This window comes from Syzygium oleosum, unplaced genomic scaffold, assembly GCF_021117445.2.
Source record: "Syzygium oleosum isolate NSW1041296 unplaced genomic scaffold, Sole_v2.1 Sole_v2.14, whole genome shotgun sequence".
Classification (NCBI taxonomy): Eukaryota; Viridiplantae; Streptophyta; class Magnoliopsida; order Myrtales; family Myrtaceae; genus Syzygium; species Syzygium oleosum.
Window position 1 is genome coordinate 8,549,447 of NW_026607498.1, and position 70,420 is coordinate 8,619,866.

Genomic DNA, 70,420 nt, shown 5'->3' on the forward strand with positions numbered 1-70,420 from the left:
GCCGATTAGAAAAGGAAGTATTTTAAGCCCCAAATAAGCCGTTCTTATGTCTGATGAAGTCTAATTCTAGAGTTCGGTTCGGATTCGATTCACGGATTGCTTTACATTTGAATCGGAAGAGAACTCAACAGATAAAGGAAGCCTTTATCTTTCGCCAGTAGAAAAAGGAAATATTTTAAGCTCCAGATAAAGTTAATTCTTATGTTTGATGAAATCTAATTCTAGAGCGGAAAATAATTTTCCTTTAAAAAAAAACGAATTTCCAAAGGTAGGTACACCCATATTATATTGGGCATGCACCTTTTATTCTTTCGTACTTTGTTCAATTTTTGAATAAGAGATGGAGGGAGAGATTCCTAGCCTTTTTCGATCGATCTTACCTGGCAAACCAGGTTGGTCCAAGATGTAATTGTCTTTTTGGCAGCAACCGGGCCTTTTTGTCCTTGCCTTTTATAAGTCGTCCCGTAAGTTAAAATTTGAAAATTTCAAATGGCCCGTCAATATTAAAAAAAAAAGGGTTAATATCACGGAAAACTCCAAACCGGTATATCTGTGATAAATTTACTCCGAACTAATTTTTTGACCAACAAAAACCCCGAACCTGTAGATCCGTGACAAATTTACCCCTCATTAACTTCCGTCGAATTTTACCATTAAATTTGATGACATGGATGACACATGGCGATGAGGTATGGTGACGTGGCAAATCCACGGGGAAATTCATAGGAAAAACCCCAAATTGGTTCGCTAACGGAGGGTAAATTTGTTACATGATTATCAATTTAGGGTTTTTGGTGATCAAAAAATTAGTTTTGGGTAAATTTATCACGGGTGTACAAGTTTGGGGTTTTTTCGTGGTAAAAAATTTAGTTTGTGGTAAATTGGTCACATGTGTACTGGTTTGAGGTTTTTCATAGTCAAAAAATTAGTTTTGGGTAAATTTGTCACGGGTGTGTGGTTTTCCGTGGTATTAACCCATAAAAAAAAATAAAAGCTTGTTTTATGAAAAATATTCTAGAAATTGGAAAACTTTATTTTGAAGTTTACATGGTCTACAACAAAAAATTTAATCATTTAAAAATTTCATGATCATCCACTTGCTTTCTTTCTCCTTCTTCTTCTTCTTTTCATTTCTGGTTTGGATCCTAATGAAAGCAGATGCTGTTGTGGACACTGACAGTGGCAAAGGGATTGCGACAATGGAGATGGAGACCAGTTTTTTGGTGTGTTTCTTTCTATATGTGAATGACCAACTCGATAGAGATTAGAGAGAGAGAGAGAGACCATTTGGCTGTTTCCTTTCTTCTATTTTATGGTTGTTTCCTTTCGTTCCTCCGCGATACAAACCGAACCTCGAACAAGCGCACGGCACCGCGCGTGCGCGTTGTCCGAGCATTTAAACCGCGCATTCATCTACAAGCTCGATTCGAACAGTTGGTGGCGGCCTATTACACGTGGTATTCGAGCAGGAGATCTCCAGGTTCAAATCTTTCCAGGCTCTTCATTTACATCGTTCCCGCGCTTTAGTCTTAGGCTGGACTCTAGGTTATCCGGTTAAGTCATGTTAGGATGAGTCGCACAAACACAATAAAAAAGAGAGTAAAAACAAGAAAGAGAAATTAAGACTCACTAGGGCTACGTCTAAGTAGATGATTCTACTATATTTAGCGTTTCCTACCTCTTTGTTACATCTCTTAATTATAAAGAGAAAAATGTTATAGATACTCGATAGATACCCGTGAGCCCAAACCCAAATCATTATTAAAATACATACCCAAATTATAAAAACTCATTGGCATCTCGGGGCTGCTGCCCCCTACGACCCCCGCCGAGGTGGCCCCTTGAACCCCCACCCGCTCATCGAGGAGCGTGACTCCCATGCTTTTCTGTAGATGGGGAGTATGACCCAACATAGTAAGTCACGCTTTCATTTACAAGTTTAAGCTTATAGGACAGTTGACATTGGTCCTACAAATTTCATACGTGCATTGACAAGTTAATATTTTTTTAAACGAACAAGAACGATTTGTTCACGTGACGAAAGAGTCGAGTTTTTTTAGCTTTCAAGCCAACATTGGGTAATCAAATTGACCTAAGGTTAGATTAGAAGCGAAGCAGAGGATGAGTTTTGGTGAATGAGAACAGCTGTATGAAATTTGACGTTGAAAATGGCTGGTTGGTACCGCAGCGGATCTTGTGCTTCGGGTCACTGAAGGAGGAGTGTCAATTCACGGGTTTCGCCCCCGTTATAAAAGCGAAATAAAATTCACTTTTGACTTGAAATCATAGACGATGAGCGGTGGCCTGGCAATTAGGTGGGGGAGGGTAGACATGGCCACGGGCCGGTTTTGGCCCGGAACCGGCCCGGGTCAAACCCGGGATCGGCCCGTTGACCGAGCCTGCGGTTCGGAACCGGAACCGGCCCGTGGCCTACGGGCCCGGTTCCGGTTCCAATAATTTTGGAACGGTCCGGAACCGGCGGTTCCGGGCCCGGTTCAAAAAAAAAAAAAAACTGCTGCTGCCTGCAGCCCCACGTTGACACGTTCCCACCGGGCCACCCCCACCCACGCCCACCTCCTCCAGTCCTCCACGCCCTCCTCTCCCACCAGTCCCTCATCCGCCACTTCCGCTCCAACCTCTCCTCCTCCGTCCACACCCCTCTCTGCCACTCCCACCCCCTCTCCGCCATCGCCGCTGCCGCCGCCCCCTCCGCCTCCCTCCTCCTCATGCCCTCTTGGTCCTCCCACCCTTCCCTCCCTTACATCGGCGTCAAGCTCGTGACCCACTTCCCGAGCAACTCCTCCTGCCGAACTGCCGGGTCCACGCCGTCTTCGTCCTCTTCAGCTCCCTCACCGGCCAGCCCCTCGCCACCGCGGACGCCACCGTGTTGACCCTATACCGCACCGCCTGAGTCTCGGGCCTCGCCTCCGAGCTCCTCTCGCGGACCGACAGCAAGGTTCTCGTCATGGTCGGTCCCTCCTTCCCCCCTCTCCCCTGCGCCTCCTCCGGTCCTCTCCTTTTCTCCTCCGCCGCCGTCGCCCCTGCCCATGGCCGCAGCCGCCGACGCCGACGCCGACGCCCCCTCCTCCTCCCCCCTCGCTACCCTGCGCCTCCTCCCCTTTTCTCCTCCTCCCCCCTTGAACCGGAACCAGTCGGAACCGGAACCGGCCCGGAACCGCCGGTTCCGAACCGGAACCGCCCCCTTGCGGTTTCGGTTCCGGTTCATACATGGCCACGAACCGGAACCGCCGGTTCCTGAACCGTGGCCATGTCTAGGGGAGGGTGATGGGTTGTATGGTCAGCATATGTCCAGAATTAAGCTTTTGAGGGAAAGCATGCATGCTCCTTTCCTTTCCCCTCTCATTCTAAACTTAGGTGACGGTTTGATTCGATCGCCATAATTTTCGCCGTGCTCTTCCGTTTTTTTTTGGATCTATCAACCCTCGAGAAAGAAAGCGCTCTTTCCTCTCGCACGCGCGCGTATCGACTATATCATGCGACCGGGAAGAATGCTCGATACGTTGGTTGACATTACTCGCTCCGGAAGTTAAGAAAAAAGTGCACGTCCACAAGATGTATCGCACAAGCCAAGTGCAGGGGGAAGAAGAGAGTATTTGAAGTCCCAGACATCTCAATGAATGGAATGATAATTAAGTTGTTAAGGCCAAGCCTAAAACCATTGGCTCAAATCAGTTGGTTTGAATTAGGGAAAATGACATAAATAATTGTTGAACATTAACTCAATATGTAACGTGGTTCCTCAACTTTTAATTTGTTCAATATAGTCCCTGAACTTTTAATTTTTTCAATGTCGTTTCTGAACTTTTTGTGCATGTTTAATTTAGTCTTCGAAAGTCCATAAACATTTTTATATAATTTGGGCACTAAATGGAACATGTACCAAAATGTCGGAGATCACATTGAACAAATTAAAATATCAGGGATCAATTGAACATTAGGTTAAAGTTCAGGGACTACATCGAACAAATCAAAAGTTTAGGGACTATATTGCATGTTGGGCCAAAGTTCAGGGACTGTTTGTGTCATTATGCCTTTGAATTACGATTCTTGAATCATCATGGTAGATCGAGAAGGGCTATTAGTCTCACAAATACAACAAAATAGAAAGTAAAAACGAGGAAGAGAAATCGAGACATAAGGTTTTGTCTTGATTCATGTCACGCCCCGTACCCCACGAAGCGGGAGCATCCCACCTTCGGTCGATAAATTGCGACGTCCCAGGAAGCGTCGCCGACCCACGCCCATACAGAGATCAAGCACAAGCGGAAGTATAAAATAAACAAACCCAGACAATTACAATATGAGCCAAGGATAGCCATCCAATAAACAAGATTCAACGCAGAAAATATGTACATACTTATATTACTATTTTAAAACTCTTTTTAAAATGTTTCGGTTTACACAACCGTGAGACGAATCTCAGTGAGTTCAACCCCTAAACCTAGGCTAGGCTAGCATGCAATCTCCTGACTGGAAACAATTATTCAAATCACAATACCACAATAGTCAAACAATTATCTGACCCTGCAGGTTAGGCAGATCCACATAAAATAATCACGGCACATGCGTGGCATGCATAATTACACGTATGTCAATCACAAGCTCACACATCGAGTCTCACACACTCGCATGCCAATCAATGCATGTTTATGCATGCAAATGTCATTGACATGTCATGCACATTTCTTTGGCCCACTGGCCCACACACGCATTCTCGCACAATTTTCATCACATGCCTCACTCTTGGCATACGCAATGCGTGTCCATGTTATGCAATGCAATGAACCACGAGCACCAATATAATTCAGACAATCCGGGCATACCCGGCAATTTCACCGATGAACTCCTAAATTGGTCATTAAACCCTATTATCCTCCCCAACGATTTTCATTAATCCACTAAATTTTTCCGATAATAATTTCTACCAATCAATTTTCAACCCAGTCTCAATTACACACTGCTATTATCTAAGCCAGTCCAAAATGCACCACGGACGGGGAACAGTGATTCCGTACGGACGCGTGAACAGTACCACCCCCGTACGGACACAATGTACGGACGGCTGGGAACGGTGGCCGGCGAGGCGCCGGTCACGGCGGCGACCGGCGGTACTGTTTGTAAAACAGAAAAATGAGAAAAGAGGGAAAAAGGAGAGAGAGAGCTGTTTTTGGTCTATACCCGGGGCTGTGGTGGCTGCACAGAGGTGGAACTAGCTGCTGGTAGCTCTCGGCACCCTTGATCTAATGGACTAGATTTGATCAAATCCAATAATTTAGGGGTACAATGGTCTTTTGTCCCCTAACCATGGTTGACCAGACCTGGTTTAACCTTAACTCACCTTGGTTAATCCCAAAATTAAATCCAATTTTCGGAATTAATCAAAAATGGCCTAGGGGCATTTTCGTAATTTTCCGATCCCGAACCGAAATTAAAATAATATACTCCTGTTATGCGTAAAAATGGCAACTTACTAAAATGAAATGCGAAATAATATCAGTTTCATTGATCCCGGAAATTACATCGAAATTCGGGCTGTTACAATTCACCCTTAAACTAGGGCTACATCCAACAGAGTATTGTATTATATTTAGCATCTCCCACTTCCCCGTTACAATTATCAATTATAAGCAATAGCTATTCATGGGCCAAAAACCAAATAACCAATAAAATATAGACACAAATTATAAAAGCCTTCAGGCGTCGTGAGGGCTGCCCCCTACGACCCTCGCTGGGGCGGCCCTCTGGATCCCCATCTTTTATGTCGATGGGGAATATGAACCAGACCTCAATGTTAGCCACCATAAAAAAGACATTCGTTACCAAATTGAGTCAAGCAAAATGGATCGAAGAGTGTGTCCAAATGAGCCGGGACGACGGGCGAGCATGTCCGACCACCTCCACCAGACCCATGAATCGGTCTAATCAACGCACGCCTAAAATGTAGACGGATTCCATCTTTTCATTATCTACGGCCACACGAACACATGAAATGCTGAGAACAGAAGGGTTAGCAATGCAAGAAAAAGCGTCATAAGAGTAGCCGTCTCTTTCAAACTCGAAGAACCAACCCCACATAAACTACCCTCGAGAACACACATGGCTCGTACGCACCACAGGCCGTGGACCACCGTCCAAGAACGCGGGCCTCTCGCTGTCGGCACGAATGTCTCCGGGCCCGCTAAGAGGCCTCGGCTAATCATCTCTCGCTCTCGCGCTCGCTCGCTCGTGCTGTGGGCGGGCATGGTGACAAAAGCGAGTCTGACCAGTCCTAAGGACCAGTACGGCTCTGTGCATAGGCCCAAGATCAGTATTTCCAATGGATAAGAGGGACACCGCTTTGTAGCTTCTCTTGGCGCCTCGATAATTCTCAACCGTTTCTTCGTTGTCGATCCGCCTTTTACGCACATCGTACCGGTGATTTCACTGGACGTGCCACTAAGCGAAGATAGTGAAAGGGGCAGAGGATTTCGTTTCCCACGGGGGTGTATATCTACTGTGCTTGGGGTCAATATGTCCCTCATCACTAGGTGTGAGCGGTTCCAAATTTTTTGCAGGTTCCACATGAAACCTGAAAATTTATCCGTCGAAATAATTTCATCATTTGTTGAAACCTGAAACCTACTCTGCAAACCCTCGAACCTACAATGACAGGGTAAGTTCTAGGATTTAACATATTTTTTTTTTCATTTTTTTTTAGTTAAGCAAAATAAAAGTGAATGTAACAACAAAAATGAAAGCACCTTGTTTGTCGCACTCGCGAGGGATGACTCTTCTTCACCTCATCGCCTGACGATTCCGATTTTGTGATCAGAGTCATCTCCTCGCATCCCTCCACCTCCATCGACATGTTATGTTGATACATCAATTTTAGCACAATATAATTATAGGGCGTTCCTGTAATTAAAGCAATTAAGTGATTGATTAAAATCTAGATTATCGCCGTACATGTTAACATATTATGGCTATTTAGATTTTGAGAATGATTCGTTAAGTTCTATTGATAAGTAGAAAAACATCAAGAGCCATCCTCATTTTCAAACATGTATCATGGTCTTGTCACTTTTTTTAAGGTTAGGTCGTCTCCACCTCTCAGGCACCTGTTGATTGCCCCTTTATGCTTCATTCACAAATCCCACTGCATGCTGATAATCTTGCAACGGTATCGTTTGGCTGAAATTTGTTTCATGTGAATGTCACCTTGGATCACATGGCCGAAACGGATTTTGGGTCTTGGGTGAAAAAATTCGAGTTGAATGTTTAAAGGCAATTTTGGGAAAACTGAGTAACAGTACATGATTTTTTCATAGGAGTTTTGCAGCAGCCAAGTTCTCATGGAGAAGCTAAGGCTAGTTGGATAGGATATATTACTGCAAGGTGACCAAGAAGCTTTAGAATGGGGGATTTGATGAATTCTCATTCTTGTACACCCTTAGGGGCAAAGGAAAGGCCATGTGCATACCTTTAAAAGGAAGACTATTGACTTGTTTCATGCACAAAGCGCTCGGAGAAGCATGCGAGGCAATGCAGACGTTACATTTCTCGATTCCCCCGGTTCTCCATACTCGGTTCAAGAATCGAGAACCGGCTGTTCCTAAAAAAATGGAACTGGGAACCGGACTAGGGGCATTGGAACCCTGGAACCGGATTGGTTCCCACAGGTCCGGTTTCCCGATTCCCGATTTTACCCTGAAACCATGCTCACCCCTACTTGTCACAGATCAAAAACGTTTTTCCGTTCCGGTTCTAAAACAACATGCCTTTAAAAATTACAAATGCTATATGGTTCGAGAACGCCGATTTCATCTGCGAATGTGCTTTATTCATTTCATTTCATCATCGACGAACATAAGACGTCATGAATTGCGCATAGGGAAGATGAAAACGAACCGATTCACAACAGGCCTACGAGGTCGCGTCGAGGGCACAATGCGCCCCCGACCCGAGAGAGAGAGAGAGAGAGAGAGAGAGAGAGAGAGAGAGAGAGAGAGAGAGAGAGAGAGAGAGAGAAGGGCTCTATCCTTTTGGAAGTGGTGATTGGTGTTTCATTCAATTCGAGAGGAAGTCGGAAGTCAAATCGAAGTGGCCGATGGCGGGGGCACCAGATGGCTCGGGCATCGCATATGGTCAGGGGCAATGTCGGGCTGGATTTACGTGTTTGGGAGGGGAATTTCGCCATCCAACCTCGGGCCTACATGGGTCATAATTGTTGGGCTTGTGGCCCCATTATCATACCCAACGTTATTACATTCATTCAAGTATAATCTTTTGGCACATGAGTATCAACGGATCAGAGTGGCGCAGCGGAAGCGTGGTGGGCCCATAACCCACAGGTCCCAGGATCGAAACCTGGCTCTGATAAACCAGAGAAAAGCTTCAGGCATTGCCCCATCCCTTTTTTTTTGCTTCTCCTGTCCCTCTTTCTGTTTCATTGTTTTGACTCAATTTTTCTTCTTCATTGTTTCCCATTGGAGAGAGAGAGAGAGAGATTGTACATGTATTGTACATTAGTACTAAGTAGTCAGTGCTCATACAAAGTTTGCTGACACTGGTCATCACATTACTGCTGAGAGAAAGAAAAAGGACTCTCTGCAAACAGGAAACTAACCGCCACCATCTTTTTGGAGGCTGCTTATTGTCCTAAAAATAATACATCTTGATCTTAGCAAGGATGTGCTTCCATCAGCTAAAAACCAGTGGACACATCAGTCCATTGTAGCATCTCCCCTCCATTATTCAATGTTACACTCAAGCCTGATGTTGAGCTTCCATCAGATTTAGCTTGAAGGGATGTACGAGAGTTCCAACCGTCCTGTCCATTCCTCGCCCGGCTTGAGGGTGACCGGCTTCTCGATCACTGCCCCATCGACGCAGAGCATCTGTCGGTATTCTTCATCCCCGAAATCGGTCATGGACCTGGATTTCTTCTCCCATGGATTCCAAACCACTGTGTGGACATGCAGTCACAGCAACCACGAAAATTAGACAGTGTGGTAATGTATTCGGGACATGCTACTTGTTTTTTTTTTCTTTTTCCTTTTCAGCTAAGCGACATGGTAACCAGGAGGATATGGACTAAAGTGACGCAGGATATTCTAGCTTAATCAATGTGTCTTAGGACCGAATCGCATGAGAAATGGGTATTGAGACGACATAACTTCTTGATTGCATCTAAACCAAGGAGCACCTAATGATGGTGGCAGAATAGACAGTGACGGCATTAAGGTACATATGATTCTTTCAGTTGACAGGCAACTTCACTAGTCTTTCCATTGTCTGATGAAATGGAAGGGCAGAGGCCCCCTTCGTAGCATGTTAAGCTCTGGTGAGGAGGTAATCACCGATGCACACAATGATGCAAAGCAAGCTTACCTACATCTGGAAGTCCTTCCTTTCGAATTTTGAAAGTCCGCTTCCTTTCATGATCGAAAATTGCAATCATATCTGAGGAGCCAAGATACACCCGATCCACCTACAACATAAAGAAACTGACTGAGACAAGAAGGCTGAGCTTGGAAATTTCACTCTGACTTGAATTTATTCCGTAAATGAAATGTAGTATCTTATTGGGTTACATCGGGAATGATAAAGGCTTCGCTAATTGTTACACGGGTAATAGCACTCGTCTAAAACATTACCTCAGATTCAAATGTTAAAGCATCTCCTTGTTCTGTGAAGCGCTTTTTCTCGCATAGGTTGTCGAGGTAGTCAAGTGTCTCCAATCCCTCAATTCTAACTTCACTGCTAGTGGAAATTAAATGAAGTTACCCATTATGCTCAATCAGAAATGACCATATCCAGCAATGTGCATGTAAAAGAGTGAGTTGACTATGGAGGTACTTAACATGCAAGAAAATCCAAGCATGCAATAAAATTTAACGTTTATAATAAGTCAGGCACTCTGACGACAGTAAGTATTAGCTACAATTTGCTGAGCCACGTTTCCAGTTATTTTGCGAAGTCTCCATTGTCTCTTCTGTAAGCCCATTAAGTTTCACACCGTAGAAATATCGGTCGATGCTTTTAATTTCTCATCGATGATCATGAGTCATACAGTATATCAGTTCATCAAAATAAAAATCTTATAAGGCTGCAAGCTGCAGACAATCGTGCTGCATAGCTGTGAAAACATGCAGCCAAGAGACCTTTTAACTGCAAAAAAGGGGAAAACACAGTGGTGGATCCACTTGAAACTTGATAAATTTGGACTCCCGGAAACACCATTGAAACTCATAATAGTATACTTTAAATTTGTGACTTGAATCTTTAAAACATCAATCTTTGCTCCTAACACTGAAGTATTTTTACTCAAAGGTCATTAAGAATCCTATTTGTAAGGAGAAAATGAGTCGGTATGACTGCTGATTACCTGATATCAGATATGGAGAAATATGTGTGATACGCCATTGAAAAACTGAACGGTTTGCAATTGATGTTTCTGACGCGTGATATCAAGGTCAGGTACCCTTCTGCTGATAAAGACACCCTAAGGCGATACTCGAAACTGAAGAGCAAGATCCAGATTAATAATGTGACCATAAATAAAAAAAAAATTCAAAAGTATCTCACTAGACATGCTTCAAAGCGAAAGAGCAGTATAAGAAATGGCTCAAAACCTTAATTATCATGGAGTCCTCAAAAGCAATTACTCCACAAAGTACATGCTTTCTTAGCCTTAATATCAACCGCGAACCATGTTAAATAGGAAGAACCTACAAGGAGTTCAAGAAGACATTACCTGTGTGGCCAAATCTTAAGATCATCTTCAGATGGTTTAAGAAGCAGGTCGATAAAGGATTTGCCACTGGAATCGCTAGGCTGTAGTGGTGGAGGATGATCATCCATAACCCAAATCTTGTTCCTGGCAAAGCCATGTTGCTCCAGTGATCCTCGTGTTCCAAACTTGATGTTCAAAATTCAATCTGTCATTCTTGTGTATACCAAATTGCTGAAGCAATCATTAGCACAAAAATAAATACCTGTGGGAAACAAATTGGAATTCCTCCTCGTACTGGGGTTGGTGGCATGAAGATTGCCTATAGTATATACAAAATCAAGGTGGAAAGAGGACAGAAATAAGGATGAGAAGCGAGCACTCAACAACATTTAGGCAGTTTCAAACTCAGCCAGAAAGAGTAACAGACTTAATCAAAACCGATGATGGGAAAACAAGTTCCTCAGGGATTGATAAGTAAGAGAGTACAACATAAGACTTCATGAGACCTTAAAAACTCTCTTGCTGTATCTTGACATCATGAAATTATAGTGTATTTTAGGTAATATTCAACTTCTTTCAAAATTAAACAAATACAGATCTAGCTAATGAAAGTATCCATCCATTCAAGGACGAATTTGTGTCAAAATCATTTACCTTACTGCTTATGAACAATAGTTCCTCTCCGCGGTCAGTCTTCCATGAAAGAACTTGCCCTCCATGCAAACTAACCTGAAAGATAAGAAATAAGAAATAAGCATGTAAGCTATGACATGCAATCTGCAGCATGTCATATATTAGGGCCAATTTCTTGCATCTAACAAGTTGAAAGGAAACAAATATTGTTCATGAACTTCAGTCATATACCAACAACTCCTTTGATACGGATATCCAGAGACAATGAAGACTCAAAGTGCATTATCCGACGTGCCCAAACCTTAACAACTTAACCTGCTTTGAGTTTTCTCAACTAGACATTTTCAAGAACGCTCATCAGAGAATGACCCAGTAACGCTCAAATGCCAAGAAAAATAGAATGGAGCAGCGGTTCATCAAGAAATTCATAAAGGTCTAACCCGGGCTGAAGCCCCGCGAGAATTCTGAAGCAGGACTTGCTCAATCCCGTTACGGTTCTTCACGACTTCGACGGAAGCTGTTTTTTTATCACAGGCTACTCCAGAGTGATTCATTTCAAAATTGCAAGGGTATTTGAATGAAGTAGAAAGAAAGTACCTCTCCTTCTCTCTCTCTCTCTCTCTCTCCCTCTCTCTCTCTCTCTCTTACTTCTCTCCTGTCTCAAGTTCTTGAAGACGTCTACAATGGCTGCAAGATAACCCAAAACAAGTCAGCTTTCACCCAATGAAATTGAGTGTCTCCGGGGACTTTCGTCAAACACCTTTCCGGTGACAATCCAAAACAATCTCGTGAACTCCAACCAAACAAAAAAAAGTTGAGCTACCATTTCCGCCTACCTCACCCTTTTTATTACTTTCTCCCAACGCCAAAAGCGCCAACAGTTATTATCGTCCCTCGAGGCTCACCGACAGAGACAGAACCCGAATCCCGAACGTGGCTCGAAATCCACTCGAAAAACTTGAAGCCCGGATGGAGAAAAAATGCAAAACCGATGTGGCGAGAGGCGAAAAACGGAAAAGGAGGAAGACCATATATAGAGAAAAACCCCACTTCCAGAAACCTGACAAGACAATGCGTTGGATTTTGACAAAGTGAACGAGCAGATTCAAAAGTGGGTTCCGAAGACCATCAAATCCCACCCCCCCCCAAAAAAAAACAGAGACTTCCAATTGAATCTTTCAGACAAACTCAGGCATTTGACGAAGCCAAAAAGAAGGAATAAAGAGGAGAGACTTTTAGCTCTTGCCCACCAAACGGAGGCAACTTGAGAACGCAGCACACCTGTTCGGCAAAAGGCCCGGGGCTGAAGACTTCAAGAACACCCTTTTGGACATTAATTAACTTGGCATTCCCCTGCGACTCCGTCCGAGACTGAGGATTGGTCAGAGAGAGGAGACGACGACGACGTCGCTGGAGAGATATTCAGTCGAACCACAGCGCCGGCCGAACTCGCGTTCAAGACCGAGCTTTGCGAGCAGAAACCCGCGTGTTCTTCTTGCTTGGATTGTCGTTTGACTTTGTATCCTAGTGGCGGCTACTGTCAACCACCCAGATCCTTCGGATGTCCGAACGCACCCACCAGGATTACCTGAATTAACGGCCCCTTGAGCTTCAGGATAAATGTGCGTTTTCCTTCGTTCTAACTAATTTTTTTTAATATCTCGTATTCCAATCAAATCAATGTCTCCGTGACGGCTGATACTTCAGAGTTTATATGAATAGGACCCCGTTCGGAGGACCGTCCAAACATCGGATAAGATAACTCATCTCGAGCTCTATCTCTCGAGCTCTATCTCCCGCTCGCTGATCGCAATCTCGTCTGTTGCTCGGAACTCGCGCTTAAGTCACTTTTTATGTTGCCCAGAGGGAGGCCCGTCGAGACTTAAGCAGAACAACCGATTTCGTATTTGGAAGTTGGGAAAACAGCCACAGAAAAACTCAACCTTTGTTCATCGTGACACATTTATCTTGATATTTTTTTTTACGACATCAAAAACCTCAAACTATATCATTATGACACATTTATCCCAAACTTTTTTCTAGTGATATAAAAAAACTCAAAACTTGTACCTACGTGACATATTTACGCTTTGTTAAGGTTTCGTTAGGTGATTTTTCAATCAAAATCATATTATTTTTATTTAAGTCACGTGGGCGTCACGTCAATACTGTTTTCTTTTTTATATCCATGTAGGCAGATTTTTAACAGTTCTCATGAACAGAATTTTGACGGAGGGTAAATGTCTCACACACGGGTATAGATTTGGGATTTTTTATGTCATAGAAAAAAGTTTAGGACAAATGTGTCATAATAGGCATAATTTAAGGTTTTTCTGTATCTTTTTCCCCGTGAAGTTTAGTCATAATCTCGAATCATTTCTATGCATGATTACGAGCAATACTAGTATCAAATATCTCGAATCTTCAAATGGATCCTACCGACATGATTTGTCTCCGGGAGATCGTGTGGGACTTGTGCGAATCCCGCAAGTTCACTCCCATCCGTCTCTCCCACCCCCGTTTACTCCGCCCGCTTCTCGATTCCTAAATTCCCGATGCGTGCGAGGAAAATGGGGGTCCGAAAAGAAAGGCTCGACACGACGTGCATGCATCTTGTCATGGATGAGCTTTCAGCAGCTTGACTTTAGTACGAACGGGGGGGAGAGAGAGAGAGAGAGAGAGAGGGAATCGGCAAAAGAGCACACGGGTCACGCGAGCCATGATGATCGCTTTGGACATCGTGTGTGTTTTCCTCGCGTTTTTTTCCCCTGTTCGGCCCCTTTCCTAGGATCCTTTCCTCCTTCGCAAATCGTAGGTGACGAACGTGTTGCTCGGTCCTTTCGTTGAAAAAACGTGCTCCTCGTTTAATTTGGGAGCCAAGATTAGGATCACCCGGGCTTGCTCTTCTTGACCGAGACTGGTCTCCGCTCGTAACACCGGCGACGAAAAAGAGGGGAAAAAGGGCAAAGAAATTTCGATTGGTCTTAGTCACATCCATGGAGGATTTTGATCACTTGGCGGCCTTGAGTTTTAGACCTTCAGGGTCTCAAGTTTATTATATGTTATCCTTACTTTTCGTCACAAAAAGTTCAATTTTCGCTTCTATAATTCATTCATTGAAAAGAGAATTGATTATAATTTGCTACGCCACGTACATATATCGTGTCATTGTTATCGTACTAGTGACGACTAATGGAACTTTAATTAAAATTATATCACGGATAAGACCGTACTCGATACAGTCGAAGGATTTTGGGGGGGTAGACATGGCCACGGTTCAGGAACCGCCGGTTCCGGTTTGTGGCCATGTATGAACTGGCGGTTCCGGTTTGTGGTCATGTATGAACCGGCGGTTCTGGGCCGGTTTCGGTTCCGGCGGTTCCAGGCTGGTTCCGGTTCCGGCCAGTTCCGGTTCGAGGGGGAGGAGGAGAAAAGGGGAGGAGGCGCAGGGTAGCGAGGGGGGAGGAGGAGGGGGGCGTCGGCGTCGGCGTCGGCTGTGGCCATGGACGGGGGCGACGGTGGCGGGGGTTAGATCTGGGAAGACGGGGGGCGAGCGGAGGAGAAAAGGGGAGGACCGGAGGAGGCGCAAGGGAGAGGGGGGAAGGAGGGATTTGGAGGAGGAGGACTGGAGGAGGTGGGCGTGGGTGGGGGTGGGAACGCTCCTCGGCCTGGAAGGAGAGGCGCTGGTGGTTCATGGCCTGGGTGTAGAGCTGGGAGAGGGAGTTGGCGGCGCTGCAGAAGGAGGAGTAGACTCAGTAGAGGCTCCGGTCCACCTCGTCGAGGCGGGACGTGACGGACTTCCTCTTCTTCGCCATGGGCGGATCACCGGAGCGGGGAAAAGGGGGGGAAGGTAGGGTTTTCCTCTCCGATCGAATTCGAATCGCGAAGAGAGAGAGAGAGAGAGAGAGAGAGAGAGAAAAGACGAGAGAGAAGATGGCGGAGGGGGGAAGCTTGTAGGGAAAAAGGCAAAAAAGTTTGGGGGGATGCTGCAGCAGCAAATTTTTTTTTTTGGAACCCGAATCGGGTTCGGGCCCAAGTATTGGAACCGGAACGCCCGTAGGCCTCGGGCCGTTCCGGTTCCGAATGGCCCGGGACCGGTCCGTTGACCCCGGCCATTCGGGCCAAAACCGGCCCGTGGCCATGTCTAGGGGAGGAAGGGGATTTTGCGAGAAAGAAAAAATACAACCGAAATGCCGATACGGTCAACAAATTAGGGCTTCATATCAAAAGAAGGATTTTACTCCTCAATTATCTGGTATAGGTAAGGTCGCCAGGGAAGCCCCTCTTTTTTGGGGGATTGAGGGATATAGTGTAAGCATATGATCTTTCGTCCATATTTGGAAAGAATACTTATATAGTTTCTAACCTTTACAATGAAGCTAGCTATCATTCTTTTCTGCTGTCGATGGATCGAGATAATACTCGACATTAGCATTTCGTTTAGATGAATATTTGAAAAGATGCTTGAAATCGTACAGTTAGGACAGCGAACCGACGCTCAGACTCCTTTGATTACTCGAACTTCTCGCTACATCTTATGCAAGAAAGCCTAGTGTTTTAGAAAATAGTTTTCCTAAATCGGTTCAGCTGATTACATGTTCTAGAATACTTGAGACCCGCATCGTGATGGGTCAAACCTCGAGCGATTGGTCGCGAATGTCTGGCATTGGACCTCGATTGATGGGTCCATCTAGTCGAGCTCATATTTGTACAAAACGATCAATTTGATTTTGCTCGACCGAATTGCATTTGATGGGATCAAAAAGATGAAATTACCTGATTTGGTGCGCGAAAGCCGATCGACGTACCGCTTTTCCTCTCTTTATCGGGTCGATAGTACTGGCGGACGGTGGCAAAATGAAAGGGAAAGATCCCATCTACATGTCATCTTCGAAATTTTCACATCAAGCCTTTCTAATCGATTCGATTATTCGGCCTGAAAGGTTATGGGCTAATCGTAGATATACTTTCTCCAACAGCAACTATTGTTATCCCTTGAACGAAGCATCGTACTGTACATTTACCCTTCGAGGCAATGAAAAAGTAGCAGCGCCGCACGTCCTAAGATTCACGCAAGAGTCCGTAGTTAAAGAATCCGCAGCGTCTTTTTTTTATTATTTTTTTTTGTCGAATCCGCAATGACTTAGCTAAATTCGAAAAAAATGTTAAAAAATTATGGAAAAATTCGAAATAAGGACCTACAATGAGATCGTTTTCTCAAAAGAAAGTCCAGAGCGAACATTATTTCAAATAAGAATTCGAAGTGAACAGATTAGTTTCGAATAAAAGCATGAAGTGGACAAATCAATCTCGAATAAGGGCTTGAACACATTGTTCAGAAAAAAGGCCCTCAATCACTCTACTTCGGGCCATTTTTGGAATTTTCTCGAAAATTAACGATATTCTTAGCGAAAGTCGAAAAAATGAACTGCTCATATTCCTCGCATGCAGGAAAATGATATAAAATAAGAACACGAGGACGAAAGCCACGCGTTGCGGGTGTTTAATTAATAATTAATTGTTCAACCACAAATCCTGAAAATTTTCTGGAAATTTATTGAGATGTAGCTGAATATTTTTAGAGGGGGGATGATGTAGATAGAGCTAAGAAGGTGGGGTCACTACCAGATAAGTGCAAGGCCACTATGTACGAAATTGTTTTTTAGTTTAACTCTTGCTCTGACTAATTAATTGGTCCAAATTTGGAGTACGCCTGCGATCTATAGGGTATACCATTAGTAGTCCTAACCAAGAACTTCCGAGGTCTCCATGATAATTAATTGTTCGAAGGCTAGTCAAAGTGCACAATTTTGAAGCGTCGGGCAAATGCAATCGAAATTGAATGATTCGAATAGAAGTTGCTTGCCTCTTTACCGCGCCTATCATACTATCCGTCACATGTGTCATCTACATTAGCGAGAATTAATACATCACTGTGCATTCGTATGATGATGATGGCTATTCCTATAATATCACAGGCTGCTCGAGCCTTATTTTGCCACTCAAGTTGTATCATTTCGCATATGAATCGTAGGACTTCGTGTCCTCTCAACTAGGGCCGTAAACGGTTCAATTCGGTTAGGTTTTCTTGAAAAATCGAACCGAACCGAACCGTTAAGGAAGCACCCCTGAACCGAACCGAAACTCGCTCGAACCGAATTGGAACCGAACCGAAAAACCGATTTGGTTTGGTTTGGTTCGGATCAGTTTTCGGTTTTATTCTGTTGAAAGTTATTGAGCTCAGCAACCGGCGAAACCGAATGCAACTTCTCTCCTTGTACACCCCCGGCAACCAAGACAACACCATTTGTCGGCGACGAACCCAAAATCCCATCAACCCCTTGATTCACCTTCTCGTTCTCCACAACCCTGGGCTTAACCTTCTGCTCCGGAGCAAACCCAACCCCATTGGCAACCCCCACCTTCAAATCCCTCTCCTTCTCCTTCAGCGTCAAGAAGGCCACCCTCTCTAAGGCCTCCCTCGCCAGCGCCGCCTCCTTGACCCTCTGCTCCGCCTCGACCCTCGCGATGGCCGCGGCCTTGCTCATCGTGGTGCAGGCAATCTTGGCCGCCGCGACCAGAGCCTTGGCCGACTCCCTGTCGATCACCCTCCTCATGTCGTCCCTATCGTCCCCGAGGAGGGCGCCCCCCCGGGGGGTGATGACGGCCTCGAGGCCCGCGTTCACCTCGACCCTCGACCTCTTGTCCTCCCTGTTGCTGGGGACTTGCCCGAGGGAGAGGAACCAGAACTTAGGGTTGGAGCAGAAGGGGCACTGGAAGTGGTGGTTGGAGTTGGAGCTGGAAGTGACGCAGGAGAGGTGGGAGATGGAAGGGCAGTTGCGGCACATGACGCGTTGGCTAGGGTGCGGGGGGGAGTTGATGGGGTCGAACCCCTAGAGGCAGATCGGGTAGAAGTTGCCGCAGAAACCGAAGTGTTTATTTCAATTCGGTTCAATCCGAATTGATCCGAACCGAACTGAAATAAACCGAATTGAAAAAAAAATGGTTAATTTTGATTATCCGAACCGAAACCGAAATCGAACCGAAATGCATGAAATTTTCTGTTCGGTTCGGTTCGGTTCGTATCTCAGTTCGATTTTTCGGTTTGGTTGTGACACCCCTACTCTCAACCTTGTATAGAATAATTTCATGTGCTAGAATGTTTGGCTAACTCAAGAGTATTATACACGTACTCATATAAGGGAGCGAGCAGGCCGTGGCAAAGGTTTTTATCACATGGCGTCAGTCATATGCAAATCATTGTAACATAACAATTGCCATGTATATTTCAATAACCAGACCTGTAAATGACATCATACTGACCTCTTCGCAGTTTCTGTATCAACAATGGAAATCAAATATCCATTTATCATCATTTGCAAACCCACGTACTCTTAGGTAGCGAATGATAACCATTCTGTTCCAGAATGAGTTCCTGAAACATAAATAGATTTTTCTATTTCTGGTTCCAGGATGAGTTTCTAAGAAAAGAAACCCATTTGATAACGACAAAAAATTTCTATTTCTGGAACAGAAACCCGTTTGATAACAGCACAAAATTTCTATTTCTTGAAACAAAAGTCGGTTTGATAAACAACACAAAATTTTATTTCCAGGAACAAAAATCCATTTTTTTAGAAATGGAATAAAAATAAGGGTTAATACCACGAAAAACCCTAAACTGGTACACTTGTGACACATTTACCCCAAACTATTTTTTTGACCATAAAAAACCCCAAACTGGTACACCTGTGACAATTTTACCCTGAACTATTTTTTTGACCACCAAAAACCCCAAACTGGTACACCTGTGACAATTTTACCCTGAACTTACCACAAAAAACCCCAAACTGGTACATATGTGACAATTTTACCCTGAATTAAAATTTTAATATTATTATTTTTTTTCGAATTTTTATTCTTTTCTTTTCTTTTTTTTTTTTTTCATTTTCAAACTCGTCGGTCGCCGGTCCGCAGCAGAGCGGCAGCGAGCCGAGGGCGACCCTCGCTGTGTCGGGCGAGGCGGCCGACGCCGGCGAGGCGGCCCTCGCCAGATCCGGCGGGGGCAACCTTCGCCGACGCCGACGAGGGCAACCCTCGCTGCGTCGGGCGAGGGCCGCCTTCGCTCCGAGTCGGGCGAGGGTTGCCCTTGCCTAGCGAGCGAGGACGGCCCTCGCCGACGCGAGCGAGGCGACCCTCGCTGCGTCGGCGAGGGGTCACCCTTGCCTGGGCGGGCGAGGACGGCCCTCGCCCGACGCAGTGAGGGTCGCCACTTGCCACTGGCGAGCGAGGACGGCCTCGCCCGGATCCGGCGAGGGCGACCTCGCTGCGCCGAGAGGCCGCCACCTCGAGTCGGGCCAAGGGTTGCCCTTGCCTGGGCGGCGAGGACGGCCTAAAGGTTGAAGTTGAAGGAAAAAAAAAAGAAAAGAAAAGAAAAGAAAAAAGAAAAAATTCAAAAAAATAAAAAAATAATATTAAAAATTAGTTCGGGGTAAAATTGTCACATGTGTACGGTTTGGGGTTTTTGTGGTATGTTGGGTAAAATTGTCAGTAGTACTAGTTTGGGGTTTTTTATGGTCAAAAAAATAGTTTGGGTAAATGTCATTAAGTGTCGAGTTGTTTTTCGAGTATTAACCCTAAAAATAATTAGAAAATCCAAAAAATTCCTAAAAATCTAAAAAAATTTTAAAAAAATCCAAAAAAAATTGAAAAATTCTAGAAAAATTCATCACAATTTCCAAAAAATAAAAAAAAATTCAGATTTTGGGAAAATAGGAAATTTGTTGAATTTTTTCAAAAGAAATCAAAAAATCAAAAATTTCAAAACTTCATAGAATGGCTTAAAATACCTGTGGCCACCCACTTTTAGTGAAATTTAATTTTTTAAGGTGCCCAAAAAAATCAAAAAATCAAAAATTTCAAAACTTCACAGAATAGTTTAGAATACATGTGGCCACTCACTTTGAGTGAAATTTAAATTTTTTAAGGTGCCCAAAAAAATTCAAAAACTCAAAAATTTCAAAACTTCACAGAATAGCTTAGAATACCTGTGACCACCCACTTTGAGTGAAATTTTAATTTTTTGAGGTGAAAAAAGAAGCAAAAAATCAAAATTGCAAAACTTTCAGAATGACTTAGAATATACGTAGCAGCGCCTTTGAGTGAAATTTTAATTTTTTAGGTGCCTAGAAAAAAAAATAAAAACATAAAAAAATCAAAAATTTTAAAACTTCATAGAATGACTTAGAATGTCTCTAGCCACCCACTTTGAGTGAAATTTAATTTTTTTTAGGTGCCCAAATGGTATTTTTGGTTTTTTTGATTTTTTAATTTTTTTCAGCACCTAAAGAAAATTAAATTTCACTCAAAGTGGATGGCCACATGTATTCTAAGCCATTCTGTGAAGTTTTGAAATTTTTGATTTTTTGCTTTTTTTTCTTTTTTTCGGCACCTAAAAAAAATAAAATTTCATTCAAAGTTGGTGGCCACAGGTATTCTAAGCCATTCTGTGAAGTTTTGAAATTTTTGCTTTTTTGCTTATTTTTATTTTTTTTGGCACCTAAAAAACTTAAATTTCGCTCAAAGTGGGTGGCCACAGGTATTCTAAGCAATTCTGTGAATTTTTAAAAAAATTTATTATTTTATTTTTTTCGGCACCTAAAAAAATTTAAATTTCGCTCAAAGTGGATGGCCACAGGTATTCTAAGCCATTCTGTGAAGTTTTAAAATTTTTGATTTTTTGATTTTTTTGATTTTTTAGGCAACTAAAAAAAATAAAATTTCGCTCAAAGTGGGTGGACACAGGTATTTTAAGCCATTCTGTGAAGTTTTGAAGTTTTTGCTTTTTTGCTTATTTTTATTTTTTTTGGCATCTAAAAAAGTTAAATTTCGCTCAAAGTGGGTGGCCACAGGTATTCTAATCCATTCTGTGAAATTTTGAATTTTTTTATTTTTTTCGGCACCTAAAAAAATTTAAATTTCATTCAAAGTGGATGGCCACAGGTATTCTAAGCCATTTTGTGAAGTTTTGAAATTTTTTATTTTTTTGCTTTTTTAAATTTTTTTCAGCACCTAAAAAAATTAAATTTCGCTCAAATTGGGTGGCCACGGGTATTCTAAGACATTACGTGAATTTTTTAAATTTTAGATTTTTTGATTATTTTTTATTTTTTTTGGCATCTAAAAAAATTAAATTTCCCTCAAAGTGGGTGACCATAGGTATTTTAAGCCATTTTGTGAAATTTTGAAATTTTTGATTTTTTGATTTTTTTTATTTTTTTCGGGCATCTAAAAAAATTTAAATTTCGCTCAAAGTGGGTAGCCACAGATTCTAAGCCATTCTGTGAAGTTTTGAAATTTTTGATTTTTTGCTTTTTTTTCCCACCTCAAAGATCGTGACTTTCAGATGAACATGTGTTTTGAAGAAAGAGTTCTCTCAGAAATGATACTCATTTTTGGTCTAGAAATAGAAAACCTACTTTTTTTTTTGTTCTGATTTCTGGTTCAGAATCGATTCCGGAACAAAAATTTGTTCCAGAAATAGAAAAATGGAATTGCGTTACCAAACGGGTTTCTGGTCCAAAGCTATTCTGGAAACAGAAAATCAGTTCTGGACAGAACCAGAATGGTTATCATGCGCTACCTTATTCATAACACACTCATCACTCGGTGTCATGTTTTGAAGAAAGAGTTCTCTCAGAAATGATTCTCATTTTTTGTGTAGAAATAGAAAACCTACTTTTTTTTTTTTTGGTTATGATTTCTGGTTCAGAATCGGTTCTGGAACAAAAAGTTGTTCCAGAAATAGAAAAATGGAATTGCGTTACCAAACGGGTTTCTGGTCCAAAGCTATTTTTGGGAACAGAAAATCAGTTCTGGACAGAACTAGAATGGTTATCATGCGCTATCTTATTCATAACACACTCATCACTCGGTGTCATCACATGCAAATCGTTGCTACGCACCAATTGCCATGTAATTATAGTGCAAATAACATCACACTAATCTCTTGGCATTTCTCATATTAACCGGGAAACCAAACATCAATTTATTATCATTTGGAATCTGCCAACTCTTATTTATAAAGTAATTCAATTCAAGAGCCCGCAACATTTTTACATCACACGAGTTTATGATTATTCTCAAGTTGCCAATACAACTAAAATGTATGTCAAACTACGAGATCCATTACACAAAAGACATTTTTACACTAAATTGATATTACACTCAAAATGTTCAGAATTTGATCACCAAGAGTATCAAGAATACATTCACTTTTTACAATCATATTCACATCAATTATATAATATTTAGCTTAACAAAATTACAAGATTAACCAACATAATTTCTCATTTCTCATTTCACTCTTTAACTCAATTTTCTCTTATTCTAGCTCTACTAGTCAAATCAAATAGCTAAGGCCAGTCATTTTCTATTCGAGCCATATGACTATCTTCTTGGCACTACATACAACTCCCACATTTTGTATTATTACCAAAGCAACCACCTTTTCTATATATTTATTTAATTAAGTCCAAACTCTGACTAGTTGGATAAATTGTCTAGAGTAGGCAATTAGTTGTAACTCCAATTAAGAACCTACCACCACAAGCATCCCTAACATGTAAATAGTCCGAAGAATGACTCGTATTCTAATGGCACAATGAATATAGTGAACTTTTCTTGTGAGATTAGTAACAATTTCATACCAAAACCACAAGTAGACTTCAACCAACATCATTCTCATCTCAATTCAACATGTCATCACCCATGATACAAAATCATCTAAAATTACTCTCACATATTGTCTTGCCTCTTATTAGCTTCATGTAATCATTAATCTCTTTGACAACATGGATATATAATATTGTCCATACTTCAAGCTAAACTAAAACAAGGATCAAGAATACAAGAGGATCAGCCCAATTTAGACCCTAAATTTTTTATTACCTTGAATGAAATTTTGAATACACAAAGCCTTTAATCACTTTGTAAGACATGGTTGGAACTAAAAACTTAAAACAACATAAATTTGATAAACTTTGGGCTTAGTTGAAAGTTAAGTTAAAACTTGGCTTTCTTTGTTGAAGAATGGAAGGTAAGAACAATTGAATTTGAAGAAGTAGAGATGGAGATTTTTTTGGTTTGTTCAAGAGAAGGTAATGGATGATTTTATTTGTTTTCTCTTCTTATCTTCATCTAAAATGATTACTATAAACCATGATTAAGTTAAATTGTCATGCATGATGTCATTTGATAATCTAACCTCAATGTCATAAATTAAGAGCATGTGAGTTATTTATATGGGTGACAAGTGGCTTAATTTGTTGGCGGAGGTGATAACTTTGTTACAAATTTTAGGATTTTCAGTGCATTTATCCCTAAAAAGAGTCACGTCAGCATTTTTCAACAGCTAAGTTGGACGGAGTTAACAGAAGGACTTGATTGCATCAATTTGACAAGTTTTAGGACTTGATTGCATCAATTTGACAAGTTTTAGGACTTGATTGCATTCTTTGCAAATTTTAGGGCTCAATTGCACTTCCATGACGAGTTTTAGGACTTCCAATATACTTATCCTTTAAAATAATGCCTTTCGAGTTAGGTCATAGACAAAGGAATTAAATTTGGCCGAACAAGCTCATTAATGAAAATAATCTTTTTTTTTTTTTAGACATGACATAAATAGTCCTTGAACTTTGGCCCAATATGCAATGCGGTTCTTGAACTTTTAATTCGTTCAACATCGAATATTTTCATATAATTCAGGGACTACATTGAATACGTACCAAAAGTCCAGGGACTACATTGAACAAATTAAAAGTTCAGGGACCACATTACACATCAAGTTAAAGTTTAGGGATCGCATTGAACAAATTAAAAATTGAGAGATCGTATTGTATATCGAGCTAAAATTCAGAGACTGTTTCGTGTCATTATCTTTTTCTTTTTTTTTCCAATCCTTGGGAAGTGTGGGAAGATTAATTTATGGCAAAACAACAAAAGAAAAAAACTCGAAATAATGAAGAAACCGACAAGATTGGCTCCGCCACTCGTGATCCCACACACGTTAGCCTTATACACGCTCGTGTCTCTCTTCGCTTCACTCCGGAAGACGCCTCTCGATCCATCTCCTCCTCATCGGAAGGAAGTTTCCCTTCCTCTTCTCTCCCCTCTCCCCTCCTCGATCCTCGTTCGGATCCGCCGTCTCGGCCCGCCGCCCCCGCCGCCGCCGATTGCCCCCCCGCCGCCGGCAGCGAAGATGAACGACGCCGATGTGTCGAAGCAGATTCAGCAGATGGTCCGGTTCATCCGCCAGGAGGCGGAGGAGAAGGCCAACGAGATCTCCGTCTCCGCCGAAGAGGTGCGCGCGCTTCGCCTTTTCCTCTCGATTCGAGCCGATTGATTCGCGATCTCGAGGCTTTTTTGCCGCGGCCCGATCGTTAGGTTTTTTTAATTTATTTTTTGGGGGATTGCGCGCGAATTTTTGGTGGAATTTCGGTTGTGTTTGCGTTGAGGCCGAGTGAGATTGTTTTGTCGCAGGAGTTCAACATCGAGAAGTTGCAGTTAGTGGAAGCGGAGAAGAAGAAGATCAGGCAGGAGTATGAGCGCAAGGAGAAGCAAGTGGAAATTCGAAAGAAGATGTAACCTCCCCGTTCGGATCATTTGGCAATTTCTTTTGTCTTTATTCGCCGGACAGATGAAAACTTCTTTTGGATTCGGATTAGGTTAAATTGAGTTCATGATCGAGATATTTAGGTTCTTTTGTCATTCGAATTTCGAGCGATCTGAATAATCTATCGAGATTTAGAATGGCTACAGTTGATCTGAATGCATCGTTGTCGATAGATGGAAATCGGATGCTGCTGACATTGTATATATGGTGCATAACTAGGGTAATCTAGAGAAACTTGATGCAGGAGTTGCTACTTGGAATGTGAGATAAGGAAAAATTGGCTTATCAAGCATGCCGTTAAGTATGCTGAACCCCGTCCGGTGAGATGGAGAAATTGTTATTCGTTGAAGAAGAGGGAAAATTGAAACCTTGGGAAAACGATGGATTTCTTATTTGCTAGAAGGCCTGTTTTATTGATTATATGACCATTGAAATGTTACCAATTGGCCAATTTTGAGAAGACATCAAGTGAAACTTCTAGGCAAAAGAAAATGTGCCTTTCTGCAGGTAGTTATATCCTAATGTTATGTGAAGTCTTTTGCCATTTGCTGGCTTCACATTAGGGCAATAGACAAGTACACTTTGGGGTTTTGTTCTGTCAACTTAATTTGTTTCATCTGAAAGTGATCTTGCCTGCCTCTCTAAATTTGTTGCAATTGCTTCTGGCAGTGAATATTCGATGCAGCTGAATGCTTCTAGGATCAAGGTTCTTCAAGGTCAAGATGATGTGGTTAATTCTATGAAAGAGGCAGCAGCCAAGGAGCTTCTTAGCGTGAGTCATCATCACCATGTCTATAGGAAGCTTTTGAACGATCTCATTGTCCAGGTTTGTGAAATTTAAATTGCTTTGGTAGTCTGAATTCTGTTCATGCTAGTCGATTGGTAGTTTTCTTGATGTTTGTGAATGTTAAGAAATATTTACAAATGCGATGAGAATGTCAAACTTTTGTTCCCAATATTTTCCACATCTCACATTTTACGTGTAATCCTCTACTTACACAAAGTGTTGAGTTGAGAGATGAGTAAAATGTACACTGTGGACTTGTTACCTGACCGTTTAAACTCTTACATTCGATTTTAAGTGGGGGTTTCTAAGGGGAAAATGGTGGGATTATGGTCTTTTTGAGCATCAGGTGTTCTACATAGTGGTTTATGGCAGCATACATTTAATTTTTTTCCCAGTTTATTAACATGCTTCGAAACATTGCTGGTGAATACTAGTTTTAGTATATTAATTCCATTAGCTTCTGTATCATCTTGAAGCAACTTGAAATAATTGGAACTTTCCATACCGTCATTATTAATTCTGATTTTATAGGTTGATGGTTTAGTGAGCATTTGAGACACTTACATTTGTCTGGCCTTTTTGTACATGTGATAAAGCATGTAAATGCTCTGGACTAGAGATCACCTGGAAAGAAAATTAATACTGTGACATTATTGATTTTGTGCTCCAGAGTTTGTTAAGATTGAAAGAGCCTGCAGTGCTACTTCGTTGTCGAAAGGATGACCTGCATCTGGTGGAGTCCGTCCTGGATTCAGCCAAAGAGGAGTATGCAAAGAAAGCAAGCGTTCATCCTCCAGAAATCATAGTCGATGATCGTGTTTATCTTCCACCTGCTCCTTCCCATCACAATGCCCATGGCCTTCACTGGTAATTACCTTACTGAGTTCACTCATTTGTAAGAGATACTTTTGTACGAGGTATATGTGACTGAAATGGTAAGACTAAGAGATAACAGAGTTTGTTGTTGGTTGGTAAGACTAAGAGATAACTGAGTTTGTTGTTGGTTGGCAAAGCTGAGCCTTACTGGGGGTCAGTTTGGCGGCATCTAAAAAGCATGTGGTGGTAATAACACTTGGTCCTGTGTGTTGTGGGATATATACTATCATCATCTGGATGATAAGGGTTCCTAAGGCAGCTAGCCTCATCTTTTCGTGCCATCTGACTGTTGTCGGCAAACACAACATTGGTAAAAAAAATTCTGAAGTTTTTTCCATTTCTTTTGTTGCAGTTCAGGAGGAGTTGTTTTGGCTTCTCGAGATGGGAAAATTGTGTGTGAGAACACACTTGATGCGCGATTGGATGTTGTCTTCAGGAAAAAGCTTCCAGAGGTACTCGTTTTACGTTATTGCTTTTTCCCTCCCTGTTTTGTAGTGCTTGATATGAAATGGTAAATTGTCACACAGTTTCCTATACTCTGTTGCTTTTGCAGCAAAAGAAATTTGAAAGATCAGGAATTTGAAATAGACTGGTCAGAGGCTTAGAGATTATTGCTCTTCACTTAATATGACAATTGAGATCAGGAAGAAAGAAAATAGGAGTATTTGACTTTGCTTTCCCATTTCTATCTTCAGAATGCATCTGCTTCTTTAACAAACAAATGTTGAAATCTCTAGTTGTTATTCTGGTGAAATCGCTTATGGCTTTGCTTTTGCTGCTGCATCTGGTATCGATATTGTCTCGTTTTGCTTTGTAAATGAATCAACGAGATGGAGTGCCTGTTGTGACCATGGTTTTTGATGCTCTATGCAAAATCTATTGGGCTCTACTTTGAGCTTTCTGTGTGGAAAATTCTGAGGATTTAACTAAGACTTGGCTGAGTGAAAACCTCCTGCTTGGGCACTGATCAGTGTTCAGTGGTCATTGAAGACATCTAAGTTTGTTAAATGTCATCATTGTGTGATGGACCATGGTAGCACAAAGTGGAAGATGATAGTACTTCTGTTTAAAGATTTAAAAGTTTTTGCCTAGGAAAGCAAAGATTTTATGCTTTTTATATGCGTCTTTTCCCAGTTTCTGCAACTTGTTAGTCAAGGCATAAACCTCAACAAACAGTGTTGGATTCTGTCAAGTCCAGCAAGAATTTTGGTGGAATGAGCGTGGTACTGGTGCTTTGACCTTAAAATGTCTGCTCGGACTAGACAGAATAAAATGAAATTGGTTGTGACTGAGGTTTACTGGAGGTGCCCTCCTGTTGGTTGGGTTCTTTGGGGGCCTTTCATAAAGTCTCGCTATATTGTCAACGAGGCCTACACAAATAGAAGAACAAAACGATTAGGCGAACATTGTACTTAGGATTTTATAGCAGAGTTTTCTTTTCGTCCTGAATTGACGAGTGAGAACCTCCAAAGGAAGTTTGTAATTTCTGTTTGCCGTGGTTTTGCTGGAAACTGCACCAACTATTATCTATATTTTGCTCGTGGTAGACTTTGATAAAAGTTTCTAATCTTTGCTGTTGCAGATCCGCAAGTGGCTATTCGGTCAGGTTGCTGCTTGATTTGGTCAGATTGCTCTGGTTTGGTTGTGCCTATATTGTTTAAATCAGAAATCTAGGTTCGTGGATGTGTCTGGGCATGGGAGATCGTGTGTTCTTTGTAAGCTTCGATTGTTTTGTGCTCTCAGTCGAAAAATCTGTTCTTTTGTTTTTCAAGATTATTTCCGGAGCCTGGTAAAGCACTGATTGCTACTTATAATTATTTGATAAGACTAGCTATTTACGTCCAATAAAAATGTCAGATTGCCGATCCTCGAGTGTCTAAAGATTGATTTTTACTGAGATGGCTCGACTTTGACAGGTGAGGACTTTTACCGCATACTCTCATCTAGTTTTTCTTGGTTTAATTCAGCCACGAATGCCTTAAATTTCAGGGCAGGTACCTCGAGATCTGCCCTCGCCTGCGATTTGAAGTTCAAGGACAGCCAGCAAGAGGCATGGTTCCGCACTATAAATGCTATATCTATTCGTACCAGAAGATCAACCTTACATGGCCTCTACCACCACCATCGCTACCATTCGACAACCAACCATAAGCAGCGTTGCAACATCGCCGCCACTTCTCTGACCGCCGTCTCCTCCATCCATCCCCCGCACTCAACCAGAACCGCCCCTTAGTTCCAGCTGTGACACCGTCCCCACCAGTCGCTCCACCTATCCTTCAACACTTGTGCCACCGATACCAACTGCATCAGCCTCCATTCCCGTGTGTCGATTCACAAATTCACAAATGCAAAATAATTGTTACGTACTTATTAATCTGGCCCAACTTGTCGAGAGTCGGATAAATTGGATTGGCCTAGTGTAAGTTGAGCGCTAGAAATGAAAATGATATACATGCTAGCAAAATCTAACTTCAGGAATCCCAAGTCGGAGTGTCGATCAATCGAGTCCTTTCCAGGATTCTCAACCATCATTTCATTTTCATCAATAAAGATTGTTTCGTATGATCCGAATCATCTGGAAATTTTTATTGCACTTAGCATGCAACTCCTCAAAATCAAAGATTGCATTGCTTCGAGATACATAAAGCTTTTCACTATTGACATTTTTATTGCATTTAGCATGCTACCGTTAACTCTTTCTTTGTTTTATCAATCTACCAATTTGTCTATATAATTGGGCACTATCAACATCTAACTACGTCAATGGTAGTATATAGTATTGCACCTGTACTCTCTTTTGTTTTTATTCTTTTGACTAATTGTTTTTTTGCTCGATCCAAGAACATGTCTTCTCTTTCATACCAACAGACGAGCGCCCCACCAACAAGAACGTGGCATTTAAATTAAAACTTTGGCCTGAATTTGCGCTTCAACGTTCTGCTTTCTGGTTGCACGTTGCGATTCCAATGACGACTATATCTTCTACGTGGTGCTAGTTAAATCTCAAGACCTTAACATTGAATAGTTTCTTAGGCTTATTTATGTTCGTACTTAAGTATGTGGTTGCGAGAACAACTAGCTGACAAAGTGGTCCAAATAGAGTCCCTGTCCGGCCATGATCGAGTTGCCCATCTGGCCCGACCAGCTCGAGAATCGAAAGAATCGAATTGGGTTGGAATGGCTCTTCCTCAACCTCTCGATCGCCGAGCCGGAATTGTCTAAGGTACGTTTCTGAAAATTCTTATCTGAGGGATGGACAGGCTCGAGCATGGCCTTTTGTGCTTGATCTCGACTCTTTGGGATCAACTCTTCGAGATCCCTTCACTGATAAAGTCTAACAGCCACGATGGCGGCGATGGCTAGCCTCTTCGCCTCTGTTAACTCAATAACACGATCTCGACCTCACGTTGCTAGCTTCACTTCACAATCCCCTATCCCACTCGGCAACACTCGACCCTTTTCAATCTGAATCTCCTTTCTCGTTTTGCCATGAATTACACCATCCATACTTTCATCCTCGTGCGTTTAAATTTGATCAAGCAAAGCCTAGCAACTAGTGCTCGCTTTGGAATCTACACGACAAACGACACCGACGGAATAGATGATTGCAATCATTTCTGTGCTTTGTCCTTTTACTTTATGCTTTCGTCAGAAACCCGTGGATCTTCTGGACGCTAGGCATTTGTCCCTTTGCTTTAGTGCGGTATCCACAGAACCCCTTTTTAGCATGAAAAGAATTGATGCAACTTTTAGTACGTACGCTCGTGTTAGGAGTGTGCAAAAGAACCAGAACCGCCCGGATAGTCTAGGATCGCCTGAATCCAGATCGGAAACCGATCCGGTTCCCGGTTCTAATTTTTGGGAACCGGTGGGTACCGGTCCGATTTTTAGTTTCAGGTGTGGAACTAGTCACCTATCCACCCAAACTAGACGGGTAATATAATAATAATATAATTTATTTATTTAATTTTTAATTAAAAAAGAAAAATCTTAAATGTTTAAACTAAACCTAACTCGCTTAACGGTCATTGAGCCAAGAAACACCTTCTTTTGTTTTCGCCTCTTGTTCATTCTCACTCTCTCACTCTTCTCGGTCAATGTTCACCTCACCGTCTCCAACTCTCGATCTCTGTCTCTGTCTCCGTCCTTGACTGGTGGGATCGATTCCATGGACCCACCTGGGAACCGGACCGCACCGGCGGTCTGGTTCCCGGGTAAGTCTATGGAACCAATAGGCAGTTCCCGGTTCCAAGTAAGTGCGCAAGGTTCGCATTCTAGTAAGTGCGCTACCTTTTCTCGTGAAAAGATTCTTGAATAATGACAAAGATATCGACACAGATCTATACGTTTAATTATTGAGCGTTTTGATAATTTTTTTTATTAAAAGTTAAATACGATATATTTCTTTAATTAAGCACGCAATTATAATATGAGGTATTAGTTGATACATCGATTCCGTGGACAAATCTCAATGCGCTTAACATGGCTCTACACAAGATTTGAGTATCCTAGGTGACCAAGGTAGCTTCCGCGTTCCTCTCATCTCAACATGCGGATCGAACTTTTGCCCGTTTTATATAAACCATGAACAAACCTAACCAAATAAAAACATTTCTCCCCAATAGAATAATGTAGGGCAATCTAATGAGGATTAGCTAAAGATGTGGAGACTAATTCGTGAAGCTTTTGTTATCTTGTCCTCATTTATGGAAAAAGAAAGAAGATAATAGTAAGATGTGATCACATATACATTTAAAGAAACAAGTCATCGAGCGAATGAATTTCAATTGTATATTCGATCGGATCTTAACATGGTCATGGAATATAATTTTATCATTGGTTGCGGTTAGAATAAACATCATTCATCAATTTGGTTCATATGGCGTCATAAGAAATTTTAAATAAATAATTAAACAAGCGAACCACATGTATACTCAAAACATTCGATAGAAGGGTACATCATTTGCAATAAACATATAGTGTTAGAGACACTTACTAAGAAAGAAACCCTTTATGCCCCAACACTCGTTGTATATCCAATCGGATCATCTTTCCTAGGCGGAAGGGAAAAGATAATGACCAAACAAATCCCTGCTTGTTGCAATTATCAAACTTTGTCGGGCATATAAGAAAAGATGACATGTGAATAGCAACGACATGTGGAAAAAACAGAATATAGCCAGACCTGTCTCGATCGACAAAGAAAGCAAACCAGAATTCACAATCAATCCTGGTAAAGGAATTGCATGATTGAGGGAAAAAAAAATATGATGGCGATTTTTTTTTTTTTTTGGTCGGATGATGTTGGTGATTAGAAAAATCAATTTTGCACTCTCAAGGAGGAATAAATAATTGTCAGAGACAGGTCAAGACGGTCCCCCCAACACAGGAAGAGCACAAGTCGTGGACGAGTCATTTTCTGACCCTCTGGAGAAAAATAGTGGAAACCAAGTTAGGAGGACTCCTAAGACGACTTGTGTTTTTGTAACTCATCGAAAGAATCAGTCATTTACCTATCCTAGGGTTTTCTTAAGAAAAGATGAAAAAGGATCGAACAAAAGTCGATCGACCGGAATCAGGTTAGAGTCTGGTCCGAAGTGGGGTGTAGCTGAAAAAACTAAAACCTGAGCGGATCGGAGAAGTGAACTCGGAAGTAACGTGGGCACTAGAGAGGACGCAGGAGAGACCACATCAATTCAGATATAAACTAGCTGTAAAGAAACCATTCATAGCAATATATTCTAAATATGTGCTTGACTAGTGTCTTGACGTATGAAAACGATATGTCCAAAAAAAAGCGAGACCTAATCTAATTGTAGGCCTTAAAGTTAAGGACGTACCGTTGTTCATTTAACATATATGTACTGTGAAAAGAAAGGTGTAATGACATTTTCTAAAAGCTAGGCAATGAATCCAACTAAATGTCATAGGAATAGGATCGGGCGGATGGTGGTTCCATGCATGAGTTCCAAGTTCCAACGACAGTTGAAATCGAGGGATTTTCTATCAAACCTAAACGTAACCTCTAGAGCAAGCCTACGACACATAACAAATTCAAGATCCCAATATATTCATGATTTCGAAAGAGTCTCTCCTCGAAAGATAGGCGAATTTTCCTTGATTATCAAAACGGAGAAGTGATCAATCTCTAACTGAAGTTTATAAGAGGCGACTAGCAGCATCATTGGACTGGATTCGGACGCACATATTGAATGTTCGCTGGATTCAGACGGGAAGCACGAACGGTAGTTGTGGACTGGAGAAATATGGTCAAATCTTGTGTTTCTTTCATGTCACTGCTTTGAACAAGCACAATGTGACAAGCAAGCTGTATCTGTACTTTTTAATGTGCTGACAAAGTACAACATTCATCGCTATTGATTCAGTACTGGTCCTGGAATTGAGATTTTGAACAGCGAAAGACAGTGATCATAATCTTGGCCCTATGCGAAGGTGCTAGGACCCGCCATTTCCGCTTTCTTGGTCCCTTGACATCACCGAAAACATGGCCAAATTGAACGAACAGGGCTGAAAAGCTTCCATAACGACTCTTTCACATGATACGAAATCTGGCTGGTCCCGCTGGAGTTCCATCATGCCGCGGTCCATTTGTAAACGGGCTCGTTCACGGCGCGCTCAAACTCGTGATCGAAAATGGGTCATTACCGTGCTTACTCTTCTCGAGAGGACGGGTGTTACGATATATTTTAGACTTGTTTGTGCGTGTTTAAACACGTTTTTGTATCTTAAACGCGCTAAACGTGTGGCCCGTTTGATAAACACGTCGTTGTGTAGGTCTCAATGATCTTGACGCCATTAATTAGAATTGTCGTGTTCGTGTTCGGCTTAAACCTGAACTTAATAAGAATTGGAGATGGTACAAAGACAACACGACGTGGGAAATAAGGACTAGTTTTGTTTTAAAAAATAAATAAATAAGCTTTTGCAAATATCGACGTGTAAAAGGTACTTTTATTATCAATCATTCCGGAAGGCTTAAATGTTCTGATAAATCCCGAAATCTCGTGTTCCACGTTCGTCAATCTCTGTTCATCTTCAACGCAATCATCAAAAGAGAGAATCAAACACTGCCGGCGATCTTTTCGATATATTCAAATTGCAGAAGCTACAGCTGGAAAGGTAAAGCATAAGAGCGAGGAGTGAGATTTGGAATCTCACATCTAACCAAAGTCGTACCAAATTTTAGTAGTGATTTCTTATACTTTTATAGATCTATAGGATCACGAAATTTAGAGCAAAAATCAAATAAATAAAAAAGGATAATAACACAAACAGTCCTTCAATCTTGACTTAGTATATAATGTGGTCCCTGAACTTAATTTGTTCAATATTGTCCTTAAACTTTAGCCTAATGTTCAATGTAGTCCATAAACTTTTGGTACATATTCAATCTAGTCCCTGAACTACATGAAAATATTTAACGTTCAATCTAGTCCTTGAACTGCATGAGAAGTTTAGGGATTACGTTGAACAAATTAAAATTTCAGGGACGGCATTGCACATTGGACATTTTTATGTAGTTTAGGGACTAGATTGAACATGTAATAAAAGTTCAAGGACGACATTGAATAAATTAAAAGTTGAGGGATCACATTGTATATTGGGTTAAATTTCAGGGACTATATTAAACAAATTAAAAGTTGAGGGACCACACTGCATATTGGACCAAAGTTCAGGGACCAAAGTTTTGGTTCCGGATGGAGGGTCGGTTTGTTCCTCCTAGTGCCTCCGGCCAACCCTTTTTTCTTTTCAATTTCTTCTTTCTTTTTTCCCCTCAAATTTAAAAAAATTTACCGTATCTTTATATCTTTTCCTTTTATTCAGTCTTTAAGAAAAGCAAGCCAAATCCATTGTAAATACGGTATACTTCTTACGTTTTGTTCTTTTTTTTTCTCTATTCTATAGGCTCTTTTAGTCATAATATTTTCATATGTCACGCATTGTAATTTGGTTGTGAAGATTGCAAATTTTGATTTAGGAGCAACGTTATTATATACACGTAATCTTGTTGAGGATTATGCCTAGAAAAAGTAAGCATGTATCATGAAATCGCATAACTTCTATTAAAGTACAAATCTTTGACAAAATAATAATCTCGAAATAGCAAACATACATTTAAATTGGGAACCAAAGTAATGGGTCTTAATAGTTTATAGTTATTTCAATTTACAATTAAGAATCAAAGAGAAGACAAAAAGAATGCTGTAGGTGTTATAAAAATATAGCCTTAAATAGAGATTATTGGAAAAAGCTATTACCTGATGTTATTGTTTTTGACCCATACACTCGTTGTCTAGGGTACACACAAAATTTTAGTATATTATATACTCGACAAAATCGTCGTATACATTGGCCTCGTTTGGTTCAGCATTTGGAATGCTCATTTGAGCTCTAAAGTTCCTTGGCCAAATGTAAATGGTGTTTGACAACTTTTTTTACTCACTTTGGGGAGATGCAATTGCATTTGGAATGCTCTCTAAGGGTGGAGGTGCTTTGAGAAGTTACATTTTCGGAATACAACTTGCACTGTTCATCGCGACTGTTCATCTTCCCCAGACTGAGGTCCGGCGGCCGGCGACCGTTGCCTGGGGGTCACGCGACCTCAGCGACCGCTAACCCCCAGGTGGCGGTCGCTTGAGGGTCGCGCGACCCCAGGCGACGGTGGCCGGTGGTTAAGCTCTACCGGAGTTTTTTTTTTTTTTTTTATAAATATTAGCAAAAGTCCTTTAGTCCAAGTTGATTTTAAAAAATACTTACCAAATAGTACTTGCATTTCGGAAAACCCCTTTAGCCCAAAGGTATTTGCATTCCTCCAAAGTCGAACCAAATGGGCCCTAAGTATGATATTGTCTTTCTTTTTATTCCCAAACAAACATACTACTTTTATAGCTTAATTTTTTCCTCTTTGTTTTATTACTTTTTAAATCTATCAAATGACTCTTTTTATATCCAACTTAACTTTCAAGCACAAAAGTGTGCTTTGGACCATGCTATAGCTAGACTAGTTTTTAAATATATTTTCTTATTTTATTTTATTACTTTTTAAATCTATTTTCGAACCTATCAAATCGGTTTTGGCCGGCCAAGTTCTACTTTGGACCATGCTATTGCTCGACTAATTCTTTCACTTAAATATTTAAGCCTAATTCCCTAAAAAGACTCCAAACTTTAGGTCCGGTTTTAATTCTGCCTGAACTCTTTATTTTATCTTAAAAAATCCCTAACTTTCACTCTAGTTCCAAATCAGCCCACACATCCAAAATTCGCCACTATTTACTCAAACTTATCAACATTAGAACCAATTTGAAGTTCATTATCGAGACCTACATTTTCATCAACGTCCTCATCTTGTAAGGAATAATAGTTTTACGGCTAGTGCTATCACCTAGAGAGGGGTGAATAGTTGATTTTACCAAATTGGATGATTTAAACGTGCGAAATGAATATAGTCTAGGTCAACAACTCATATGATCAATATCAGATGGATGCGTATGACAAACTTGTATATAAGTTGTTGTCAGATGATTGCGTCTAATGACTATGATGATGTTTTAACGAACTCGTTTGACAGATATGTATGCAGTATAATGTCAACAATAATAAATGAAAGTTTAGGGATAGAGAATACTGTACACAGATCTTTATAGTGGTTCGGCTTTATCAAGCCTATGTCCACTCTCCACGCTGGCAGCCTGTTGGCTATGTTTCACTATTGAATCACCAAAAGATTACAAGAACAGTGCTTTTCAGATGATAGATTGCAATATCACGTACACTCTTCACTCAAATAATTTTCTTTCTAAAGTAACAACATGTAATATAGTAATCACAAGTGTGTAAGATCGAAGCTCTATTTAGACTTTGGAATTTTTGATTCTTGTTCTTTTTTTTTTGTACGATGTTTGCACTCCTTTTATACTCCTCTATTTCCAATCTATCCGTTGACAGTCTTCAGAGGATTGATCTCCAAATCAACCCGTTGGAGAATCTTCCCAAAAGAAGATGCATAGCCGTTAGAAGAAGAACAATTATCTCCAGGTGATTTGATCTCCCATACAATCAAATCAAGGTTTCCTTAAGTGTAGTTTTTCGTGTTTAATGAACGATCTTGTGATTGTCAATTAGGATATCTTGAGATATCAATTTGATTGTCCTGCATAAACTTGCCAAAAATAACACTCATTGAATCTAAAGAGTAATTTTGAGTCTAATGACAAAGTCCTTTCATCGACTAAGTCTGATGACTCAGTATTTATCTGCATCAAATAACTTAAGTGTAATTGTGGTCAGAAAAGGATTGTTTTGTCTTTCTTCAAAACTAATTAGGGATTTTCTCAACAAATAGCAACCTCATAATGTCAATAATATTGAATAAAGCAGCGCGTTTTTGGACACGCAGGCAAATTTGACACTAAGGGTGTGTTTGGCAAGTTGCCAAACAATAACAATTTATGTTATTTTGTTCCCAGAATTAGTTTTAGAATATAAATCCATTTGGTAAATTTTTTGTTCCCGAGCACAAATTTGCCAAAATTTGTTTCCAGAATCAGTTTTGGAATAGATTCAAGAAGCAAAAAAAAAGTAGCTTCTTCTTCCCAAAATCATTTTTGGAACAAAATCAAGAATCAAAATTGTTTTTTTCTTTTTCTTCTGCTTCTTCTTCTTCCTGGCTTGTGGCCGGCGAGGGTTGGACCCTCGCAGCCTGGGCAAGGGCCGCCCTCGTCGGATCTGGTGTGGGTGACCCTCGCTCAGGTGGCGAGAGTCTAGCCCTCGCCCTCGTTAGATCTGGCGAGGGTCCAGCCCTCGCCTGCGCCGGCGACTGGCCATGGCCAAGGAAGGGGAAGGGGAGGAAAAAAAAAGAAAAAAAAGAAAGAAAAGAAAGAAATATTAAAAAATTCAAAATATTATTAATAAAAAGAAATTTTGTACGGTTACCAAACGCATTTCTATTTTTTTTTTCTATTCCAAGAATAGAAATTTTGGGCAGTTCTCAAATGTCTTCAAATGCTTAGAAATTATTTTCGGATACGGAATAAAAAAGAATCATTTCTGAGCAGAATCAGCTTCCGAGAATAGAATGGTTGCCAAACGCGCTCTAAGAGTGAAAGTCGATGAGTTTTTATGAGATAAAAATAAAAAGTTTGGGGCAGATTTGGGACTGAACTTAAAGTTGACGGTTTTTTTTAAGGGAATTAGCCCTTAATTTTTACAAAGGAAACATAAGTAAATTCCCTTAATTTTTACAAAGGAAAGATTAAGTATTTTCATTCATCCTACCTTTATTATGTGTCTGCAATCTGCATGAATGCAAAGCATCCTCACAAGTGCCGCGGTGTCGCATCCCATCGAAACCGTTAGCTGCTACGAACTATGGAAGGGTGGCCAAAATAAAGAAATCTCTGTTCGCTCTGCCTCTCTCTCACTCTCTCAAACACGCACGCACGCGCATCATCTCCAAGAAGAAGAAGAAGAAGAAGAGAGCCACCGGGTGATCCAACTGTTCCATTTACTCATCCCACCTGCCACGGCCGTCTTTAAAGTGAAAATCAATGGGGTACATGATATTAAAAGCTGTAGCAAAGAAATAAAGCCAGGTGGGTTTCTGTCTCTCTGTCTCTCTGCATGCATGATTCGCGGAGCCCAGTGGCTTTTGATTTTCACAAGTCAAAGTTACTCTTTGTTTTTGCATCCCTACCAAGCTCCTCGGACACAAATAATGGATTCTTTGCAAGCAAGAAGAGATATTCTGTTTTCTGCAGTGAAAGCAGAGCCAACCTTTGCGTTCTTCGTCTGCTCTGTTTTGACAAAGATTGCTGATTAGAGAGTTGAGATGAGTGAAATTTGTGTATATTACTTACTTTGAACTACAAGGCCAAGTCCTTTTATATAGGGAAAGAATGAACAGTAAACCTAAATTACATATTATGTTTAACATCCCCCGCAAACTCAAGATGAGTTGAAACAAGTCAACTGGAGTTTGGAGAGAAGATCTAAGAAGCGCCCAGGTGGATGTGTCTTTGTGAAGATATCGGCAATCTGATTAGCTGATGAAGTAAAGACAAGTCGTAGAGTGTCACGAAGAACATGAGAGCGGATGAAGTGACAATCTATCTCAATGTGTTTAGTGCGTTCGTGGAAAACATCATTATGTGCAATTTGGATAGCACTGCGATTGTCGCAATGAAGGATTGTCCCACTATGATGACGGACTCCCATATCTTCCAGTAGCCATCGCAACCATAATAACTCCGATGTGGTATCAGCAAGAGCTCGATATTCAGCTTCTGTACTAGAACGAGCAATAGTGAATTGTTTCTTACTACGCCAGGAGATAAGTGAAGTGCCCAAGAAAAAACAATAACCCGTAGTGGAACGACGATCTTGATGGTCACCGGCCCAGTCAGCATCTGAATAGGCAGTCAACTCCAATGTCGAATGAGCAGAAAAGTGAAGGCCATGAAATAAAGTACCCTTGACATAGCGAAGAATACGAAGAGCTGCAGCAAAGTGAGTTGTACGAGGCATGTCATGTCTTGGCGACAATATGAACGCATGAGCGATGTCGGGCGAGTAATAGTGAGATATATAAGCTGCCAACTAGCGTCGATAGAGGGTAAGGTTTTGGAGAGGAATCCCATCACCGGCATCAAATTTGGCATTGATCTCAAGAGGGGTCGTAACGACCTTGGTGTCCGTGAGTCCTGCTCGAGAAAGAAGATCAGTGGCATATTTGGCTTGCGAAAGATAATATCCGGATGTGTCCGAGTAACCTCCAAGCCTAAAAAATAACTAAGTTGTCCGAGATCCTTCATCTCGAGCTGTTGACCAAGATAATGCTTGAGTTTTGAAATTTCGGGACGATCATCTCCGATAATAACCATATCATCGACATATAGAAGCGGAGAATAGATCCACGAGAAGTATGTTGAACAAAAAGAGCGTGGTCGTGGGGACTAGATTTAAAGCCAAGAGATGCCATGGTGGAGCTAAACTTGGAATACCATGCACGAGGAGATTGTTTCAATCCATATAATGCACGACGTAATCGACACATTTGGTGGGAAGAATGAGTGTAGCTGGGAGGAGGTACCATATAAACTTCCTCGGTGAGATCGCCATTTAGGAATGCATTTTTGACATCCATCTGAAACGAGCCGACGCTTAACAGCGGCGGCAAGAAGATTGCGACGAGTAAGACGTGCAACGGGGGCAAAAGTCTCTTCATAGTTAATGCCATATTCCGAGTGAAGCCTTTTGCAACGAGGCGACCTTTATAGCGGTCCACAGTACCATTTGCTTTTGTCTTAATCTTATACACCCATTTACAACCGACAGCGGACTTACCAGGAGGTAGAGCAACTAAATCCCAAGTATGAGATTTGTCTAAAGCTTGTAACTCATCTGCCATTGCCTTCTGCCAAAGAGGGTTAGTACTAGCTTCTCTGTATGTGCGAGGTTCATGAAGGGAAGCTATCGTAGAATAACAATGGTAATCTCGAAGCCAAACAGAAGGTTGACTTACTCTGGTGGGGCGACGATCAGAGGACGAAGGAATGACCGCTGGTGGAGAATCCGCGGGAGGTGCAGACACGTCAGAAGTGGCCAAAGTAGGGTCACCAAAATGTCCTGCTTCAAGATGAGAGAAATGTACATCTGGAATGGAAGAGTCAGATGTGGATGGAGGTGTAGTGTCTTCTGGAAATAAGTCCACGGAAGGATTGGTAAAGAAAGGAACATGAGTAGAGGGGTCGAAGGGATGAATAGAGGAGAACATCTTGTGTTCCTAAAACGTGACATGACGAGACACACGAAGAAATTGGAAGTGGGATCCCAACATCTATACCCTTTATCCTCAATGCCATATCCAAGGAAGCATCATACATGGGCACGAGGTTCTAATTTCGTGCGCTCATGTGGATAAAGGTGCACAAAACAGGTACTACCAAAAACACGTAGAAGAGTGTAATTTGGGACACTACCATACAAACGCTCGTAAGGAGAGATGTGACCTATAATAGGTGATGGAGTACGATTTATAGTGTAAACAGCGGTGTGACATGCTTCCCCCAAAACCGTTCGGGACAAGAGGCGAGAGATGAGCGAGTGCGTACAACATCTAAGATATGCCTATGCTTACGTTCAGCTCTACCATTTTGTTGAGAGGTGCCGGGGCAAGAGCGATGAATGATAGTACCATTTTGAGAAAGAATCCGAAGAAATTCTGTATCTCTATATTCCATAGCATTATCAGTACGAAAAATCTTAATATCTCGTGAAAATTGGGTTTTAACCATAGCAACGAAATCATGATAAATACGAGAAAGTTCAGAACGATTTTTCATAAGATAAACCCAAGTATACCGAGAATGGTCATCCACAAAAATGACAAAATAGCGAGAGCCACCCATGGTGGGAGTGGGGGAAGGTCCCCATATATCAGAGTGAATGAGATCAAAAGGAGCATGAGACACAGAATCACTAGTCTGAAACGGTAAAGCATGATGTTTTCCCAACTTACAAGGCAGACAGTCAAAATGTTTAGTGTCAACAGAACCTAAATGACCACTCGAAATTAAAGAGCTTAACCTAGAAAAGGAAGCATGACCTAACCTAGAATGCCAAGTTTCAGATGACACTGTGGCAGCACAAGCAGCAAAAGAGGTCGGAATATTTAGGGAAACAAGCTCAAAGAGACGCCCCACTTTACGGCCTGTCCCAAGTGTCTGTCCCGTCCGAGGATCCTGCACACGACAACCATGAGAAGAGAAGTGAATATCAAGACCAAGTTCACACAATTGGCCGACAGAGATCAAGTTAAGTGAGAGTTTAGGAACAAGGAATGTGTTAGTTAAAGATAATGTAGATGTGGAAATGTTTCTGTATGACTAACTCTCATATGTGAATTATCGGCGGTAAGAATATGAGGTGCATGTAAAGCGGAGGATTTAGGCGAAATAAGGAGAATTTGATGTCATGTGATTGTAACAAGCAGAATCAAAGAACCAAGAATCAGAAATACCTGGAGTAGTAGACATAGTAGAAGTGCTAGGAATAGGAGGAGTAAAGGTACCAGATTCTCGGAGAATGGTGCGAAGATCCTCTAGAGACACTAGTGTGTGGGACGATCCATGGGAAGAAGCTTCTACAATGGTAGCATTGGTAGATGGACCGACAGAGGGACCTCGTGAGGGACCTCGGCTACAGGCTGAGTGGTCGATCCTGTGGGTTGCATAGGTTGTAGCCGATAACAATTTGATGCCATATGACCATGTCGGCGACAATGTTTGCAAAATGGACGGCGCATGGAGGAAGAACTCGAAGCGGCAAGTACTGCATCCGTGGGCATGGATATAGGCACAGCAGGACGTTGCGTTTTCAAGGTAGCTAGCCGAGTCTCCTCATTCAGTAAATCTGATACAACTGTCTCAATAGAGGGAAAGGGATCTCTATGTAGAATGGAAGCTCTCACAGGTTCAAACTCGTCATTTAGAGCCATAAAAAATTGCATGACACGAATACGATCACGATGTTCAGCAACTTTGCGAATGTTACTATCCCCTTCCAAGCGTGGTTCACACAAGATCAACTGATCCCAAATAGCATGCATAGATGATAGAAAATCATTAATGGACTGACCTGGCTCCTGACGCATGTGATATAAAGTCCCTAACAACCGATATTGATGGGCAACATCTGAACTAGAATAACGACGATCAAGAAGATCCCAAGCTTCCTTGGCTGTATTAAAAAGGTCAAACTGGAGTCGAATAGATGGGATCGAAGTGTTTCGAAACCATGTGAGAATCTGATGATTTCTACTATCCCATTCATCCAAACGATCCACAAATTGATCATCAGTTTCTTCAGCAATTCTAGTAGGTTCCCTAATTTGTCCAGTGACATAACGCCAAAGCCGGTGTCCTTTTAAGAAACTTGATATCTCTTGAGACCATAAAATATAATTGGAACCATTCAAAATAGTCTGAATTGGCATTGAAACTTCCATTCTATCCATGAAAGGCACTTTACTACTATAGAATCAACGGAATGTAGTATATCGAGCGCAGATATGGGAAAAATAACACCAAAAACCAGCTCAGGATGTCGGAATACCTCAAGAACCGGTTGGAAAACACCGAAAACCGGTCAGAAATGGTCAAACCACTAGAAAAACCCTGCCGGTCAATGCCGGTCAACGCAGTCAACGCCGGTCAACGGGAGGTCAACGATCCGGTGGCGGTGACGTCGAGGTTTGGGAAGCGTGGGCCAGGCTCGTGCCGGCGTGGGCCAGGCGCGTGCCGGGCACGCCCAGGCGCGTGTAGGCGCGTGCAGGGCGTGCCGGCGCGTGGATCTCACGCGCAAGGCTTGGAGCGGCATGTGAGGGCATGTTCGGCGGAGGAATGCAGCGAAATTTGACTGGCGGACTCGACTGAGGGCGGCGAGTCGTGGGTTGGTGTTGGTTTTTTGGAAAAGCACGGCGGAGGATGTCCAAAACACCGGTGAACAGCGGTGAACGGCGGTGGACTTCCTGGGTCGAAGGCGCGATGGCGCGGGGCGGTGCGTGTGGCGGCGTCCGCGGCCGTTGATGATGAAATTTCGGGATGTGGGTCTGAGGGTGGCGAGTCTTTGGTAGTCTCGGTTTCCGAAATGAGCGGCGGAAGTATGCCGAGTAGATACGAAAACTTCGATCTTGTTGGAGAATCGGGACGGCGCGGTCGGTGCGGGGCGTCGTGGCGAGCGAGGCGAAAAACTTCGGTCTTGTCGGAGAACCGGACGACGGCGCGGTCGGTGCGGTGGCGTTGTGGCGGCCACGGGGTGGCAGACTCAATGGGCGCTCCTCAGGTAATAACGGCTCTGATACCAAGTTGAGATGAGTGAAATTTGTGTATATTATTTACTTTGAACTACAAGGCCAAGTCCCTTTATATAGGGAAAGAATGAACAGTAAGCCTAAATTACATATTATGTTTAACATAGAGCTTGGGAGTGAGTGTTTCTTCTTCTTCTTCTTCTTCTTCTTTTTTGAAGTCTTGAGTTTGGTCGCGTCTATGAAACTTTATCCGGGGAAAGGATACTAGAAGTGCCAAAAGTTATGTACGGTGCTCACTTTGGTGTCAAAAGTTTCATTTGGATCATTTAAGTGTCAAAATTTTTGAAAAACGATCACTTAAATGCTAACTCCGGTCAGTTTGGCCGGAAATCCAGTGGCATTTTTTTATTAATTTCTGAAGCCGATGTGGCTCGCCGGAGATATAGTCAGCACGTACAATCAACATTTTTATTTTAAATAATTTTTTTCTTTTTTCCATTTTTTTTCTTTTCTTTCTTTTTTCCTTCTTTTCTTTTTTTCTTTTCTTTCTTCTCCCTTTGGTCACCGACGGCGGAGGCTCTGAGGCAGCCACCAGCCACCTGGCCTCGCCCGGACGAGGCCGCCGCCGCCGCCACGGGTGAGGCCCGGCCGACCCTCGCACAGGCGACGGGCAAGCCCGGCGAGGTCGGCCTCGCCTCGCATAGGCGAGCGGGCGACGAGGCTCCTCGCCAGATCAGCAGGCCGGCCGTCGCCCGGCCACGCGGCCCCCTGGCGTCACCTTCCCCGGGCGATGTCGGCGGGGCCGCCGTGGCTGGGCGACGAGGCCGGCCTCGGCTGGATTTGGCGAGGAGCCCTCGCCGGGGCTCGCCCTCACCCATGCGAGCGAGGCCGACCTCGCCGGGGCTTGCCCGCCGTCGCCCAGGCGAAGGTCAGCCGGGCCTCACTTGTGGCGGGCGGCGGCGGTCTCGTCCGGGCGAGGCCAGGCGGCCGGTGGCCGGCCTCCGGTCACCAGCGGTGACCAAAGGGAGAAGAAAGAAAAGAAAAAAAGAAAAGAATAAAAAAATGAAAAAAATTCATAAAAGTATTTAAAAAATCGAAATATATACGTGGAAATGCCGCGTAGACTAATTTTAAAAAAAAAAAATCCAACTAAGATTAAAAATTTAATTATAAATGACACGTATTAATTTGGCCGGAATCTCTCACCGTTGGCACCAAAGTGATCATTTTTCCTCCGATTTGGCACTTAAGTGATCCAAATGGAACTTTTGGCACCAAAGTGAACTCCGTACACAACTTTTGGCACTTCTGCTGTTCTTCCCCCAACTTTATCCGTTCTCTTCGAGTGCTGCTGTTTCCGAAAACGTGCATGTAAAGGAGTGTATTGTGGGTAGGAGGACTCCAGAACTTCTCGAGTCTCGCTTTTCGTGGGTACTGAAGACGTGAGTTCATTGCTTTTTTTCTCCTGACAGTTCCTTTTTCCAATCAAATAGTTCATCTGGCGGTTTTTTGTCGATGTATGTATCAGGTATTTTTCCCAACAATCTGATTGATTCATTAGCTTAGTTCCTTGATCGATAGTCTTAACAAATCGAGTGGATTATCCACAAGTATACGCCTAGTTATGAGGAAATCATTGAATTTGCGTTGATGCACTTAATTATATTTTGGATTATCCGCATGTACTTTCTCTTTGTCTTACGGTGTAAGTTGTCCTTGAAGAGAATTACAACTGCGACCGCAGTTTCCACTTGTTTGTCCGCACTCATAACTTGGATAATCTTCAGGATGTTGAACGAGGATGCTACTCTTGTACCTCCACGAGTGGTTAGTCTTACTGTTATATTTCGTCGGTCCATCCATGATGAGTATGTCCAAGAGGCACCATTTGATCTAGTTAGAAGTGTGTCTGAAAGACACCTTTTAGAGAGGTGCGAGGGGAGTTTCTTAAGAGAAGTTAAGGTAACTTCCTCATAATAAAAATACAACAAGAGATAAGTAAGTTCTCAAGAATAGAACTCTCTCTCTCTATCTCTCCTTTCTTCGTCAAAGAACGGCAAATAAGGATTTTGTATCTATTTTTGAGAAGACAATCGACATTAACGCTGTTGAACGAGAATACTTTCCTCGTGATTATATTCGGACCAACGTAACGTAAATTCATTCATCGTTCACTGGTGATTCAACGTATGATCCCGGAAAATTTGTTCGTAGTGCATCGAACAGGTTAGTCGAGTTTCCCGACACGTACTTACAACACTTACTGTTCCAAGGGGTCAGTTGGTTGCTGCTAGTTTTGACCGTGACCATTAGGAGAATACGCCTTCCATGCATCACATTGGCTCCAATTCATTAGATACTACCCTCATAGTCTGCAGGATTTCTCTGTATATCTTCCCCTTGGGAAATAAAGGAAACCACTGCATCCGTGTCTTTGGTGTGGGATATTTTATCTTTTCCTGGAGCGATCCTGCCGCTTTTCTTTGCTTTCAGAGGGCACAGTTACATGGAGAACAGCGAGGACCGCGAAAATGGCGCTGTTAATGAACCTTTGCTGGACAAAGAGCAGAACGATAACGTCACACCTTTTGCCAAGGCGGGGATTCTCAGCAAGGTGTCGTTTTGGTGGTTGAATCCGCTAATGAAATTGGGGAAAGAGAAGATCCTTCAAGATGAGGATATTCCGCGTCTCAGGATGGAAGAACGAGCAGAAACATGTTACTTGAGGTTCATCGAGCAACTGCATAAAGAAAAGAAGACGACGTCTGACACCTGCTCTATCTTGTCCGCTATATTTTACTGCGAATGGAGAGGTATTTTAATTTCCGGGTTCTTTGCTTTGACCAAGGTCTTGGCTCTCTCCACCGGGCCTTTGTTCCTTAGCGCCTTCATTGCCGTTGCCGATGGTGAAGAGGCTTTCGAGTATGAGGGTTACGCGCTAGCCGGAGGATTGTTCTTGGCCAAATGCTTGGAATCTCTATCGGAAAGGCAATGGTTTTTCAGAGCAAGACTGATTGGACTCAGGATAAGATCTTTTCTATCTGCAGCGATTTGTCAGAAGCAACTGCGGCTCTCCAGTGCAGCGAAAATGACTCACTCTCCAGGCCAGATAGTTAATTATGTCACCTCAGATGCTTATAGGATAGGTGAGTTCCCTTACTGGTTTCACCAAATATGGTCGACTAGCCTTCAACTGTGCCTCGCATTAGCCATTGTTTACTACGCTGTGGGCCTTGCAACATTGGCGGCTCTGACGGTACTCATATTAATTGTTGCTGTGACTTCTCCGATGGCCAAATTGCAACTCAAATATCAAAGAAAACTCATGGAGGCTCAAGATAAAAGGCTGAAGGTGGTTGCGGAGGCGCTTGCGAATATGAAGGTGTTGAAGTTGTATGCTTGGGAGAAGCACTTCAAGAAAGTCATTGAGGCGCTAAGGAAAGACGAATCGGAGTGGATTGCGGCTGTTTTGTGGCAAAAGGGTTACTATATGGTCCTATTTTGGTCTTCACCGGTTTTAGTTCCCGCCGTCACTTTCTGGACATGCTACTTTTTGGGCATTCCCTTGACCGCAAGCAATGTCTTCATGTTCTTGGCGAGCTTAAGAATCGTTCAGGAGCCGGTCAGATTGATCCCCGATGTGGTTGGGGCCTTCATCCAGGCTAAGGTTTCATTGTCTCGGATTGCCGAATTTCTAGAGGCACCTGAATTGGAAAATAAGCCAACAAAGCAACAGAGGGATAATGAGGTGCTGGAAATGGCTGTTTTCTTGGATTCACGCGAAATTTCTTGGGACAGCGGTACCTCAAAGGCGACATTGAGGAACATAAATTTGTCGGTCAGAAAAGGAGAGAAAGTAGCTATATGTGGGGAAGTTGGGTCAGGGAAATCTACCCTTTTAGCTGCGATTCTCGGAGAGGTTCCATATATCGATGGCATAGTAAGTCATTGATTAATCTTCTCATTTGGGGACTTACTAGTTATACATTGTAACTAGAGAATTGTACTATTTCCTGTTTCGGCCGGTTCATCTTATGCCTATGATGACTTGCAATGTATGATATATTAGGTCATAATTAAAAAAATTAACAAATAATGTGATTGAAGATTTACTGGTAAGCCTTAATCCGTGTTTAGGTGCGCGTTCATGGTAGGATGGCATATGTGTCTCAGACAGCGTGGATCCAGACCGGGAATATACAAGAAAACATCCTATTTGGATCTGCCCTGGACTCTGTCAAATATCGAGAAGTAATTCAGAAGTGTTCCCTTGCCAAGGACATGGAGATGTTTCCGTTTGGTGATCAAACTCAGATAGGGGAGAGAGGCGTCAATTTGAGCGGTGGACAGAAGCAAAGGATACAGCTTGCACGCGCTCTGTATCAGGACGCGGATGTGTATCTGTTGGATGATCCCTTCAGTGCCGTGGATGCTCATACAGCGATGAGCTTATTTAATGTGATCTCCTCTCCAGGACAGTGAAACTTCCTTTTGTTTTTGTATTAAGTTCTAAATGAATGCGATGTTTGCTCGTTGTTGCAGGAATATGTCATGGGAGCTTTATCCGGGAAGACCGTTCTGCTTGTTACGCATCAAGTTGACTTCCTTCCAACTTTTAACTCCATCTTGGTTAGTAACTCATTCAACCCAAAGGAAATTTTTTTTTTTCGGTGTCTGTGGGGAATTTAATGTCATCCCCGATGAATTTCTCTGCTATGAAGCTATTTTTCACTTTTCTCTTTTGTTCATGGTGTTCCTGAACAGTTGTGTTTCTTGACAGTTAATGTCCTCCGGGCAAATTGTAAGTGCCGGCTCATACGACCAGTTGATGGCTTCTAGCCAAGAATTTCAGGACCTTGTGAACGCGCACAACACGACTGCTGGTTCTGGAAATCAAATCAGCATGGTTTCATCAAGAATGCCTGGATATTCGAAGGAGGAGATCCGGAAAATATATGTAGAGGAACAGCTCGAGGCCTCTCCAGGAAGTCAATTGATTAAGCAGGAGGAAAGAGAGATAGGAGACAGCGGTTTCAAGCCTTACTTGCAGTATCTGAAACACAACAAGGGCTTTTTCTTTTTTACCTTGGCAACTATATCTCACATAATCTTTATAGCCGGGCAGCTAGCGCAAAATTACTGGTTGGCTTCTGAAGTCAACAGTACGAGTGTGAGCACCGTCGAGTTGAACTCCGTTTACACTGGGATAGGTGTTACCCTTGCTCTCTTTTTGCTTACTAGATCATATTTCATAGTCTATTTAGGTTGTGGCGCATCGGATGCCATATTCTCTATGTTGTTGCAGTCCCTTATTCGAGCGCCAATGTCCTTTTTTGACTCGACTCCTTTGGGAAGAATACTCAGCCGGGTAAGAACATACTCTGAAGTCGCCGTGCTTTGAAGATGTTTAAGATAAATATCATGATTTCCTTAATTTTATAGGTTTCTTCAGATTTAAGCATCATTGACGTCGATGTGGCCTTCAAGTTAACCATTGCCCTTGGGTCCACGATGAATACCTACTCGAACTTTTTGATACTTGCTTTTCTTACGTGGCCGGTTTTATTTGTCATCATACCCATGATTTATCTGACGCTGATCATACAGGTAATGCTTATGCCTCAAATCAATTAATTGTTCCTTAATAGGCAAAATTCTGCACACCTATCTCCTGAGAGCTTTCTTCCTATCATGCAAATTCTAGTGCAGCATTATCTTTTATCTTTCTTTTGCTACAGAAATACTACTACGCTTCTTCTAATGAGCTGATGCGACTCGATGGCACAACCAAGTCTACACTCGCAAGCCACCTCGCCGAGTCGATCGCCGGAGTGATGACAATCAGAGCATTTGGCCAAGAAGACCGATTCTTTTCAAGAAGTCTTTGCCTTATTGATGCCAATGCAAGTCCGTACTTTCACAGCTTTTCGGCCAATGAGTGGCTGGTCCAACGTCTGGAAGTCCTGTGCGCTATCGTCCTAACGTCCTCTGCCCTCGCAATTACTTTACTCGATCTTGGGTCCTCTTCCTCTGGTTCGTATCAGTAAAAGCTCAATTCAGTTCTTCATATCGAGGTTTTCACTAGAAGCTGGGCTCTTATAGATGTATCATTTCATTTCGGCACTTTTTAATCTAATGTCAAAGCATCTATGCATCGACATGTTAGTTCACTTCCCTTTTCAATATCATCTAGGAAATGGGTTTCTGACTTCAAAGATTTAGCAGGTGTCAGGCCTGACTATCATTTGATGCAGGATATGTTGGAATGGCGCTGTCGTACGGTCTATCCTTAAATGTCTTCCTGGTCCTTTCGGTCCAATTCCAGTGCTCGCTATCGAATTTGATCATTTCTGTAGAAAGGCTAGAGCAGTACATGCACATTCAAAGTGAAGCTCCGGAAGTGATCGAAGATAGCCGACCAGCGCCGGACTGGCCTTCTTCCGGCAAAGTTGAGATTTATGATCTGAAGGTAGACACTCGCACAATTAACACACCTCTCAATTCAGGACTTGCCTTGTAGTTCACTTAGGTTTGATCATCAAGACATTAACAGGTAAGGTATCGGCCGGATTCTCCCTTCGTTCTTCACGGTATAAGCTGTAAAATAAAAGGAGGGCACAAGATTGGGATCGTTGGCCGGACCGGTAGCGGAAAGACGACTCTCATCAGCGCTTTGTTTCGTCTAGTGGAACCTACCGATGGGAAAATATTTGTCGATGGCCTAGACATAACCACTATTGGACTTCATGATCTGAGATCACATTTTGGGGTCATCCCGCAAGATCCGACACTTTTTGGCGGGACAGTTCGATACAACCTGGACCCCTTGTCCGAGCACACCGATGAGGAAATATGGGAGGTAATCTCCGAACTACTCTCGAAGTTTGATTGACGAATGTTTCTCTCTTTTACTAATTGCACTGGCATTATAAAAAGAGCCACCCCGCAAATAACCTGAATCTAATGTGAGCTCCTGCAAAAGGAAGTACTTGCGGTTATGTTTCATGAATGATTGAATTTCTGTGGAAAAAGGTTCTTGGAAAATGTCAGCTCCGGGAGGCTATACAAGATAAAGAGAAGGGCCTGGAATCACATGGTAACGATGAATCAAACAGCAAAATCTAGTCTTAATGTTCTCATTGTCCATCATTAACAGTTTACACAAGCTCGAAATGCAGTTGTACAGGACGGATCTAACTGGAGCATGGGGCAACGGCAACTGTTTTGCCTGGGACGAGCGTTGCTGAGGCGAAGCCAAATCCTAGTCCTGGATGAAGCCACTGCGTCTATCGACAATGCAACCGACTTGATCCTCCAGAGAACCATACGAACGGAATTCGCGGACTGCACGGTCATAACCGTGGCCCACCGGATACCGACTGTCATGGACTGCACGATGGTGCTGGCAATAAGTGATGGTAAAATTAAACTTCCAAAGAACTGTTTAGCGAGAACCGACAAGAGTTGTGAGAAATACTTGACATTCTTTGCATTTAACAGGGAGATTGGTAGAGTATGATGAGCCCATGAAATTGGTAGGCAAGGAAGATTCGTTGTTCGGGCAGCTTTACAAGGAATACTGGTCTCGAACGTCGAATGCGAGTAATTACTCAGAACTTTTGAGATGAAGCTTGCGGAAGCCGACATACATTATCCGAATGCATTGCGTGAGTCCACTTTCTTCGTTTAGTGCAGTTGAAAATGCCGTAGGGAGATGATTTTGCTGCTATGTCCCCGGTCAAAAAACCAGACGCCAGAGAAGCCCGAACCAACCAAAGCATACCGTTATGACGTCATAAACATGTATACTGTTTTCAGTGAGGCATGTTTATTGCATTTCTCCCTTTTCATTGGTACTTCTGTCATTTGTTGTTTTCTACTACAAATATCGAATATTTATTGGAATTTCTACTTTTTTTTTATATTTGATATTCAATTCTTATGAATGCATAAATAAGTATTACTATTTCTGTATCATAATCTCTATTTAACACGAATGGCTTATCGCGAAATCTTTCTTGAACGCTAATATGAAAAACTAATGGGCTTTTTGAAAAGATGTTCTTCCTTTGTATGCGCAAAAGCTAAACATACTTATTCAAAGTAAATCAAATGTCATATGTAATTGCTTATAAGAAGCTAATACTTTTTTCTTTTTCTACTTCGTCGAGTAAATTTCTTTATCGAAATGTATGTTTCAACATCTCAATAACTAGTAATTTTTCTCTATAAGAAATCACAAACCAGCGTGTGCTAATATTTGATAATCGGCTTAATCAGTTGCTCTTTAGATTCAATCAATTTGATCAAACGGGTTACACTATTTCATTAGAATATGATGGTCCAAATTGCATATCAATCGATTTTATGGTATGTTTAGATTGACAGAATCAAAAGGAATGGAATGGTCAGGATTGCCATTCCAATGTTTAAAGGGAACATACAAAACATTGAACTCACATGTGAGAAGGAGATTGTTGAGATGTACTCAAGAAAAGTCTCACATCGAAGAATTGATATAGTGTTAAATAGTTAATATATCTTTATTGGCTCATAACATGTGGGCTTACGTTTTCTAGTGAAGGTGAATCTAAACGGATACATTAATGGGCTTGAACTTGAACTCTCCCTTAGCGATCTTGCCTAGTGAAATATTGGGTTTCTGCTGCTCGCTCTGAACATTGCCAACACTATTTTGCAGTCCATGACAATCAAAAGTCAACGTGCATTTTCATCCTAGTCTCTTTCTTCAGATCGAACTATAAGGCTCCCATCATACCGTGTTGCTACACCATAATGCCCTCCTTCATCCTTAATCTCTTTCACCCGATCGAGCCATGAAGGCTGCTCGGAAACTGCATCAATTACAAGATTTCTTCCTTGAGTTATTTACCTGATTACCAATATGCATTGGGAATAGGTCACCAATCAACCATCGACTTTGATACCAATTGTTGTGAGTACGTAGTAGAAACTTGAAGCCTCACCAGGGAGATTGACAATGGAGAGCCCAAATCCGAGTTCGTCAATAAATCTAGTTGGACTTACTTCACTCAAAAGCTTAAGTCAATGAGTTGCTCTACAACAGTCCAGTTCTCCAATGTGAGAAGTTTTTAATTCACCTTCCACGTATGTTTCGATAAAGTGATGGTCAATTTACTTATAAAGAAATGTTTCGTGAGAACATATAAGAACAATGAAAATTATGTGACATTCTTTTCATATAATAAGGAGATTCGTAGAGTATGATGAGCATATGAAATTGGTATGTAAGGACATTGTTGTTCGGGTAGCTTTATCAGGACTATAGGTCTCGAACATTGAATCTTTTGAGACGAAGCTTTCGGAAGTGGACATACATTAGTATGAATGCATTGCGAAGTCTGTTTTTTCGTCTAGTGCAATTGGAAATGCCACAGGGACATGATTTTGCAATCACGTCCCCGGTCAAAAGGCCAGATGCAAGAGAAGGCCGAACTAACTAAAGCAGATCGAACATGTGTCCTATATTAAGTGAGGCTTGTTTATTGTATTTTTACATCTTTTTATAATTTTGATCTTGTTGACATCTAAATTTTGCTCAATCATTTAGGGTTTTATCGCATAAAATATTAGGATTTAATTTTTAACTACTAAACAAAAAATATTTTCATTGAATTACATGGCATATAGATATTAGGCGCATTTGCATTAGTAGAATTTAGTGAAACATATTTTCCTTTTATTTTATGTAAAAAAATCATCATTATAAAAATTAAAAAAAAAAGGAAAAAAGAAAAGAAAGAAAGACAAAAACGCGATCTCTTCCCTCTCCCTCCAGGCACTCTACCCACACTTTCACAAAAGAAGCAAAAAGGAAGAAAGGACACAGAAGAAAGTGCTTGGCGTGTTTTCATGAAGAAAAAAAATAAGGTAAAGCTGACCAGAAGAGACAAAATAGGAAAAAGCTCTCTTCTTCCTCTCAGTCAACACACGTTCAGAGGGGGTGAAGAGAAAAGAGAGAGAGAGAGCCAAGAGGGGGCAGAGGGACAGAGGGAGAGAGTTCCGAGAGAAATCCCAAGGGAGAGAGTGAGAACGAGAGTTTGAAAAGAGAGAAAGGGAGAGGTCTAAGAGGAGAGCGCTCCGGTTCCTCCTCAGGAGGCTCGCCGGCAAATCTCTTCCCCCTCCCAGTGAGCTAGCCACCGTCACCGGACGTCCATCGCCCCGGCCACCGCGTTTGGTGTTGGCGAGTCAAGAACAGAGGGAGTTAGAGAGGAGAAAGAGGAGGCCGAGCGAGAGAGTAGAGCGAAATCGGAGAGTCTCGAGTCTTACCCGCTCACCGGAGTGCCACCCGAACCTTCATCGAGCTGCCCAGCCGCCGCGCTTCATCTCGGACAGACCCGAACCAGGTGGGTTTTCATCCTTGTCGTCCCCTGTTTTTCCCCTTCTTCCCCTGCCTCTCGGACACCAGACATACCGAATCTGTTCAGTGCTTGTCGGGCTCCGTCCATGGAGGATAATGCTCGCTTGACACACAAAGACATTCTTTTAGATGTTTTATGCTGAGTTGGTGCCCCAAACCGTGTCAAAAGGGAATCTGTATCTCTTTTTTATTCACACCCCACATGCTCGATGAAATGCCCGAATGAACTTTCGATTCTGTTCTTGTGAAACCAATTTCTAAAACTTTGTTGTGTGCGTGGTTTGTACTAACGCCATTACTGACCCCGATTTTGGTTGCCTTTCATGTGATTTTGGCGGCGTGTTAACGATGTCCGAGTCGACCGCATGTGTTTTCCGTCGTCGGGATGCCGTTCCTTAAACCGGAGCAGCCAGCGGTTCAAGGCCGCAATCGTTAGTCGTTTATCCTGATTCTCTGTTTGTTTGTGCTCGTTTTGTCTGGGTTAAACGTTTGCGACTAGGGCCAAAAGTAGAACAATCGGAAAGTAAGTTTTGGTCGCCGGCGAAGGGGTGTGTTTTTGGGGTCGTCGGAATGGTCCCCGGAATGTCTTGCCGACTGTGACGGCATAAGGCCGACGTCTGCCGTCAGCGCTGGCGGCCCGAGCCGACGGCCGGTGGTGGGTGGCCGCGGCGTGGTCTCAGTTGAAGAAGAAGAAGACTCGGTGAAGAATAGCAAGAAGCAGGGGAAAGTCTTCTGGGCAGAGAGGATCACGTGCATGGGCATGAAGGGGATGAAGAGTAATAAAATAATAAGAAAAGAAAAAGAAACAAAAAAGAAAGGAAAAAGAAAAGAAAAGAAAAAATAAAATAAAAAAAATCAAAATTTGAAAGTTCGGGCGGGTCAGAAACCCGGGTCGGGCAGTCGGGCGGATCGGGTCAGGGGACCCGGTCCGGAATCTTTATTTTATTAATAAAAATTTTCAAATTTTTAAAAATTCAAAAAATATATTAAAAAATATTAAAAAATTAAAAATTCCAAAAAAAATTCGAAAATGTTTAAAAATCCCAAAAAAGTTAATTAAATAAAAAAATATTTAAAAAATTAAAAAATATTTAAAAATTCAGAAAATTAAAAAAAATTAAAAAATTCAGAAAAATTCGGAAAAATTCCAAAAAAATCAGAAAATTAGGAAATGTTCAGAAATCAGTTTTTGGCTTAATTTCACTAGATTTTAGGTTAAAAACTCAAAAAAAAAATGAATGAAAAATGAGGAAAATCCTCTAAAAAATTTCCAAAATTCGGATAAGCCATTAGGGCTTTACTTTAGGGCTTTTGATTGCCTTTTTCTTTCTAGAGACGATGCTAGGTCGTTGGTTGTTTATTTTCTTTATGATTATCTGGTTGCGCACTTTTAATATATTGATTGTTGTTTTCTATTTTTAAAACGGTTAGGCGGAATCTTAGCTTTTTTGATAAGCTGCCCGGTACGTTAGTTTGCGAACATTCAAGTTTAGGTACCGAAAGGGCACCAGTTAGATCACTAGTGTAATAAAGTCCCCGAACTTTAGAATCTTTGATTTTTGCGCGTATCGAGACGACACTCCCGCGTCTCGATCAGGGATTCTAGCCGACCCTTGATCATGGCTAGTGGCGACTTCAATCAAATGTGTAAATTAAAAAATTCTTGTCACGCGAGGTATGAGGCTTGGGAGTGCCTCGGTCATTGGATTAATGAACCATTTGGTTCACCATTCAAACGAACCAATCGTTGTTCATATCCATCTACAAATACCTCTTGGCCTAAACCCGATCGGGACGGGTAGGTCGCGACAGATCCCTATAAATATTGCTATATTTCCATTTAAGGTAATCGTAGTCTATATATTACAGTAAAAGTAGAACCTCAATTACAGCTGTATTAGATTAATAACCGAGCTACTTAATCTCTACGTGTTTCCCGACCCAAAAAAAAAATGTCTACGTGTTTTCATAATTATTTATAGAAACGATATCAATATACGTATAGATATTCGTACTTATATTATTCTAAACCTTGTTCCTTACTTTTTAGAAAGTACGACATACAATAGATTGAAAATTTATCAATCTGAAAAATTGGGAATAAGATTTAGATTGTTGAAAATTTTATCAATTTTAAAAACAAGGAATAAGATTCATATTAATACTAGCACAATTATCTATAGATAAATTAATGTCATTTTTAGATATCTTTATAACGAGAATTGTAAGAGATACTTTTGTACGAGGTATATGTGACTGAAATGGTAAGACTAAGAGATAACTGAGTTTGTTGTTGGTTGGCAAAGCTGAGCCTTACTGGGGGTCAGTTTGGCGGCATCTAAAAAGCATGTGGTGTTACTAACACTTGGTCCTGTGTGTTGTGGGATATATACTATCATCATCTGGATGATAAGGGTTCCTAAGGCAGCTAGCCTCATCTTTTCGTGCCATCTGACTGTTGTCGGCAACACAACATTGGTAAAAAAAATTCTGAAGTTTTTGCCGTTTCTTTTGTTGCAGTTCAGGAGGAGTTGTTTTGGCTTCCCGAGATGGGAAAATTGTGTGTGAGAACACACTTGATGCGCGATTGGATGTTGTCTTCAGGAAAAAGCTTCCAGAGGTACTCGTTTTACGTCATTACTTTTTCCCCCCCTGTTTTGTAGTGCTTGATATGAAATGGTAAATTGTCACACAGTTTCCTATACTCTGTTGCTTTTGCAGCAAAAGAAATTTGAAAGATTAGGAATTTGAAATAGACTAGTCAGAGGCTTAGAGATTATTGCTCTTCACTTACTATGACAATTGAGATCAGGAAGAAAGAAAATAGGAGTATTTGACTTTGCTTTCCCATTTCTATCTTCAGAATGCATCTGCTTCTTTAACAAACAAATGTTGATATATCTAGTTATTATTCTGGTGAAATCGCTTATGGCTTTGCTTTTGCTGCTGCATCTGGTATCGATATTGTCTCGTTTTGCTTTGTAAATGAATCAACGAGATGGTGTGCCTGTTGTGACCATGGTTTTTGATGCTCTATGCAAAATCTATTGGGCTCTACTTTGAGCTCTCTGTGTGGAAAATTCCGTGGATTTAACTAAGACTTGGCTGAGTGAAAACCTCCTGCTTAGGCACTGATCAGTGTTCAGCGGTCATTGAAGACATCTAAGTTTGTTAAATGTCATCATTGTGTGATGGACCATGGTAGCACAAAGTGGAAGATGATAGTACTTTTGTTTAAAGATTTAAAAGTTTTTGCCTAGGAAAGCAAAGATTTTATGCTTTTTATATGCGTCTTTTCCCAGTTTCTGCAACTTGTTAGTCAAGGCATAAACCTCAACAAACAGTGTTGGATTCTGTCAAGTCCAGCAAGAATTTTGGTGGAATGAGCGTGGTACTGGTGCTTTGACCATAAAATGTCTGCTCGGACTAGACAGAATAAAATGAAATTGGTTGTGACTGAGGTTTACTGGAGGTGCCCTCCTGTTGGTTGGGCTCTATGGGGGCCTTTCATAAAGTCTCGCTATATTTGTCAACGAGGCTTACACAAAGAGAAGAACATAATCGATTAGGGGAACATTGTACTTAGGATTTTATAGCAGAGTGTTCTTTTCGTCCTGAATTGACAAGTGAGAACCTCCAAAGGAAGTTTGTATTTTCTGTTTGCCGTGGTTTTGCTGGAAACTGCGCCAACTATTATCTATATTTTGCTTGTGGTAGACTTTGACTAAAGTTTTTAATCTTTGCTGTTGCAGATCCGCAAGTGGCTATTCGGTCAGGTTGCTGCTTGATTTGGTCAGATTGCTCTGGTTTGGTTGTGCCTATATTGTTTAAATCAGAAATCTAGGTTCGTGGATGTGTTCCGGAGCCTGGTAAAGCACTGATTGCTACTTATAATTATTTGATAAGACTAGCTATTTACGTCCAATAAAAATGTCAGATTGCCGATACTCGAGTGTCTAAAGATTGATTTTTACTGAGATGTTTCGACTTTGACAGGTGAGGACTTTACCCGCATACACTCTCATCTAGTTTTAATTTCTTGGTTTAATTCAGCCACGAATGCCTTAAATTTCAGGGCAGGTACCTCGAGATCTGCCCTCGCCTGCGATTTGAAGTTCAAGGACAGCCAGCAAGAGGCATGGTTCCGCACTATAAATGCTATATCTATTCCTACCAGAAGATCAACCTTACATGGCCTCTACCACCACCATCGCTACCATTCTACAACCAACCATAAGCAGCGTTGCAACATCGCCGCCACCTCTCTGACCGCCGACTCCTCCATCCGTCCCCCGCACTCAACCAGAACCGCCCCTTAGTTCCAGCTGTGACACCGTCCCCACCAGTCGCTCCACCTATCCGTCAACACTGACTCCTCCTTCGTGCTTAAGTATGTGGTCGCGAAAACAACTAGCTGACAAAGTGGTCCAAATAGAGTCCCTGTCCGGCCATGATCGAGTTGCCCATCTGGCCTGACCAGCTCGAGAATCGAAAGAATTGAATTGGGTTGGAATGGCTCTTCCTCAACCTCTCGATCGCCGAGCCGGAATTGTCTAAGGTACGTTTCTGAAAATTCTTATCTGAGGGATGGACGGGCTCGAGCATGGCCTTTTGTGCTTGATCTCGACTCTTTGAGGTCAACTCGTCGAGATCCCTTCACTGATAAAGTCTAACAGCCACGATGGCGGCGATGGCTAGCCTCTTCGCCTCTGTTAACTCAATAACACGATCTCGACCTCACGTTGCTAGCTTCACTTCACAATCCCCTATCCCACTCGGCAACACTCGACCCTTTTCAATCTGAATCTCCTTTCTCGTTTTGCCTTGAATTACACCATCCATACTGTCATCCTCGTGCGCTTAAATTTGATCAAGCAAAGCCTAGCAACTAGTGCTTGCTTTGGAATCTACACGACAAACGACACCGATGGAATAGATGATTGCAATCATTTCTGTGCTTTGTCCTTTGACTTTATGCTTTCGTCAGAAACCCGTGGATCTTCTGGACGCTAGGCATTTGTCCCTTTGCTTTAGTGCAGTATCCACAGAACCCCTTCTTAGCATGAAAAGAAGGGATAATGACATAAACAGTCCATAAACTTTAACTTAATATGCAATTTGGTTCTTGAACTTTTAATTTATTCAATGTAGTCCATGAACTTTAACCTAATATTTAATTTGGTCCCTGAATTTTTAATTTGTTCAATGTGGTCCCTGAATTTTTAATATATATTCAATTTAGTCCCTGAACTATATGAAAATGTTCAATATAGTCCCTGCACTTGAATTAATGGAAGGACTACATTGAACATTTTCAAATAGTTCAGGGACTAAATTGAACACATATTAAAAGTTCAGGGACCAAATTGAACATTAGGTTAAAGTTCAAGGACTACATTGAACAAATTAAAAGTTCAGGGACCAAATTGCACATTGGGTCAAAGTTCATGGACTATTTGTGTCATTTTTCCTGAAAAGAATTAATGCAACTTTTAGTACGCTCGTGTTAGGGGTGTGCAAAAGAACTGGAACCGCCTGAATCGTCCAGGATTGCCCGAATCCAGATCGGAAATCGATTCGGTTCCCGGTTCTAATTTTTGGGAACCAGTGGGTACCAATCCGGTTCCCAGTTCCAAGTGTGGAACTGCTCACCCACCCACCCTGACCGGACGGGTAATATAATAATAATATAATATATTTATTTAATTTTTAATTAAAAAAGAAAAATCTTAAATGTTTAAACTAAACCTAACTTGCTTGACGGTCACTGAGCCAAGAAACACCTTCTTTTGTTTTCGCCTCATGCTCATTCTCACTCTCTCACTCTTCTCGGTCAATGCTCACCTCATTGTCTCCAACTCTCGATCTCTGTCTCTGTCTCTGTCCTTGACTGGTGGGATCGATTCCATGGACCCACCTGGGAACCGGACCGCATCGGCGGTCTGGTTCCCGGGTAGGTCCATGGAACCAATAGGCGGTTCCCGGTTCCAATTTTTCGAAACCAGTCCTTAGTAGGATGGGAACTGCCCACCCGGACCATGCTCACCCCTAGCTCATGTTGTTTTTTCAAAGGTTCGCATTCTAGTAAGTGCGCTACCTTTTCTCGTGAAAAGATTCTTGAATAATGACAAAGATATCGACACATATCTATACATTTAATTATTGAGCGTTTTGATAATTTTTTTTTATTAAAAGTTAAATACGATATATTTGTTTAAGCACGCAGTTATAATATGAGGTATTAGTTGATACATCGATTCCGTGGACAAATCTCAATGCGCTTAACATGGCTCTACACAAGATTTGAGTATCCTAGGTGACCAAGGTAGCTTCCGCGTTCCTCTCATCTCAACATGCGGATCTAACTTTTGCCCGTTTTATATAAACCATGAACAAACCTAACCAAATAAAAACATTTCTCCCCAGTAGAATAATGTGGGGTATTCTAATGAGGATTAGCTAAAGATGTGGAGACTAATTCGTGAAGCTTTTGTTATCTTGTCCTCATTTATGGAAAAAGAAAGAAGATAATATTAAGATGCGATCACATGTACATTTAAAGAAACTAGTCATCGAGCGAATGAATTTCAATTGTATATTCGATCGGATCTTAACATGGTCATGGAATATAATTTTATCATTGGTTGCGGTTAGAATAAACATTATTCATCAATTTGGTTCATTTGGCGTCATAAGAAATTTTAAATAAATAATTATACAAGCGAACCGCATGTATACTCAAAACATTCGATAGGAGGTTCAAATCATTTGCAATAAACATATATTGCTAGAGACACTTACCAAGAAAGAAACCCTTTATGCCCCAACACTCGTTGTATTTCCAATCGGATCATCTTTCCTAGGCGGAAGGGAAAAGATAATGACCAAACAAATCCCCTGCTTGTTGTAATTATCAAACTTTGTCAGGCACATAAGAAAAATCAACTTTTCAATAGCAACAACATGTGGAAAAAACAGAATATAGCCAGACCTGTCTCGATCGACAAAGAAAGCAAACCAGAATTCACAATCAATCCTGGTAAGGAATTGCATGATTGAGGAAAAAAAAATATGATGGCGATTTTTTTTTTTGTTTGGTCGGAAGATGTTGGTGATTAGAAAAATCAATTTTGCACTCTCAAGGAGGAATAAATAATTGTCAGAGACAGGTCAAGACGGTCCCCCCAACACAGGAAGAGCACAAGTCGTGGACGAGTCATTTTCTGACCGTCTGGAGAAAAATAGTGGAAACCAAGTTAGGAGGACTCCTAAGATGACTTGTGTTTATGTAACTCATCGAAAGAATCAGTCATTTACCTATCCTAGGGTTTTCTTAAGAAAAGATGAAAAAGGATCGAACAAAAGTCGATCGACCGGAATCAGGTTAGAGTCTGGTCCGAAGTGGGGGGTGTAGCTGAAAAAACTAAAACCCGAGCGGATCGGAGAAGTGAACTCGGAAGTAACGTGGGCACTAGAGATGAGGAAGGAGAGACCGCATCAATTCAGATATAAACTAGCTGTAAAGAAACCATTCATAGCAATATATTCTAAATATGTGCTTGACTAGCGTCTTGACGGATGAAAACGATATGTCCAAAAAAAAGCGAGACCTAATCTAATTGTAGGCCTTAAAGTTAAGGACGTACCGTTGTTCATTTAACATATATGTACTGTGAAAAGAAAGGTGTAATGACATTTTCTAAAAGCTAGTCAGTGAATCCAACTAAATGTCATAGGAATAGGATCGGGCGGATGGTGGTTCCATGCATGAGTTCCAAGTTCCAACGACGGTTGAAATCGAGGGATTTTCTATCAAACCTAAACGTAACCTCTAGAGCAAGCCTACGACACATAACAAATTCAAGATCCCAATATATTCATGATTTCGAAAGAGTCTCTCCTCGAAAGATAGGCGAATTTTCCTTGGTTATCAAAACGGAGAAGTGATCAATCTCTAACTGAAGTTTATAAGAGGCGACTAGCAGCATCATTGGACTGGATTCGGACGCACATGTTGAATGTTTGCTGGATTCAGACGGGAAGCACGAACGGTAGTTGTGGACTGGAGAAATATGGTCAAATCTTGTGTTTCTTTCATGTCACTGCTTTGAACAAGCACAATGTGACAAGCAAGCTGTATCTGTACTTTTTAATGTGCTGACGAAATAGAACGTTCATCGCTATTGATTCAGTACTGGTCCTGGAATTGAGACTTGAACAGCGAAAGACAGTGATCATAATCTTGGCCCTATGCGAAGGTGCTAGGACCCGCCATTTCTGCTTTCTTGGTCCCTTGACATCACGGAAAACATGGCCAAATTGAACGGACAGGGCTTAAAAACTTTCCATAACGACTCTTTCACATGATATGAAATCTGGCTGGTCCCGCTGGAGTTCCATCATGCCGCGGTCCATTTGTAAACGGGCTCATTCACAGCGCGCTCAAACTCGTGATCGAAAATGGGTCATTACCGTGCTTACTCTTCTCAAGACGACGAGCGTTACGATACATTTTAGACTTGTTTGTGCGTGTTTAAACACGTTTTTGTATCTTAAACGCGCTAAACGTGTGGCCCGTTTGATAAACACGGCGTTGTGTAGATCTCAATGATCTTGACGCCATTAATTAGGATTGTCGTGTTCGTGTTCGGCTTAAACCTGACTTAATAAGAATTGGAGTGGTACAAAGACACCACGACGTGGGCAATAAAGACTAGTTTTGTTTTTAAAAAATAAATAAATAAGCTTTTGCAAATATCGACGTGTAAAAGGTGATTTTATTATCAATCATTCCGGCAGACTTAAATGTTCTGATATGTCCCGAAATCTCGTGTTCCACGTTCATCAATCTCTGTTTATCTTCAAAGCAATCGTCAAAAGATAGAGTCAAACACTGCCGGCGATCTTTTCGACATATTCAAATTGCAGAAGCTACAGCTGGAAAGGTAAAGCATAAGAGCGAGGAGTGAGATTTGGAATCTCACATCTAATCAAAGTCGTACCAAATTTTAGTAGTGATTTCTTATACTTTTATAGATATATAGGATCACGAAATTTAGGGCAAAAATCAAATAATTTTTTTTTTTGACACAAATGATCCATCTACTTTGACTTAGTGTACAAAGTGACGTAGCTAACAAGGATCACTTAAAGGAGGTGAATAAGTGATTTAAAACTTTTGATCAATTTTTTAAAGCGGAAACAGATGATCAAAATTAAAGTCTGAAAGACATTTAGATTCTGAGCAGATTTTATAGATAATATACTAGTGTGTAGTATAAAAGATAGAATCAGAGTTTAGGAATAGAGAAATTGCACACAAGAAATTATAGTGGTTCGGCTTAGATCAAGCCTACATCCACTCTCCCACGTTGACAGCCTACCGGCTGGATTTCACTATGTGATAAAAATGATTACAAGTTTTTAGTGATATCACTTGGTGAATGATAGAACTCTCTATCTCACGCAATCACTCTTACAAAATATTTCTCAAGATCTCAGTATTTTGGTTGAGGAAAGACAAGTAGTAGAATCGGAGTATGTTCAGACTTTGGACTTGTTGATTTTTGATTTCGTTCTGTGTCTTCTGCTCCTCGATAATCTTTTTTTATACTCTTCCACTCGGAGTATGTTGAGACTTTGGACTTGTTGATTTTTGATTTTCGTTCTGTGTCTTTTGCTCCTCGACTCTGAGTATGTTCAGACTTTGGACTTGTTGATTTTTGATTTCGTTCTGTGTCTTCTGCTCCTCGATAATCTTTTTTTATACTCTTCCACTTTCAAACTAGCCGTTGGACAGTCTTTAGAGGATCATCTTCCAATCTTCACCTTGGATAGATTTGTATAAAATTGATTGAGTAACCGTTGGTTGACAAAATTTGAATTCCGCTAAATCTGATCGCCCATACAATCAAAATCTTGGTTTTCATAAGTAAAGCTTTATCCATTGTGAGATATATATGTGTGTATATATATATACTTGCCTCAATGTTTGATTGTCAATCAATTATATCATTTTAAGATTTAGTCAATGAAAACTTTCATTATGTGAACCCACCCATGAGTAGCTCAGTTGGTTAGGGCGTACTTGGGATTGTGTGGTTAGGCGCACTGGTCCCAGGTTCGATTCCCCAGCTGAGCACTTGTGATTTAAGTGGGGGGCCACGGCGGTGGGTTGCTGTGCTAGTCTCCCCCGAGGAATAGTCAAGGTGCGCGCAAGCTGGCCCGGACACCTCGGTTACCAAAAAAAAAAAAAAAACTTTCATTCTGTGAAATCCACGCCAGATCACTAGCCGTTATGTTCGTTTTGAATAATTTATGGTTCTGGCTTTATATTTAAAACTTAATTCAGTGTGAGTCTTCAGTAATGTATGAACCTTTCAGAAATAGAGTTTGAAGTTCTTCATCTACTTAATATATCGCCCGAGTGACTTTTTCAGTAAAGTCTGAACTTCTCATTCTGAAAGTCGTAAAGTCTGAAATTTTCTTTCTGGTCCTCGTAAAGTCTTAGCGTCTAGAAAGTTTAGTTCACTCGAAATAACTATTTCCAAAATATATCTATCTGGATCAAAATACTTCAGAGCACGTGTTAGACTTACAAAATTAACATGGATAGTTTTGTCAACTTTAAAATCTATTAGGAAGTTTCCTCGACACAATGTGGTCCCTGAACTTTTAATTTATTTAATATTGTCCCTAAACTTTAGCCTAATGTTCAATGTAGTCCATAAACTTTTAGTACATGTTCAATCTAGTCCCTGAACTACATGAAAATGTTGAATGTTCAATCTGGTCCCTGAACTACATGAGAAGTTTAATGATTACATTAAACAAATTAAAATTTCAAGGATCACACTGCACATTGGATATTTTCATGTAGTTCAAGGACTAGATTGAACATGTTCTAAAAGTTCAAGGACGACATTGAACAAATTAAAAGTTGAGGGATCACATTATATATTGGGTTAAAGTTCATGAATTACATTGAACAAATTAAAAGTTGATGGACCATACTACATATTGGACCAAAGTTAAGAGACTATTCATGTCATTTTCCTATAAAAAAACTAGTAGGTTTGGTTCCAGATGGATTGTTCCTCCTGGTGCCTCCGGCCAACCCTTTTTTCTTTTCAATTTCTTCTTTCTTTTTTTCCCTCAAATTAAAAAAATTTACCGTATCTTTATATCTTTTCCTTTTATTCAGTCTTTAAGAAAAGCAAGCCAAAATCCATTGTAAATACGGTATACTTCTTACGTTTTGTTCTTTTTTTTCTCTATTCTATGGGCTCTTTTAGTCATAATATCTTCATATGTCACGCATTGTGATTTGGTTGTGAAGATTGCAAATTTTGATTTAGGAGCAACGTTATTATATACACGTAATCTTGTTGAGGATTATGCGCAACAAAAGGAAGCATGTATCGTGAAATCACATAACTTCTATTAAAGTACAAATCTTGACAAAATAATAATCTCGAAATAGCAAACATACATTTAAATTGGGAACCAAAGTAATGGGTCTTTATAGTTTATCGTTATTTCAATTTACAATTAAGAATCAAAGAGAAGACAAAAAGAATGCTGTAGGTGTGATAAAAATTTAGCCTTAAATACAGATTATTGAAAAAAGCTATTACCTGATGTTATTGTTTTTGACCCATACACTCGATTGTCTAGAGTACACACAAAATTTTAGTATATTATATACTCGACATAATCGTCGTATACACTAAGTATGACATTCTCTTTCCTTTTATTTCCAAACAAACATACTACTTTTTATAGCTTAATTTTTTCCTCTTTGTTTTATTACTTTTTAAACTATTAAATGACTCTTTTTATATCCACTTAACTTTCAAGCACAAAAGTGTGCTTTGGACCATGCTATAGCTAGACTAGTTTTTAAATATATTTTCTTATTTTATTTTATTACTTTTTAAATCTATTTTCGAACCTATCAAATCGGTTTTGGCCGGCCCGGTTCTACTTTGGACCATGCTATTGCTCGACTAATTCTTTCACTTAAATATTTAAGCCTAATTCCCTAAAAAGACTCAAAACTTTAGGTTCTATTTCAATTCTGCCCAAACTTATTATTTTGTCTTAAAAAATTCCTAACTTTCACTTTAGTTCCAAATCAATCCACGCATCCAAAATTCGCCACTATTTACTCAAATTTATCAACATCAGAACCAATTTGAAGTTCATTATCGAGACCTACATTTTCATCAATGTCCTCATCTTGTAAGGGACAATAGCAACCTCATAATGTCGATAATAATGAATAAATTAGCAGCGTTTTTGGACACGCCGGTAGATTTGACACTAAGAGTGAAAGTCGGTGAGTTTTTATGAGATAAAAATAAAAAGTTTCGGGCAGAATTGAGACTAGAGTTAAAGTTGACGGTTTTTTTTAAGGGAATTAGCCCTTAATTTTTACAAAGGAAACATTAAGTATTTTCATTCATCCTACCTTTATTATGTGTCTGCAATCTGCATGAATGCAAAGCATCCTCACAAGTGCCGCGGTGTCGCATCCCATCGAAACTGTTAGCTACTACGAACTATGGAAGGGTGGCCAAAATAAAGAAATCTCTGTTCGCTCTGCCTCTCTCTCTCTCTCTCTCTCTCTCTCTCTCTCAAACACGGACGCCACCGGGTGATCCAACTGTTCCATTTACTCATCCCACCTGCCACGGCCGTCTTTAACGTGAAAATCAATGGGGTACATGATATTAAAAGCTGTAGCAAAGAAATAAAGCCAGGTGGGTTTCTGTCTCTCTGCATGCTTGATTCGCGGAGCCCAGTGGCATTTGATTTTCACAAGTCAAAGTTACTCTTTGTTTTTGCACCCCTACCAAGCTCCTCGGACACAAATAATGGATTCTTTGCAAGCAAGAAGAGATGCTCTGTTTTCTGCGGTGAAAGCAGAGCCAACCTTTGCCTTCTTCGTCTGCTCTGTTTCGACAAAGATTGCTGATTAGAGCTTGGGAGTGAGTGTTTCTTCTTCTGCTTCTTCTTCTTTTCTTTTGAAGTCTTGAGTTTGGTCGCGTCTATGAAACTTTATCCGTTCTCTTCGAGTGCTGCTGTTTCCGAAAACGTGCATGTAAAGGAGTGTATTGTGGGTAGGAGGACTCGAGAACTTCTAGAGTCTCGCTTTTCGTGGGTACTGAAGACGTGAGTTCATTGCTTTTTTTTCTCCTGACAGTTCCTTTTTCCAATCAAATAGTTCATCTGGCGGTTTTTTGTCGATGTATGTATCAGGTATTTTTCCCAACAATCTGATTGATTCATTAGCTTAGTTCCTTGATTGATAGTCTTAGCAAATCGAGGGGATTATCCACAAGTATACGCCTAGTTATGAGGAAATCATTGAATTTTCGTTGATGCACTTAATTATATTTTGGATTATCCGCATGTACTTTCTCTTTGTCTTACTGTGTAAGTTGTCCTTGAAGAAAATTACATCTGCGACCACAGTTTCCACTTATTTGTCCGCACTCATAATTTGGATAATCTTCAGGATGTTGAACGAGGATGCTACTCTTGTACCTCCACATGAGTGGTTAGTCTTACTGTTCCAAGGGGTCGGTTGCTGCTAGTTTTGACCGTGACCATTAGGAGAATACGCCTTCCATACATCACATTGGCTCCAATTTATTAGATACTACCCTCATAGTCTACAGGATTTCTCTGTATATCTTCCCCTTGGGAAATAAAGGAAACCACTGCATCCGTGTCTTTGGTGTGGGATATTTTATCATTTCCTGGAGCGATCCTGCTGCTTTTCTTTGCTTTCAGAGGATACAGTTACATGGAGAATAGCGAGGACCGCGAAAATGGCGCTGTGTATGAACCTTTGCTGGACAAAGAGCAGAACGATAACGTCACTCCTTTTGCCAAGGCGGGGATTCTCAGCAAGGTGTCGTTTTGGTGGTTGAATCCGCTAATGAAATTGGGGAAAGAGAAGATCCTTCAAGATGACGATATTCCGCGTCTCAGGATGGAAGAACGAGCAGAAACATGTTACTTGAGGTTCATCGAGCAACTGCATAAAGAAAAGAAGACGACGTCTGACACCTGCTCTATCTTGTCCGCTATATTTTACTGCGAATGGAGAGGTATTTTAATTTCCGGGTTCTTTGCTTTGACCAAGGTCTTGGCTCTCTCCACTGGGCCTTTGTTCCTTAGCGCCTTCATTGCCGTTGCCGATGGTGAAGAGGCTTTCGAGTATGAGGGTTACGCGCTAGCCGGAGGATTGTTCTTGGCCAAATGCTTGGAATCTCTATCGGAAAGGCAATGGTTTTTCAGAGCAAGACTGATTGGACTCAGAATAAGATCTTTTCTATCTGCAGCGATTTGTCAGAAGCAACTGCGGCTCTCCAGTGCAGCGAAAATGACTCACTCTCCAGGCCAGATAGTTAATTATGTCACTTCAGATGCTTATAGAATCGGTGAGTTCCCTTACTGGTTTCACCAAATATGGTCGACTAGCCTTCAGCTGTGCCTCGCATTAGCCATTGTTTACTACGCTGTGGGCCTTGCAACATTGGCTGCTCTGACGGTACTCATATTGATTGTCGCCGTGACTTCTCCGATGGCCAAATTGCAACTCAAATATCAAAGAAAACTCATGGAGGCTCAAGATAAAAGGCTGAAGGTGGTCGCGGAGGCGCTTGCGAATATGAAGGTGTTAAAGTTGTATGCTTGGGAGAAGCACTTCAAGAAAGTCATTGAGGAGCTAAGGAAAGACGAATCGGAGTGGATCGCGGCTGTTTTGTGGCAAAAGGGTTACTATATGGTCCTGTTTTGGTCTTCACCGGTTTTAGTTCCCGCCATGACTTTCTGGACATGCTACTTTTTGGGCATTCCCTTGACCGCAAGCAATGTCTTCATGTTCTTGGCGAGTTTAAGAATCGTTCAGGAACCGATCAGATTGATCCCTGATGTGGTTGGGGCCTTCATCCAGGCTAAGGTTTCATTGTCTCGGATTGCCGAATTTCTAGAGGCACCTGAATTGGAAAATAAGCCAACAAAGCAACAGAGGGATAACGAGGTGCTGGAAATGGCTGTTTTCTTGGATTCACGCGAAATTTCTTGGGACAGCGGTACCTCGAAGGCGACATTGAGGAACATAGATTTGTTGGTCAGAAAAGGAGAGAAAGTAGCAATATGTGGGGAAGTTGGGTCGGGGAAATCTACCCTTTTAGCTGCGATTCTCGGAGAGGTTCCATATATCGATGGCATAGTAAGTCATTTATTAATCTTCTCATTTGGGGACTTACTAGTTATACATTGTAACTAGAGAATTGTACTATTTCCTGTTTCGGCCAGTTCATCTTATGCCTATGATGACTTGCAATGTATGATATATTAGGTCATAATTAAAAAAATTAACAACTAATGTGATTGAAGATTTACTGGTAAGCCTTAATCCGTGTTTAGGTGAGCGTTCATGGTAGGATGGCATATGTGTCTCAGACAGCGTGGATCCAGACCGGGAATATACAAGAAAACATCCTATTTGGATCCGCCCTGGACTCTGTCAAATATCGAGAAGTAATTCAGAAGTGTTCCCTAGCCAAGGACATGGAGATGTTTCCGTTTGGCGATCAAACTCAGATAGGGGAGAGAGGCGTCAATTTGAGCGGCGGACAGAAGCAAAGGATACAGCTTGCACGTGCTCTGTATCAGGACGCGGATGTGTATCTGTTGGATGATCCCTTCAGCGCCGTGGATGCTCATACAGCGATGAGCTTATTTAATGTGATCTCCTCTCCAGGACAGTGAAACTTCCTTTTGTTTTTGTATTAAGTTCTAAATGAATGCGATGTTTGCTCTTTGTTGCAGGAATATGTCATGGGAGCTTTATCCGGGAAGACTGTTCTGCTTGTTACGCATCAAGTTGACTTCCTTCCAGCTTTTAACTCCATCTTGGTTAGTAACTCATTCAACCCAAAAGAAGATTTTTTTTTTCTGTGTCTCTGGAGAACTTAGATTTTTGGCTCATTGATAAGAAAATGTCATCCCCGACGAATTTCTCGGCTATAAAGCTATTGTTCACTTTTCCTCTTTTGTTCATGTTGTTCCTGAACAGTTGTGTTTCTTAACAGTTAATGTCATCCGGGCAAATTGTAAGTGCCGGTTCATACGATCAGTTGATGGCTTCTTGCCAAGAATTTCAGGACCTTGTGAACGCTCATAACACGACTGCTGGCTCTGGAGATCAAATCAGAATGGTTTCATCAAGAATGCCTGGATATTCGAAGGAGGAGATCCGGAAAATATATGTAGAGGAACAGCTCGAGGCGTCTCTGGGAAGTCAATTGATTAAGCAGGAGGAAAGAGAGATAGGAGACAGCGGTTTCAAGCCTTACTTGCAGTATCTGAAACACAACAAGGGCTTTTTCTTTTTTACCTTGGCAACTATATCTCACATAATCTTTATAGCCGGGCAGCTCGCGCAAAATTACTGGTTGGCT

The 70,420-nt window shown here is 41.5% G+C and overlaps 4 protein-coding genes, 1 long non-coding RNA gene, 1 other non-coding gene and 1 pseudogene across 10 annotated transcripts in view; 5 read left to right on the forward strand and 2 right to left on the reverse strand.

Moving 5' to 3' along the window:
- The first annotated feature begins 8,307 nt into the window (after positions 1 to 8,307).
- Positions 8,308 to 8,379, forward strand: TRNAM-CAU (transfer RNA methionine (anticodon CAU)). Its single transcript has one exon. It is a non-coding gene; the product is annotated as a tRNA-Met (tRNA).
- Positions 8,380 to 8,507: 128 nt separating this feature from the next.
- LOC115688520 (putative glucose-6-phosphate 1-epimerase) lies at positions 8,508 to 13,026 on the reverse strand. 4 transcript variants are annotated; one of them, XM_056318123.1, is made up of 10 exons: positions 12,650 to 13,026; positions 12,210 to 12,428; positions 11,809 to 12,055; positions 11,390 to 11,464; positions 10,998 to 11,054; positions 10,757 to 10,920; positions 10,388 to 10,522; positions 9,657 to 9,759; positions 9,391 to 9,490; positions 8,508 to 8,965 (listed from the first exon to the last, which is right to left on the reverse strand). In XM_056318123.1, the coding sequence occupies exons 3-10, from the start codon at positions 11,920 to 11,922 to the stop codon at positions 8,796 to 8,798; spliced, it is 918 nt and encodes a 305-aa protein (XP_056174098.1). In that variant the 5' UTR covers positions 11,923 to 12,055; positions 12,210 to 12,428; positions 12,650 to 13,026; the 3' UTR covers positions 8,508 to 8,795. The 4 variants fall into 4 exon arrangements, with proteins under 4 accessions (XP_056174098.1, XP_056174097.1, XP_056174099.1 ...); XM_056318122.1 differs by having other exon boundaries at positions 12,205 to 12,428; XM_056318124.1 differs by having other exon boundaries at positions 12,192 to 12,428.
- A 4,430-nt stretch (positions 13,027 to 17,456) lies between these two features.
- Positions 17,457 to 18,303, reverse strand: LOC115688493 (uncharacterized; annotated as a pseudogene).
- Positions 18,304 to 24,445: 6,142 nt separating this feature from the next.
- On the forward strand, positions 24,446 to 57,887 carry LOC115688523 (V-type proton ATPase subunit E). 2 transcript variants are annotated; one of them, XM_056318008.1, is made up of 6 exons: positions 24,446 to 24,731; positions 24,911 to 25,011; positions 25,713 to 25,869; positions 26,501 to 26,697; positions 56,460 to 56,559; positions 57,692 to 57,887. In XM_056318008.1, exons 1-6 carry the CDS (start codon positions 24,630 to 24,632, stop codon positions 57,725 to 57,727), a joined length of 693 nt encoding a protein of 230 aa, XP_056173983.1. In that variant the 5' UTR covers positions 24,446 to 24,629; the 3' UTR covers positions 57,728 to 57,887. The 2 variants fall into 2 exon arrangements, with proteins under 2 accessions (XP_056173983.1, XP_056173982.1); XM_056318007.1 differs by lacking the exons at positions 56,460 to 56,559; positions 57,692 to 57,887 and adding exons at positions 27,059 to 27,158; positions 28,289 to 28,572 and having other exon boundaries at positions 24,447 to 24,731.
- LOC130139961 (uncharacterized) lies at positions 38,035 to 45,296 on the forward strand. The gene is made up of 3 exons (XR_008817977.1): positions 38,035 to 38,321; positions 38,487 to 38,561; positions 45,031 to 45,296. It is a non-coding gene; the product is annotated as an uncharacterized LOC130139961 (long non-coding RNA).
- LOC115662967 (ABC transporter C family member 10-like) lies at positions 45,968 to 51,503 on the forward strand. Its single transcript, XM_030585045.2, has 11 exons — positions 45,968 to 47,477; positions 47,675 to 47,995; positions 48,080 to 48,166; positions 48,318 to 48,905; positions 48,980 to 49,144; positions 49,276 to 49,570; positions 49,792 to 50,006; positions 50,091 to 50,396; positions 50,570 to 50,633; positions 50,716 to 50,955; positions 51,038 to 51,503. The coding sequence occupies exons 1-11, from the start codon at positions 46,044 to 46,046 to the stop codon at positions 51,163 to 51,165; spliced, it is 3,843 nt and encodes a 1,280-aa protein (XP_030440905.2). The 5' UTR covers positions 45,968 to 46,043; the 3' UTR covers positions 51,166 to 51,503.
- Positions 57,888 to 66,713: 8,826 nt separating the features above from the next.
- Positions 66,714 to 70,420, forward strand: part of LOC130139960 (ABC transporter C family member 10-like) — a 6,553-nt gene continuing 2,846 nt past the window's right edge. The window contains exons 1-5 of the mRNA XM_056318006.1: positions 66,714 to 66,931; positions 67,462 to 69,186; positions 69,384 to 69,704; positions 69,789 to 69,875; positions 70,052 to 70,420. The exon at positions 70,052 to 70,420 is cut by the window's right edge and continues 219 nt beyond it. Of these exons, the coding sequence (XP_056173981.1) occupies positions 67,753 to 69,186; positions 69,384 to 69,704; positions 69,789 to 69,875; positions 70,052 to 70,420 (2,211 nt within the window). The 5' untranslated portion in view covers positions 66,714 to 66,931; positions 67,462 to 67,752. The remainder of the gene's footprint in view (positions 66,932 to 67,461; positions 69,187 to 69,383; positions 69,705 to 69,788; positions 69,876 to 70,051) is intronic.

Bases quoted from the DNA above. Each gene is read 5' to 3' on its own strand.
- LOC115688520 (XM_056318121.1), bottom strand. From the start codon at position 11,922: ATGAATCACTCTGGAGTAGCCTGTGATAAAAAAACAGCTTCCGTCGAA. The intron at 11,055-11,389 runs GTAAATGATTTT...TATATACTATAG, and splicing joins TATTGTTCATAAGCAGTAAG to GCAATCTTCATGCCACCAAC. The intron at 9,760-10,387 runs GTAATCAGCAGT...TTCCACTAGCAG, and splicing joins TTCTCCATATCTGATATCAG to TGAAGTTAGAATTGAGGGAT.
- LOC115688523 (XM_056318008.1), top strand. From the start codon at position 24,630: ATGAACGACGCCGATGTGTCGAAGCAGATTCAGCAGATGGTCCGGTTC. The intron at 26,698-56,459 runs GTAATTACCTTA...CTTTTGTTGCAG, and splicing joins AATGCCCATGGCCTTCACTG to TTCAGGAGGAGTTGTTTTGG. The intron at 56,560-57,691 runs GTACTCGTTTTA...TTGCTGTTGCAG, and splicing joins TCAGGAAAAAGCTTCCAGAG to ATCCGCAAGTGGCTATTCGG.
- LOC115662967 (XM_030585045.2), top strand. From the start codon at position 46,044: ATGGAGAACAGCGAGGACCGCGAAAATGGCGCTGTTAATGAACCTTTG. The intron at 47,996-48,079 runs GTGATCTCCTCT...TCGTTGTTGCAG, and splicing joins CAGCGATGAGCTTATTTAAT to GAATATGTCATGGGAGCTTT. The intron at 50,007-50,090 runs GTAGACACTCGC...AGACATTAACAG, and splicing joins TTGAGATTTATGATCTGAAG to GTAAGGTATCGGCCGGATTC.